The 72,089-nt window shown below is 42.0% G+C and overlaps 2 protein-coding genes across 3 annotated transcripts; both read right to left on the bottom strand.

Moving 5' to 3' along the window:
- Window positions 1-17,856: 17,856 nt before the first annotated feature.
- MRPS6 (mitochondrial ribosomal protein S6) lies at window positions 17,857-63,119 on the bottom strand. Of its 2 annotated transcripts, XM_032448817.1 has the most exons (5): window positions 62,976-63,070; window positions 51,023-51,063; window positions 46,960-46,963; window positions 29,966-30,105; window positions 17,857-19,358 (listed from the first exon to the last, which is right to left on the bottom strand). In XM_032448817.1, exons 1-5 carry the CDS (start codon window positions 63,018-63,020, stop codon window positions 19,178-19,180), a joined length of 411 nt encoding a protein of 136 aa, XP_032304708.1. In that variant the 5' UTR covers window positions 63,021-63,070; the 3' UTR covers window positions 17,857-19,177. The 2 variants fall into 2 exon arrangements, with proteins under 2 accessions (XP_032304708.1, XP_015737470.1); XM_015881984.2 differs by lacking the exons at window positions 46,960-46,963; window positions 51,023-51,063 and having other exon boundaries at window positions 62,976-63,119.
- Window positions 47,147-63,088, bottom strand: SLC5A3 (solute carrier family 5 member 3). The gene is made up of 2 exons (XM_015881971.2): window positions 62,976-63,088; window positions 47,147-50,195 (listed from the first exon to the last, which is right to left on the bottom strand). The coding sequence occupies exon 2, from the start codon at window positions 49,891-49,893 to the stop codon at window positions 47,752-47,754; it is 2,142 nt and encodes a 713-aa protein (XP_015737457.1). The 5' UTR covers window positions 49,894-50,195; window positions 62,976-63,088; the 3' UTR covers window positions 47,147-47,751.
- Window positions 63,120-72,089: the final 8,970 nt, after the last annotated feature.

Here is a 72,089-nt window from a genome sequence, read left to right as displayed (position 1 = left end):
CATAGATTTGGAACTAGCAAAAGGAAGTGATTCTCAAAGAGCTCCAGAGCCAGACTGGGGAATTTTCTGCAACAGAAAGCCATTGTAAAAGAAAGCACAAGCATCCTTTTGAAAAGAACGAGATCATTCTCTGGACATCAGGCAGCTATGCTAGTGAAGATAAGGACAAATAAATAGAAACACACATCCTTTCCAAGGACAGCCTTATTTTTTCAGTCTTGTTTGCAGCCTTCAATGAAAAGAGGCAGATCCAGGAATAAAGTGCTGGTCTGCTGCTACGGTGAATCCATATCCATGTCTCCAAGTAACCTAAAGTTTCCATTGCTTGAGTTTGGCAGAGAGCTCGCCTAGGGGAGGATTCGGGCCTCTAGATAAGGTTTAGGTCAAAAGTGAATCAGAATGAAGTATTTATGGAGTTCAGGGATTGCAAATCCCATTAGCAGTCAGATGAGAGTTCAAGTCAATGTTAAATCTTATGGAATCATCCGTCTTACAAGCTTGTTGCTTTCTTGGGCTGTAATGGCATGAAAACAGCTTTAAAAGAAAACCTCTGAACACAGTGTAACCCCAAATCCAATGAGTCAAGTCTGGACTAGGAAGTGTCAGCCAGTTCAACATTGCTGTTCATAACTGATGTTGCACTGACTAGAGGGGCAGGGTGGAACCCAGCTCATCCAGGAGAGAAGGCCAGCTCACTGCTTTGGCCAGGCAAAAGGAGGAGCAAGAGAAGGTTAAAAAGTGTTGTATTTGCACACCTTCACTTCAGCACTTGCAAGATGATTACCACAACACAATCTGTATAGACCATCAGAGATGTGCCAACCCCAAACTAAGCACTGCATCCAGGCAGAATATCAACGCCTCACTCCCCAAACAGATCCCTAAACACAGATGCCCAAACTCTCCTCTCTCAGCTGCCCCATCATGTGGAGTCAAAGCAAACAAACAGCTCAGCGGGGAGCTGTACCCCCAGAAAGGCAGCTGCATCCCCTCAGAACCAAACAGCACTTCCACTCCACGTATGCTTTTCACAACCTGGTCCAATCACTGCGATGTAAGCACAAGCAGAGGCCAAAGAGGGAAAGCCCTAATGTATTTCTATCCCAGAGAGGATTCTTGTCATGTCACAGAGATTTACAATTTTCTTTTAGTTGGAAAACACATCTATTTCTCAGCAGCACGAGGCTAACTCCCTGCCTTGCTGCCTGCAGCTAGACTTTACCACGTTTTACTACACTGGGCTACTCGTTTTGAAGCACTGACAGTTTCACTTTCTCTGCGCAGTGTGTGCTTTTGAACTTGCTCTGCTGCATGCTGCGAGGCAGACGAGGGAGGAGGGAGCAAAGAGGGAAGGAGGGAGTGAGGGAAGGTGGCTCAGCCTTGTGGAAATGTGCTTCCCTGGAGATTAAGCTTCTGTTTTCTCAACAGTCCCAATAAGGGAATCTAAATGTTTAGCAGAGTAAAACTTAAAATAAGATTACACATGCCACGTCGTCCCAGCCAAAAACATCACCCCTGCTTCACAGTGGCCCAGATACACTGGCATCAGTTCATACCAACTTGTGGTGGGTGCAGAGAGAAGAATAATTGTGTTGTCCGCCTGCAGCTCTTCCATTAGTCACAAGTCCCATGAAAACACCTCAAGGGGCTGTTCTACATTATTTGCCTGACACCATAAATGTGGATGATACTTTGTGAAGTGAGGGAAGGTCTGCTTCTCTGTTGGAGGAAGTACCCATCACAAGGCAGCAGAACAGTGTTTCAACCACAGAACTACTGGTTTTCAGTAGATGCAGTTTCAGCCCACAGCCCTGCCCACACACCTCACAGTTTACAGCCTTAAGGTTGCCCTAGGCCATGCAAACAAACCAGAGAGCTAAAACCCTCATAGCTCTTTCTATTAGCCCACACCTGACAAGTAAGTCACCTGGTTGGAGGGATGTCCAGAGCATATGATTCAATTAGTTCAGGGAAGCATTACAAATAAATAATTCAAATTAAAAATAATAGTCATAATAATAGTAAAACAGCACGTTTGTAGTCCACCTCCATTCATTTCTACTCACTGTGTGCACTGATTGACTCAGATGCGGGCAGTTCCCAGCTAATTTCCTAGGTTCAGATAGTTGAAAGCCATCCAAACTCAACTTACCCACTGTACCCTCACAGTTCCCACATGCAGCCTATTACATCAAGGAAACATCCTATGGTTTCGTGCCAGGGAGTACAGTTTCTGGGAAAGATGCCACCACTTCTTCTAATCAATTGTTTTAAGATGACACTACTTCACCAATGGCTGAAAGTGCCACTCTTGGGGACATATGAAAATAATTCCTTCATTTTTAGGTCAAACATTGCCCTACAGCACTGTACAGCCCACATTACAAGAAAAAATTGAAGTGAGAAGAGGCCCATTCTGGTATTGAAACGCCCAAAACAGAGTACAGAGCTCCTAGTGTGGTCCCATCTGGAATGTCCTTTAATATCCAAGTCAATGAGGTTTCAAGTCAAGAGGATTAGCTTAATCCAGCTAGTCCCCCCTCCTTGGGGGTAAGGGAGGGGAGAAGTAGTTTAGGTTTCACCCTCGAGTGATACCTCATTCATTTAGGAAACCCTCCAGCTAACAGAGGGGATATAAGGCCTGAAATTTCACACAATAAAAAAAGGAATAAAAAGAAGAAAAGAAATAATCCAACATTAGCAAGCCATAATCCATTTGCCACAAGAGCTATTTATCAGGCTATAAAGAAGCAATGAACAGACGTTCAGTTTTGCCTTAGTAATGGCTCAGTTGTAAAGGAAATCTAAGGCCATCATAGGTTTCCTATTGAAGCCCTTGTAATGTTCAGCCAAGATGGATGACCCTGTGAAGCTCACGATCTGAGGAGCAGCTTGCAGAACCTGAAGCGGCATCACTTCCTTTTGGTACAGCCATTTGGTTAAGGAGTAAACAAGGCAAGCCTTATCTGCTCTACATCTCCCTGCCTGCTGAGCCACAAGTAGCAGATGAGCATGTTCAACAAAGCTGGGATGAGTTATCTCAGACAGCACTACCAGGAATTAGATCAAAAGATGCACTGGTACATACAGAGGGCAAAGAAAGAACAGAGAGCGCCCAAATTACTCACTTCACCTTGCAGCCCCCTGTGCTTGATACACAAACAGCCCTACAGTAGCAAAGCTGCAGAAAGCATTTCACCCTGGCATCATGACAGCACGCAGAGTGGGGAAAAGATCTGAGGAAGGGACTCTTTCTGAGTGGTGCACAGCATCCATAAGAAGCAAGTCACACATGCTCACAAGTGTTCTCATGTGCATCAGAAGGACTTCAGCTATGTTACTCTATAGGGCAGGTTAATCTGACATAATAATTCAACAGTTTTATCTGATATTAAGCATGACTGAACATGGGAATAAAAATTTAGGCTTCTTTTAGACAGCAGATGTGCTTCTTGATTTCACAGACTACAAAAGATGACAGGACTAAAATTATTTTTCAGTAAAGAATCCAGTTCTTTTAATACTACTTGTCTGCAGTTTTCTATTTTCTGAGCACAGATGAGACAGTAACTCAGTGAATTGTTCATATATAATCAGCCATCTAATTGTGTGTGCAACTGCCAGGCCAGAATACACAAACATACCCACAGAATGAATAGGTGCAATCTCTAAAGTGAACTTTAAAAGCACTGTGGTGACAGAGAGCCAGTAAAGTCTAGTTCCAAATCTCTTCTATGACCTTATTATTAGAATAAATGGCACTCAGTTAAAAAGTTCTCGATCCACTTCTGGCTATTTGACTCTGAGGTGACTTTTTCTTGCTACTAAACTGCCTTCCCTATATGCATCTTTCACAGTGCTGTGATACCACATATAAAATGCAAACCTTCAGTATGGTTCTTCATCAAGGTGAGTATGCCAGCTCTGCTCCATCTCCTGGAATAGTTCAGAAAGCCAGTCACCTCATTTCAGTTGTAAAGCAGCTGACATTAATTGCTTGTTCTGTCTTGCTTCCAAACAAATGAGAACAAGACCTAAGGAACAATACAGTTGAAATGACACTTGTGAAACAAGCATGTTGTAAGTCCTAGATAACCAACTATGACAAACGCATTCATAAATGTATAATTGCTACATGAAGTATGAGGGGGTGGGGGTGGAACTGGAGAGGTACTGTGTTCAAACTCACAAATCATTGGAATTAGAAAGGGAAAAGTAACGAGCCACCTGGAGACAACACAGAGTCACTGCCAATAGTAGTTCATTAATAAAAGGTTCTGAGAAAACAATACATGGCTAAATGGGAAGATTTGAGAAGCTTTTCGGGCCTGACCAACATGCAGTTTCTGATTTGGAAACACTCATAATGATAAATGACTATGAGCAAAAAAAATGAGGGAAATCAGGACAGCCAAAACTGAATTTGAAAAACAGATAGCCTGAGGTATTAAAACAAATCAGCTAGAGGTCCTTCCAGGCTTTGCCTACATTAGTGCTTCAGTTCAGATCAGGAGCATGCTTTTTAAGCAAATCTTATTGTCTTTGCTCAATATGTTTTATTCATACCTCAGAGCAGACAAACAAGATTCTTCTTGAATGAAACTAAACCAGAAAACATAGGCCAGCAGTGCCCTTAATGTGCTCCAGTCACTGGGTGGTGGTCACTTAATGGGACCAGGCCACATCAAATCTAAAATAAAATCCTCCTGAATGCTGTGGATTCTGCTTTTTCAGCAGCATCGCCTGTTCTGTTTTGCAGGCTCGCTCCCTCTGGGACATCACTTTGTGTTAACATATATATATACTACCTTAGTGTCTCTGAAACGTGAAATGAGATTGTGGAATGAAATCTGAATCAAGAAATGTGTGAAGTAACCTTGGCACTAGCTATATTGGTGAGCCTTTAGGGAAACAATCCAGATAGATGCTATGTTTTTGAAAAGCTAAGAGATTCCTTTGCAGAAATCTTTAGCACTAGAGATGCTGAGGAGATAAATAGACACCTATGCAAAATCTGCATTTTCCAACTCCAGTTCTAGGTGATAAGGCAATGAATGTGTCAACAACAGTGACTTGTGCTAGGGCATGAGAATGGGTTTAAAAAGGATGCACTTTTTATGTTTACCTTCTGGGGGAAGTCTGGAGGAAACTTAGTAAGCTTATTGAAAATACTCCTTCAACAGCTGCAAAGACAGCACAGGACTGTACCTTTTAAGCTGTGGTCTTTAACTCAAAGTCTTACAGCTTAAAGTAATGTAAAAAGAGAACGAGATGTCTGCATGAAGCTCTCTCAGACATCATCATTTCTAACAAATTTTATTTCTGTCCCACAAAAATCATTTGTTGTCTCTTTCCAGGCAAAGACACTGCAGAACTGCATGACAAACTTTCCTGATATTCGAAAGATTGACCAACAGAGGTCCTGCTGAACTCACCACCAGTGTGGGGCTGATGTGGCTGAGTCACTGCAGCTCTATGAGGTAGGACTTTAGCAGACCTGCCAAGAGTCCTTGCTGCATTGTGAAACAATGATTTTCACTCAGGTGTCTATGGTCTGCAGTCAGAAAATGATCCTAGGCTGTAAGACCAGGTACTCCCATGCAGCAAAAAATATCTAAAAGTCAGGAAATGATAACATGAAAGTCAATAGTCAATTTTCCTCAGTGTCAAAGTTGGCAATGAGGCTCCTCCAGTGCCACAGTAAGTGTGCTGTCTTTAAATATAAGCATTGGTGACCTGGAAAGAGAATTATGTAAGGAGGCAGAAACATCTCCAAACAATGTACAGTCATCTAGATTAGTCAGGCATTTTCCAAAAGGATGGACAATAACTATATGATGCCAAGAAAAGTTAATGCTCATAAATAATGCACAATGCAGGGATAACTGTCTTTTTTCATCGCAGAACACTGCCAGAGCTGCATCAGCTCAGAAAAAGGTTATGCATACCACATCCACACTACCCTGACTCATGGCTTGAGCGCAGTCAAAACACTAAGATGCTCTGACTGCAGAAGAAATGCCCTGCAAAACAATATAGACAGATTACAACTCCAGCTTCCTACTTAAGCAGAGGTACGAGCACAGCTGGGAAAAAGCTCTGATCACCTCATTTCAAAGTCAGCATCATAGAAGCCACTGTGGTCACTGCTCTCCTGTTGTCCTCTTCCATCTGCCAAACTCAATCAAAACAAACTGAGTTAATTTAAACAGTTTATACAGTCGAGTTTTGCTGCCACAGCAAACTCATTTTGATTGGAACAGGTTAAGGAATATTCACACAGGCAATTATGGCATCAAACCAGAGACAAAATAACTTCTTAGGAAACTGTGAGAAATAACTGGGGAAAAGGTTGGAGGAATGGGGAGGGGTGAAGTACCAGAAACAGGATGGATTGACTGTACCCAAAACTGCAATCCATTTCCAGTGTGGCTACTCAGTTATCTAACACCAATAACTCTAAGTGTCTTTAATGCATTCCAGTGTGATGGCGGACAAAACATTTTGAGTTCTGGTCTTATGAAACAATATTTCCAGGCCTACTGTGGTAAATGCTAAGCCAAGAGGATCCGGAAGAGTAAACTGAGAGCGTGTTCACATTGAAATCTCTTCTTGGACATTCTGCAAGACATGTGTGACTTGTCCCAGCTGTAAAGAACCTGAGGGTAAAATGCTGGCAGTCACTAGAAACTCCAAAACGCAGCCAAAGTTAACATCTATTAAGATGACACTCATTTTCTCTTCCCCTCACCAATTTGCAGTTGACAGGTAATGGTGCCAGCACTCAGAGGTGAAACTAAGCAGTTTTTCTGGTTACTTCAGCAGCTGTAAGGTGTTACCTGCTCAGATCAACAGCTCATTTCCCATGTATACAGAGCACCTGGGTATGTCAGCGTTTTCCATTCATTTATGCTGCATGAGGCACTATCTATTATACAGGCAGGGGGCAGTTTTAATTCACCAGGCAGTGCCATGGAAGAAAGATGGAGAAAGAGTTAAAGGTAGATAGACACTGGCTGTCCTATCACATGACACCCCAAATCTTCCATTCTCAGTGCTCTCAGTTTTTGGCCACAAAAGGATACGTACATTGGAATTGTTTGTTTGGGAGCGGAGGAAATGGGTGTTATGTTTATATGTTTATCTGTAACCATCGCTCTCACACAGCGTTGTATGTATTTGTACTTTTAGCCAGGAACCAGTATGCCCAAACAGTCTTATGCAGACAAGTAAACAAAGCTTGAAGGCTTAGGCTGTGCTTACATGGTTACTCTAATCTAATACAAGTCCATTCTGCCACTGACTGGGGCTTGGCTCTTGCCTTTACCTACAGCACATCAGCACACTCCATCTCTCTCTACACGGTGCCTTCATGCACCAAGAATGAAAGCAGCCAAACAGCGACCTGGATCAGGGAACTGACTTATGTCTAAACAGATCTTCCTTCTTGTCAGGTTGTTTTTCAGACTGATCAGCTTAGCACAGTGCACAACTACGCTGGCAATAACACCATGAGTATCTCAACAAAAAGGAAAGGGCAGAGGGTTGTGGTTGTCCTTTCAGCATTTTCAGCCTCTCAGTATGTAGGCTCATGTTTGAGCTCTCTCCCTTTCTGAAGGAACCAGACGTGCTTAAAAGTGACTTGGTACCTCAGATGCTGAATAGAACTTTGTAGTGGTTTATAAATTCTACCGTAAATGAAACTGTACTCATAAAATCTCTCCAAGTAAGTCTCCAACAAGTCAAATTCTCCGTGTATTAATATTATGCAATACCTGTGTAGAGTACAGAGCAATAAAAGGTAAACAAGAAAACGGAATTCACTCGAGATTGTATTATGACTGTAGTTCCAGCAACACATTCATTTCAGAGCTGATCAAAACTCGCAACTCCCTTTCACACTGAAGAGAGACATTTTGAAATTTGGTTTTAATCCAAGTATGAAACCAAATATTTCAACAATTTTTCAATAAATGGACAATCTAGAGGAGAAAGAAAGAGTGAGATGTTGTTTCCAGTTTTACAACTTGGAATTTTCATTTTAAAGCACATTCTATGTAATGGAAGTTTTCTCACTTCTTGTTTTCCTGATACTCTATGACTAATCAATAGAATTATGCACTGACTAATACTGGCATGTCACAATATGACATATCACAACTTCAGTATCCTTCTATTCTACCAAAAAGGGTTATTTTTAAAACCACTAAGTTGCTGCCTTGTACTGATCAAAACAGCTTTTTTTTTTCTCTCTCTCACAGGATAGCTTAATGCTTTGACACAGAAAGGAAAGAAAATATTTCAGTCAGCACCGAGGAGAAGCTACACTAAATTGCATTTAAAATAAAATCAAAAAGTAAAATTTAAGTGATAGAATGTCTGAGCTGCATGTCATGGAGTATGTGAGACATCAAATGCTAACAGCACATACCATATCTAGAAGTAGTTTAAGACAATGACAAATAGAAAATGAAACAGAATGAAAACACTTCAAAATTAAATATATATGTGTGTGTATAGCATTAAAATAACACAGAGCTATGTGATTTTACAAAACAAAATGTGGAATGGAAGGAAGAAAGTAGCAATCCATTTCATTATGCTGTAGTTTGTGAACCGAGATCTGGCTCCATCTTACCGATAAAAGCATTTTTCTCTGAAATTGGGTAGGATCATTTCTATGAGAGTAGCAAAACATACTGGCTCAAAAAATGCCTTTCTCTAAGAGAAGGAAGAAATTTAAAAAGCTGTTTTAAATCAATTTTCTCTTAAAAAACATACAAAAAAAACCCACCACTTTTGTGCTGCTGCTAACAGTCACACCTTATCTCTACACTTCCACTAATAATTTTCAAGTGACCTGGAATATACTGGGATAATGCCTGAGTAATTTGCACCTGCACATTAAAATGCACAAAATGATAGGACAAGGGGGAATGGCTTTGTGTTGAAAGAAGGGGATATTTAGGTTAGATGTCAGGGGGAATATTTCCACTCAAAGGGTGGTGAGGCGCTGGCACAGCTGCCCATAGAAGCTGTGGTGCCCCATCCCTGCAGGCGCTCAAGGCCAGGTTGGATGGGGCCCAGGGCAGCCTGAGCTGGTGGGGGGCAGCCCTACACAGCAGGGTTTGGAGCTGGGTGGGCTTTGAGCTCCCTTCCAACCCAAACTGTTCTGTGATTCTGTGATGAGTTAATTGGGTTTCAAATAAGCCCAGGTTTCTGTGCAATATCTCAGCACTCACCATTTGCAGCACGGGCAGTTGCACACAGCAGTCATTCTATCCCCAGGGACCACCAAGCCCCACCTGTCCCTCAGGCCCTGCCACAGCCAGGCCTCGCTCACATCATGGCCCCCTTCCACTGCCTCTCTGTGCACCCTGAAATAACCACATGCCCACGGCCCCATCTTGCCCAGCCCTGCTGTAGAGAGAACATGAAGTTTTTAGATGTGGTTATTGCCACCCTTTACTCTTACACAAATGGCAGAGGGTGCTGCCACTAAGCAAGTCAGAGTTGGTTGGGTGCTCATTTTCTTTCCTGCTCCTTTTTTTCAGAGAGCCTGAGTTGGTAGGGAGCCCATTTGCATAAACAAAATAAATTCTCCTAATGAAGTGCAGAGGAGAGAAAATAGCTTCATCACAAGCAGCAGTTCCCTGCTGTGCTGGAGATTGGATGTAGAGAGCCTGTTCCAGATAAACTCTGCAGCGGGCTGAGGTCAGAGCCTACGTCTGGCAGTAAAAACAAAACCCCATGTTAGGTGGTTCTTACCTTCTGTAGTGCAACCTGCAACATCTCCATCTGCAGAGGATGGGGTTTTCTTGGCCACACCAACCCAAACACAACCCTCAGCCCTTGAGAATGGCAAAGCTCTCTGTCAGTGAACTGAAAGTTGTGGATCACACAGGGATACCCTTATTCAGGCGCACCTCTCAGATGTGTTAGTAACTGGATGCTACACATGTTTATACTTTCGATCCCAAATGATGTACGGTCACCTTAGGAAATCAAATTGAAGAGTGATGAAGGCCAGAATTTGGATGATTGTTTTCTATAATTTCTTTCTTTCCTCAGACTCTCTTGAATCTTCTTTTCCCTGTTTAAACCACTTTGTAGTTCTAGTTAAGTGTTTGGTCAAAATATTTCATTATTTTCTTCATCTTTTTTGTTTGTTTGTTTGTTTTTAATTGAAAAATGTCAAGATTCCCTTAGTCCACGTTTTGTATCTTTTCTTTTACTTCCAAATATTATCTTCTTAAATGAGATATTTTGCCTCCTTCTGAAACTCCAGGGAAAGACTCTTGGAACGTATGGACTTAGGCATTCCACTTCATGGAATTCACTTCTACTCTCTTACCAGAGGATGATGTGAAGCTTGTCTACAAAAAACAACAGCAGAGATGGTAGGGAAGGTATTAGAGAACAGTGGGCAGACCTGGAAAGCCCTGCACCTAAAAGTGAGAATCTGCCTCTTTCAAACAGATGGCAAGTTGTAGAAAGCTAAGCAAGAACAACTCTCCTATTTCACAGTGAGAGTGATTAACCAATGGAAGAGGCTCACCAGGGGAGGGAAGAGATTAGATTTAGCTTGAAATCTTCATTTCAAATCTGGCTGCCCTTCAGAGAGAAAATCTATGCCAAGCTGAACTTGGTAGGCCAACTCAAAATTGTTCAGGGTATGGCAATAACTAGATCCTGTGATAACCAGTAAATTAAACTAAATGATCTCAGGTATTTTCTGGCCCTTGAGCTGTGTATGATGCTGTAAGGCCAGTAGAGAACAGTTCTAAAGAAATGCTTCAAGACTTAATGTGCCCCTCACCTGATCCTCCATTATTTCTACAGGGCGCATTTTAGCAATCTAAAGAAAGAAAGTTCCTCAAACAGTTTGCTGCCCATGAATGATAATAGAAGAGCTCAATTAGAAGTCAGAGGAGAATAAATCGATTTAGTAATGCACTGAAGAAGAGATGAGGGAAGTGTAGAAGAATATGTGTAAATTAATCTAATTATAGAAAGACACCTGGAACAGCTTGAAAATCAAGTAAATGTAAGTACTTTAAATTGCTACACAAGTTTCCTACAACTGTAAAAGGATTGATATATCCTGTTTGAAACAATTTTGCTTCTTGACAATGAAGCACAAATTAAATGAACATATTTATGGTAAAAAATAATGTAGAAAACCTACAAAGAACCTATAAAGAATTCATTCTGACCCCCAAAGTAATGGGCAGAACTTTGAAAGATGTCAGAAACAAACGGTATCAGTTTATTAGATGTCAGAAATAGTCTCCATCTTTTCCCTAAGTGTGTCTACAAAAATGCAAGCCCAGAGAAGCCAGCAGGCTTTCAAAAGCTGCCAGAAGGCTCTCAAATGAACCCTACAAGGTATTTTCATATCATGGACATACATAGCAAAGAAGAGAAAACTCATTAAACTTAATTGGCCCACCCTGAGAGTCTTCTCCATGCCAAGTTTCTTTATTTTTTGAGAGAACTCCGCAGAAAGCACTGATAGATGTCAAAACAGACGAACTCGCAGTGAGATCTTCGAAGATTTTTTACTTTGATCTCGGTCTGAGGAAAAACTGACATCTGAATGAGGATTTAACTGGTCTGCAGTGAACTATTAGACTTCATCTCCAGGACTGAAAATAAGAAATAATAATCTGTAAAAATATATCTTTTCCAACAAATGCTTGTTAGAAATCTTTTAGGATCAACTCCGCAGAAAGCTCTGATTTTCAGACCTGCATACCATGAAGTGAGGTGCTGATCTTACATTCATGCACATGCTTAGCTTTGTGCAAGGAAGCAGACAGACTGAAATCAATGGGGGAAGCCAAAGTAAATAGATGTTCTCCCCCAGATCCAAGAAAAAAAATAATCAATGACATAGGAATAAAGTAAAACACGTGAATGTGTTTCCAGGAACGAGATACCTTGCCGACCATCTGGATTTCTTAACTTTTATTCTCACAAAAATACCTTAGCAAATACTTTTGGTAGAGCCATATACCATGGACTCCAACTGGCTTCAGCGGGTTGCCCACATTTACCATTAAAAGAACCCATAACATTTCTGTGGATTCTCACATGAGGAAGACCACTATTGTACTTTTTCAAATGCCAGCATTTAAGGACCATGTAATTCAAATCATAATGACACTCAAAGGGGGATCTTGCTCTTACCAGGTCATTTTCACAGTGCAATTTACTGGGGGTTTTAGACCACAGCTGTTTTTAGAGTTCCCAGAGGTCGAGAGGAATGTCACGTGCAGGAGCGATCACAGTGCTGTGATTTACAGTCATCTTCACAGTCATCAGCCCCACTCGTCTCAGCGATTACTCAGTGCTGGCGCAGCCAGCAGTACAGACCTACACAAGGACTGCTGCACTCTTCAGTAGTGATTCAGCCCCCTTGCACATAAAGCCTTCACAGAAACACTCCTCAGCCTTCCTCAGCTGGAAGGATGTGCTGCATTTATACCTCCTTATCAGCATCCCTTTCCTTAGCCTCCAGACCTGAAAGACGTAGCCTCAGCTGTCTCTCTAAGCACTCCATAAATTTCCTTCTGGCAAATTTAAGGGCCATCAAATGGGCATGACCATTGACTCTATCAAGCACAGGCCACTCCTGTGGTCTGCAGCCTAAAGCACAGCCTGAGACAACGTAAGAACTCAGGACAACCCAGTGCTTCTAAGTGTACTTTGCTCACATATGCATGCATCTTTTAAAGCTAAATCTTGGGCTTAATGACCAGCAATTGACAGTCCCTTTGCAGTTTTCTAACCCAAGAACAGTTTCCTTCAGCCACATCACATATCTCCCAGCAGCTCTGACAGTACAGTACAGCCCAGGGAGAGAAACCCTATGCAGCTCTGCCTCCTGAGCCACCAAGTCACCCTTTAGCAAAGCTTAACAAGGGTGCCAGTGCAAGCCTGCAGTGACTTTTCCATGTGCTATCCACCTCCATTCAGATGGAAGAGCATCACAGCTTGTGCAGCCACTGCTGACTTGGAGGCCAGAGTGGGAACTGTTAGGGGGAAAGTCCCTATGAATGAGCAGTTTGACTGTGATCCAGCATACTAATCCCCCACCTTCCATCTCAGCCTGCATCCTTAATCCCCAACAAAGATTCAGGGTCTGGAGTTTCTTGAAAACTACTTTTTGAGCCTAAGATTACACAGATATTCCTTCCGGATGGCAGTCCTCCTTTCTCTGGCTGCAGTACTAAGCCCGGTTAATGCGGCTCAGATGAATCTGACCAGCATCATGAGAGTATTGGATGATTTTTTGTTTTGTTTATTTTTTCCCTTTGGCTGGGTGTAGCTGTTATGTAATTTTTTTCATCAATATAGGGGAGGGCATTATTTATATGAGATTACAGGGATTACTAAAGCAAACCATTTGCACTTTCCAGTGGCTGGTACAACTTGCAATATCCTACCCTGCCTCATAGTTAGCAAGTTGGAGGATCAAACAATTTTGGTTTGATTCTCCTCCAGTGTGCTGATGCAGCACAAATCTTGTGTCTACACTTTGAGCTAGCTGGACACAAGCCCATACCCACCAGCTGCTTCCAGCACTCCTCTGTGCAAACACAGATTACTTCAGGGCAGGAGGGAGGGATGCGCTTGTGTTTTTTCCCCCAGCATTCCTGCATTCCTTCGTGGCCTGTACTTAGTGAGAGACCCACTAAAGGGGTCATCAAGGCCAAGTGCAAGGTGCTGCCCTTTGGTTGGGGCAATCCCAGATACATATACAGACTGGCAGAACTCACTGAGAGCAGCCCCGCAGAAGAGGATTTGGGAATGGTTTTAAATTAAAAGAGGGGAGATTTAGTTTAGATGTCAGAGAGAAATGTTTCACAGAGGGGTTGGTGAGGTGCTGGCATGGCTGCCCAGAGAAGCTGTGGTGCCCCATTCCTGGAGGCGCTTAAGGCCAGGTTGGATAGAATCACAGAACCATCAAGACTGGAAAATATATCTATCACCTAGTCTGACCATCCACCTACCACCCATATTGTGCACTAAACCATGTTCCTAAGAACTACACCTACCCTTTTCTTGAACACCTCTTCTCCATGCAGATCCTTTGCTCCACTGCCACCTTCCTCCAGCACACTTTTCACCAGGTGTGTCACCTATTTTTGAGTGAGATACTCAACCTCATTCACCCCTCCATTCCAGTAGTGCGGATCACAGCTTTTCCAAGTTACTTGACATTTGAGGAGTGATTATTTCTTTCACAACATTCCCACTCACTGAGTAAGAGAATGGGAACGATGCTCATGCATTAATAAGATAGCAAACATTCTGCTCTTTATATTTTCATCAGTCATCTCTCTCAGGTACAAACACATACATATGATACAGATTATATATGACATTTTCTTTCTTCCTGTCACACACAGAAAACGATGCAGTAGACAGCCTGAGAGATCAGAACACGCCTCAGAAGCTTTCTCCACTCTGCCTCACCAGCTGCTATGTTCAAGGTGAATCGTGAAGGGAAATTCAAAACTAAAGGCTTCTGTGTGTAACATTCAAGTCAACCCACTGTAGAAAATTGGGCAGAACTTACTTCATTAACACAGCCAGCAGCTCTGTGAGAGCCCAGCAAGTGTTAGTCATTCTCCAAGGTGTAGCCACCAGCCCTTGCACAGAAGTTTCTCATGAATCCTGGGAATCAGTAATCAAGTCCCAGATTCTCCCAGCCCCGCCAAGTTGGTTTGCCCTTCAGAGAAGTAAATCTTAATGTCGGGATGCAACTGTTCCTGTAGAACTCAGAGAGAAGCTCCATACTGATTCAGTGGAACTGTGCTATTCCCCCAAAAGTATCCCCAACATCAACACAATGAAGACTGTAGTAAGCCAGATTTTGTGTGCAAAGTTAGCACTCTTCAAACGAGATTGACTGGCAGCCCAAGCACAATGCAGAAATAACAGGGATGAAAATCCTCCCAGGTTTACAGTGAACATTACCTTTACTTAAAAATGCTTTTAGAAGGCAACCTTGAATACTCCAGCAATGGAACCTGTCAATACATCACTCCCCCTCTTAACCAGCATTCAATAAGCGGTGACTCTCCCACTTCTCTGCAGCACTGCACAAATAGCAGTGCAAAGAGGAGCACTATTAACCTAAGGTAGTCCACCAGCTGCAGACAGTGTGTTTCTAAAGGTCTGCCAAAGCAGCACTAAGAAAGCAACGCATCACACAGGTCACAGAAAATAACACATTTTTAATCTTCCCTTCGTGCAGCACTTGGGAAAATGCATGTTTTGGCTCCGCATCAATTCTCACTTCTGTGGGATCTGAAGCTCAGAGTTCTAGGAAGGCCAAAATAACAATTCCATTTTAATTTCCCTTGTTCTGTCTCAGTGGGCGTAGGGACACAGCACCAGTCCCAATGAGTTTATCAAGAATCCCATTTGCTATGGCTGTTTTTCTGAAAGCTCTTCAGGCAGACGTTACATGAAAACCATGCTAGCCAACTAGGCTTGAAAAAAGTGAATCATAAAAGCTCAAAAATCTGAAAGGTCAATAAAAAGGACCCTGCATTTTAAACAATATTCATTATTTTAAAGACATGATTACATGCCACGAGTTCAGATTATCTTGAGGAGCTTCTCGTGATTCTTGAACATTTGCTGGAGACACTGGCAGTGCTGTTCAGATCCCAGAAGCCATTCTTGAGAAGGAATAATATGTGGCAGACTGGTTAAGCACAAGAAAAAAACACTGTGACTCCAACTGCTTTAAACAAGTCAGCACCTTATTAAACAGAAACTGATGTCATTAAGAGACAAGTGATGGGTTTCTGCGGTCAGAGCCCGTGAGTTATTGGAGAGTTGCCCTTGTAATTATTGATGCCTCTCCACGAGTTTGTTGTACCTGGCTCAGCCCGCTGCTCCAGCAACCTACTCCTAAAAAATCCAGCTGAAAGGTGAATTTTGGAGAGACCCATTAAAACATTTACATATTCTACTTACACTGAGGATCCTGAACTCCTTTAAGCTCACACAATCAACAGACTATTGAGATGTACAGAAGGTGTACAGCCACTGGATCAGTAGGAGCACATCACCATGTACACAGACTTCCTGGGACAGGCCACACCAAGTGCTTTGCAAGCACAGTGCTATGTGCTCAGAGGGTGCATTGCCCTCAGCCTGCTGAGAAACCACAGCGCAGTCAGTATTCAGCAGTATTCTCTGAGTGAGAGAGATCAAGTTGGGAAAAATGTGTGATTGAAAACATACCTTAGATCTTCACCACAAAATGTCTTATGTTTATTTGCTTGCCAGAAGTAGGATAGCAAAGAGAAAGTATTGCTGAGCCAGGAGAATTGCCAGTTGGTGTTAATCTTATCTAACTCTGTAGATCTCCACAATCTATTGGGTATACTGGAATGTAAAATTACTTATTTCATATACTAGTGAACATAGGATCACAGAACAGTTTGCGTTGGATAGGACCTCAAGGTCCACCCAGCCTCAACCCTCAAACATGAGCAGGGCTGCTCCCCACCAGCTCAGGCTGCCCAGGGCCCCATCCAACTTGTCCTTGAGCGCCTCCAGGGATGGGGCACTACAACATCTAACATAATCTAAGGAAGAGTCAAAGAGCTTCACTGTCAGACTACTTGGCAAATGACATTTAAAGTACTGGTACACATAGTGTTTAGGCCTTTGGGAATGCCTGTGGAGTCTGATGTTTGATTATTTGGCCACACTTCCACTGCACAGACTCTTTCAGCTCTGCGCTGACACCATACAGCATCCTGAAGTTTTATTCTTGGAGAGAAAGACTCCAGTGGGACAAATCAGCTCTTAACTAACAAAAACCCTCAGCACACAGCAAAGACATGCCGAGATTTTCCTTCTCTCTGCTGGGAGAATCTGTAACCACCCAAGGTATAGCTCCTAGCTTTCTTCCATAGCACAACTCAGGCTGCCCAAAACCAGAACCACTCAAATCATCAGATATAATCCAATGCCCATTCCAGCGTTTATAGCTGCTGAGAGAATGTGAGCACTGTTCTGCATTACTTTCCTGAAATAGCTAACTACCAGTCTGAGCAGCTGACTGGGCTAAACAAATTGCAACCCAGGGCTCCTTCCTCATCCTCCCCCACCCAACCCCTATTAAAAAATAAAAATAAAAAATAAAAAATGTCCATATTAGAAACTATCAATTATGAAGAAAATAGTACATCCAGTTAAGAGACAGCTATTCAGCAGACCTTTTATAAATAAATCCTGCTGCTGAGGAACCACGAGTGCTTGTGTAACCACGTAGCAGGCCTGCAAGTGCTGCTGTGCCTATAGCCACTGGCTTCAGTGGGCACTATGTCTATCCCAAAGACAGCGATTTTCAGTCCTTCCCTGTGCACATCCAGTGCTTCAGAGCGTGAGAAAATTGGATCGGTAGCATCTCTCTATACTTTGTTTTCTGGCATTCTGGAGACCACCATCTCTCAGAGTTGATACTGCTGCTGCTTTTCTTTGGGATCAGCTGAGGCTATGAGAGATTCACTATTGCTGATCCATTCTTGGGATAAGCTAGACTTAGGAGCTTAAGTTCTCTACCCCTGGCATCCACCATGCTCTGCTCAGACCAAAAACAGGGCCCACAGAACACAGGGACACGACAGTCCATCTCACCTCAGGTCCTGATTCATAACAAATACCATCACGTGTTTCACAGATAATAAGCTGACAGCTCATCCTCAATGAACATGTACAATTTTCCTTCTGAACACAGGCATCAACATCAAAACTGAAACAAATTAAATACCAGATTTAATATGATGCTAAAGAGAACTGAATAAAGACTATCAAACAGTATTTGTGTTACATACAGTCTGTTTTCAATCTTTATTTAGCGAAGCTGAAAGCTTATATATTCTCCTTTCTATTGAAATTGAAACCCAGGGCCCAAACTCCTATCCAGAAGATAACTGTTTTAAGCTAGATTTGAAAGCATTTTTTCTTAAAGATAAAACTCAAGTAATAAATACCCTTTTTGTGCACATAGGCAAAAAAACAACAACAACAAAAAAATGGTGTAGGTGAATAGCTTGCATGGGTAGTAACACAAGGGACAACTTTGCCTTGTTTTACACACTGACCATCAATTTGTTCTGTGAATAGGTAGGTGACCAAATACAGACAAACACTCATTTCTCAGAAGGCTGAAACCACGAAAGACAATGGGAATCTTGGTTTCTTTAGGCTACAGGTTTCTGCTCATGCTCCATTAAGAAAAACTTCTGAGAAAACTGAGTAAACCACATTTTTATGTATTTTCCTATTGGTATTTTGAGCTGCATGTGCCATTAACCTCAATTCTCAGTAGGTCAGCAAAAAGGGCAGCACATGGATCTGACCCCATAGCACAGACTTACAACTCCACAGCTCCTCCTGGCTAAGCTCACACCTGTGTGGAAGGAAGGTCCATCCTACAAGTATTTTCCTCCATTCCAACATCCAGGCTGGGTCTAGCTGATGGTAAAATAAAACATCTTTTATTCTTCTTTCACTCAACATCATGGTCATTCTCTCAAACGCCACTTGGCGTTCGTATGCAGAGTAACTCTTTACCTGTACTTTGAACACAGCTCTCATATGACCACAAAGAAAAGTTCAGCACGTCTTTTGTCAGTGTGAGTCGTTTCTTCTTATACCTTTTCCGGTCTTAAAAAATGAGCCAAGTTTTATTTTTAATCATACTTTTATTACCTTTTTTACCAAAAACAAGCAAAAAAAAAAAAAAATCCTCAAACAGATCCCATACTGTTGTGCTATATTTACACTATAGACTTCTTAACCTATAAAGTAAATACGCATATTATGAAGTAATCTGTCTTTGGAAAAGAATGCTATTTTGAGTGTTGTGATGATGGATAAATCTTATCAATGTAGTATTCTAAGAGAAAAGAAAATCCATTTTCAGAGCTGTCAAACATCAAGATAAGCATACAGATTAATTCTCCTCAAGTTATTTTAAACAATTTCAAAAGAAACCTCAAACATGACAATAACTTCAGTGTATTATGCCATAACATTGCGAAAACTGATTATTTTTGATGGACATTACTTATCAAAATTGTATTCAAAAGCAGGACTAAAAAAATCTGTTAAAAGTTTCAAACATGATTTAGAGCATTCATTTCTTCTTGGGCATAAGTTTTTCTTCATAGTTGACAGGGACTATGCCACTGCATTCTTCCGTCTTTGGCACAGGATACTTTGTAAAAGCACGTCTAATTATGTCAATATCCCGTCCTAAATGATCCATCATGGTCGATACAATTGAAGGTGGGCCCTCTAAGTCTACCAAAAAATACCTGCAATGAGAAACACACATACAATAAAACAGAATACCTGTACTACAACTTCAGTTCAAATAACAGTGAGATATCTCAGATGAAACTTCCTCTTTTTTTTTTTTTAACTAAAGTTTTGCTGACAGAATTCTTTTAAATAAAAGCTCAGTATTTTGATTTTAAATATGAAAAGTTCAGCTCAAGCAGGCTCAGCCTAAACTCTTCTTGGTTACACAGCACATTAAAGAGATTTTAATCTTATACCTGCTCCGTTAGTCTCCATACCTTGATGTGAATAGTATGTTGGGGTTTTTTTCTTGAAAAGAAAAGGCATGGTTGCATATTAACTTTGCTTACAACATGCATACTCCTTTGAATTCACAGCATTGTTTCATTGGGAAACAGATGTCAGTGTAAAACATCTCAAGCTTACGTACACATAGGCGTATTTCTTCAAAGTTCTGTGCTGGAGCTGAACGTAAATTAAAAAAACAAAACTAAAGCAAACAAAAAAGAAACAAACACAAACAATAAAATAAACCCAAATAGAAGGACTTATCCTAAATTAGGCACCTCTCCAACGTGAACAGAGCTTAAATCATCGATGTGGGGGCAGGAGCTGAAGCTGCATTTGGGAAATGCCAACTTGCATAGTCGGCACTTGAGAAGCGTGCTGACTTGCTGACCTTGGCAACAGTGAAAAGGCCATCCTTCCACACATGCACATAAAGTATAAATTACACTGCTCCAGGTAAGCACTTTGTCTCCACCACACAACTACCTTTGACATCTGCAAAACAAGCCCACCTGCCTACCTACGGAAAGGAGAACATTGCTCCTCCAGTTAGTATCCTGAAATAGTATAACATACAGCATTCATACTAGCACAGTAAATACCTTGACTGAACCTCCCCATGAAGCATCAGCATACCTTGAAAGTAGTATCCCTTAAATGAAGTCATACTATGCATTTGTCAAGAACCACACTTACACCAAAGCAGGATCAAGCATCCCAGTTGGATTTAAAAACTACCTAGCAAAATTGCATTCTGTAGGAGACGTGGGCTCTTATCAAGGTGAACAACTCTTCCATAGACGCAATGTTGGAGGATAAGTCCCCAAAACAAGCAGCTGGAATTGGAGGCTGAACGGGAAATACAGGAGTGTGGTCTCCAAAAACAGACAGATGCACATCCACGTTGCTGTCCTGCAGTAGAGCTCTTTTTACCTAATTAAATGCCTCACACAATTAACATCAAGAAATAGTACACACACAGGAGACCTGTTAGGCCAGAAATGAAATTCAGAAATGTGCTGGACTGCTGCAAAGAGGTGGAATTCGTACATAGAAAACAGTGCAAAGAAAATTCTTCTCTGCCAGACATCCTCATCCTGAACCTCTTACACTGGCATCTGTATTAACAGTCACAACTTAGGACTGAAGACTTTTTCAGTAAAAGCAGATGGAAGCACCAAGTTCCCCCCAGGTGAGGTGAGGAGCCTGATGGCAAGAAATCTCCTTGTAGCCTGCACCGAAGAAGCCCCTCCTGCAGAACAGGTGCCCATCTGGTGCAGGCCTTGGCTCTGCATCACAGGAGTGGGGACCAGCGCCAGCTCATGTCAGCTATGGTGACTGCAGCAGGGACAGCTCGCCTTAAGGGGGGCTTGGAGGATTACAGGTGGCTCAATCTTCCTTGCACACCTCCACGGAGGGAATGGGGTTCAGCTTAATTTGTTTGGAAAAATGACCTGCCTCCTATTTTCTGAAGATCAGAGAATGGGAGATGCCACCTGGTTAAAAGCTTAGGAAGGAGAATGAGATTGAAGCTTGGACAAGTCATTAGAATTGTGGCATAACAATCCTGAAGGATGCACAATCCCTTGAAAAGGGAAAGTCTTTTTTTTTTTCTGTTAAAGCCATAAAAAGCCACTGGTAAATTTAACAAATGCCACTTAGATCTTCTCCATTGGAGGAACCTTTCCCAGTCCACTCACACCTGACTAACATAAGGGAGGATGGGCTGAGAAATCCCAGCTGACGCCATGCCATCGCTTCCATGCCCAATTCCCCAGCTTTAGGTTTGCAGGAGCATTCATTCATTTTGCAAACCGTGCCCTTTGACACACCGTGTTAATCCCACTTCTCCCGAGTCTGATTTCATTTCTGCTTGCAAGTGGTATGCTGCTTTTCATTGTGCTTCTAAAACAGCAGTAGATTTGTTGTTGTTGTTGGTTTTGCAGCGTTGGGTGGTTGTGTTGTTTTTTTTTCCCTTCAAAAGGCTGCTTTGCAACTTTGTGCTTTCTCTTACATTAGCAAACGGTGGAAATTTCCACTGACGCACTGTTGATAACTGAAGGAGAAGTGGGGGATGGGAGGATGAGCTGTTGCAGCATATCTTTATGGCTCCTCGCAGAACAGGTATTTTATCTGAGGACACAAAACTGCAGTAATTGGGGACAAAGCCATATTTTTTTTTTTTTTTAAAGAACAGCAACCAGTCTTCAAGGTAACAAGCAGCAAACTGAATCCTTGTGTAAAATAGAGCAAAGGAGGGGCCAGCGTAAGAAATGTTATTCTTTCATTAAAGGAAGAGAAGAAAATAACAGCTGCAAAAAGAATAAGCAAACACAATTGACAATGCAATTCCTGCGGAGATCTGGAACACCTTCCCTCCAAATGCAAGCATTTAAATCAGCTGTCACGAGGTTATGGGCTTTTTTCATCCACTCTAATAAGGCATGCCTCAATTTCAGCCAGCGATCTATGACCCGATCCACCACACTGTCTGCTGTTTGTGTAGTAAGCAAGAGCAAATCCCAGTGAGACTTAAAGATGGGGAAAAATACAGGAGAGGAACTACCTCATTCGTGCAAGCAAAAATGCAAAAGCATTTAGGCTGTCTAGGAGTCAGCCAAGTCACCAGGGGAGAAATGCAGGAAAATTCCATTGATTCAATACGAGACTGCAGTTATTTTTGTCATCTTGCTCGACTGTAAACAGAAAGATGATGTAAATACAGGAGAGCAGAGTACCCAGTGAAACAAAACTGAACAATGCTTACATTTAAAAAAAAGAAGAAGAAAAAAGAAAAAAGAAAGAGACCCACCAGGTTTCATTTATCCTTTTTAATACATCCAAGCCATTAAGGTTTGAACACTGAGTCCTAAAGATGCACAAATATTTGGCTTTCAAATGGACACTATATGGCTTCAAAGAATCCTGAATGACACCTGGATCAAAACTCACTTGTAAATCCTCCTGTAACATGACTGTAGGGCTAAGTGCAATATGCCGAGGGAGCAGAGGAAAAAGCACACACAGTAGACTTGGAAAAGGCTGCGTGGTCCACAGTTGTGACCAAAAAATGTTTGTATGCCTAAATCTCAAGCTCAATTAGCTATCTTGCCTTTAAAATTTTCCTTTACACAGCAACAGTGAGTCTAAGTAAGCTTCCATAATGGGAAAGTGGAAGATAAGGCAAGAAAATGTACAACTGAAGCACCCAAGAAAGGAACAAGAAACTGTTACGAGGAAAGCAAGCTGTGGTACTCTCATGAGAATAGCTGGACATTCATTTTTACTATGGTAATCCCCTGCTAGCAAAATTGCTTTGCTACATGAATGCCCACTTCATCTCCGGAACCACTGCATTGTTCTTGAAGAGCCAGTTTGCTTTTTTCCTCGATTCTTGCAGCTACTTGTCCTCAGTGCCATGATAATCCATGATAAACCAGTACGCTGAGGAAAACTAATTAATTAATTGTTAATTGTCCACAGTCTTCAGAAATTTCATTTGCCAAAGCAATACGTAGGTGCCTGTTATTAAGCTAATGCAATAATGGAAAGATATTTGCAGTGTTGAAGAAAAATAGAATAATACTGTTTCTCTGCAAAACAGAAACAAGCTTGACCTATCAGGAGTATTTTAGAAGCCATGCTCACTGGGCAGCGTTTGAAAAGTAAGCAAATTTGTCACAAAGACAGCTGAAAGGATTACTGTTTGGGAGTGGCCGTTACATTGTAATCAACATGCTTGCAAAGAGATGATACAGAATTCAGCGCACCAAAAAATGACGCCTAGCGACATCTCAAATGATTGCACTGTGAAGACCGCAAACTGCAGTCTCAAAGATAAGGTGAGAAAAAAAACAGTATTTCAGGGCTTTGGTACCCGAGGTACGTGCACACTTACACATACACGTGGACAAAAGCATTTGAAGGGAAAGTAATGGTTCAATTCATCAATGGAGAAAGCCCCATCTAGTGGAAGAAGACAATCAGTTTTGTAGAAAATACTACATACATGCCTAATACTCAAGTATTCAAACTGGTTTTGTTCTCACCCCGGTACAATGCAGATTCAGAACCCTTTTTGCTGAAACAGACCGAGATGTAAGATGTTCCCAGATCTGAATAAACCAAACAGCCCGGGTTGTACATTAACTATAAATTCGATCTGGTGGTACTAAGAAAGTTTGCAAGGTCTTTCATCTGTTCTTCTTTTCTCCAATTTGGCCCTCAGGAGCCATAAAAAAATCAAGGGAGTCTACCTGAGGGAATTACCTGCAAGATGAAGTCCTTCAATCATATATAGCTTATATTTTATGAGGAGGGGCTGGGAGAACCCAAAAACAATCCTGAAAATACCTCTGATGGAAAACTATGATTTCACCCTTAAAAATAAGTAGAATTATATCCAGGTAGCATGGGTTACTGGATGGCAATTTAGCATCTCTTGTCCTCAGGGAATAATATTCCACACAAGCTTAAAAATAAGTTGTGTAAGTACAGTTCCTATATTATAGGAAAGGAGAAGTTTGAACATGTAACTTAATTCACATAGCTAAGCTTACAAAATACTCAGTCTCTTAAAGAACATCATACCCAATTACTGAAATACTCCTCTTGATAATTATCTATTCCTTGTATATTAGCTACCATGGCACTAAGAAATGAGGCAGACTCACATGCCTCTTCTGCCATAAGCCCACATTTTGGCAATGAATTGTGAAGTCATGAGCCAAATAAAAGCAAAACACAAGGTGCTTCCACAAAAAGGAGAAACTTCTTCAGACCCTAAACCACCAAGGGCAGCTGGGAGAAATTCGTGACAAAGCCAGGACAGCCTCCAAGTAAGGTACCTGTGCTACTCAACACACTGCAGCACCAATAGGGTCTTCCCTGTGCAACTCCAAAAGAAAATTCCCCAAGCACATGTTAAGACAGCCTTGCAAAGCCCAATTCACCATGAACTAATGAGCACTGCCACCTATTCAAAATCAGATTTTAAAAGGGGAAAAGAAACAACAAACCAAAGCAATGAAAAGGTTGGCAAACAGAACATGCAAGTTGTTATGAATAACCAGAATCGTGCACAGTTTAGCTAGACAGCTCACAAATAAAGAGAATGAAAACATAAAAGATGTAAGAAAGGTCTAAAAACATTACTATGTTAGAGGTAGATTAAGTAAGGGAAAGCACACTGACACAGAGCAAAGCGGAAGGGAAAGACCACAGTGCTGTACTGATTTACAAATGGTACCAAATCTGAGCACTGACTAGGCTGATGAACAGCATCTTTTCTACAACAGAAATAACAATAAATATAAATAGAAGTAACATTTTAAAAAAAAAAAAAATCTCTAACAACAAATCTCTAGGGCATATCAAGATAGCCAGAAGGCGGCAACACGCAGACTCCAATTACGCCTGGCCACTTTCCTTTCCCTAAAGCCCCTGCCATAGCTCCTTCCAGTGAAACAGAACCCTAGTTTGCAAAACGTCTGAGCCACTACCTTCCCAAAGGAGTGCCTCAAACCTATTTTTTAGAGATCTGTTTTGCAGCCTCCCTTGTACCAGCTTCCCTGAAGTAAAAATATCCTGCATACCAACCACCTCCCCCAAACCAGCTCCTTAATCTGATGCCTTGAAGCATGAAGTGTCACAAGCATATGATTAAGGCATAGTCTGGCAAGGCCAAAGAAAACAGGTATGCCACAAAGTGCAAACCCACAGACTGTACTACTGAGATCTATCATTTTACAAGCAGTTGCAATATTCCTCAGTTCAGCACTGACCACATAGGCAGCAATGGCTCTATAGCGTCATCAGCAAGCCATAGTCTAGACCCTTCATTTGAAAGCAGCTTTGAGAGATTCATTGTTCCTGTATCATTTTAAACAGCAAACACACATTTAGACTTTAACATTCCACGACTTCATATATATATCAGTTTGCTTCTGTTTGTTCCAGAAATAAATACATCCCAATATATATGATATAGTATTAAATATATATATATTATAAATATATATATATTAAAAACACTCTACTAAAAGCAATTCAAGTACAATGTATCAAAAGCGGTTAAGTCATAGCTAGCAGAACAAATACTTGGCACAAACCTATAATCCATTAGGAAATACAGTCAAGAAACCTTATTTACACTCTCCCATTGTTGGTTTCTTTCGGAGACATGATGGCCATGAGCAAGTCATTCAGGCTCAGTGCCCAGTACCCTTATACACCTAACCCACGCTGGAACCAAAGCATGCCTGCGTCACGCTTCATTCATCTGTAAGGCGAACAGTATTTGCTAACAATTTTTGTGTTACCCTACAGAACATACTTGAATCATACTCTTAAATAGTTTAAAAACAAAATTAACACCATTAATGAGTAGTCACTTTAACTTCCATTTAAAATACCCGTACACTAACAATCTACAAGCTTTATTCTCTTGATGTACCCATACAGTTCCTGAAGGATATTCTTTTTGTAATTCCTTAAATTCAAGGCCTGTTGGTATTAGGTCTCTGAAAAACAGAAGGTGTTTTCTGTCAGAAGAGATGCACTTAACAGAAAGACCTGAATTTCTTTTAATATACACTCAGTGCACAGGGACCACCTGCTCAGTGAATATTGTTTCCAGAGAAAAAAAACAAGCCAGTTATACATGTGATCTGAGGTCTTCAAAGCTGCCAGTGGAGTAAAACCTTTCATTCCAGTGACAGCTGTGGGCCACTGTCCCCTATAGCAACCTTTGAAAAATTGCAGCTTTATAGATCAATTGGCAGCAAAATTCTCGTTCTCCACAAAGTCTCCTGGATATTCTTAAATTCGTAATGCACCTGTAATGCTGTATAGCTGAGATAGATGATGCTGAAGCACTGCAGAACTGAGAGGGAAAAAAGCTGTACTGAGAATTCAGGATACCTGCCTCATAACCAATGACCATGCATTTTAGGTTTAATTCTTTGCCATTTACTAAAGACACTTCTGTCTGCCTCCATCAGTCATAATGTTTTATGCTATGCGCTGTATGTAAAGACTTGACTTACAGCTAAAAATGGACTAAATTAACTAAAATGAAATTAACTAAATGAAGAGAACACACAGCAAAAGGCTGCGAGAAGGATGGGCTCTCAACATGCTGCAGAGCACGTCTCAGCAGAGCTGTGAGCAGCTGGCAGTGCCATGCTGATGGTCCTTGAGTCAAGATAAGGGAACAGCTTGGGTAACAATGGCTGTTTATAAGGGAACCAGGATGCTGAGGAAAATCATTTTGTCTTCCCAGTAAATACTCCATGCAGCTGAGGGGACTCTGTGCCGCTCTGAGTGACAGGAAGATGGTTCGTGCAGAGGTCACTAGGGCTGTCTCTAAGATACGATCTCTACGAAGCTGTGACCAATGCTATGAATATTGTATCGCACTAATTTTCACAGAGTAAAACCAGGGAGGAGGTCAAAGGAAGTAATGGATTCAGTGCACATCCTGAGCCCGTGACATCTACATGCTCTCAGCAAACACGCTACCTGAAGAGCTCTGCTGAAATCCACAAAACTAAACAAACAATTTCACTCCTCAAAAATGAAAAGCTTTCAAAAGGTTCACCACTCTTCCTGCAGAAACACAGCATCACTTGCACTACCACGGAAGCCCTTTGAGTCACTTCAGAAAAAGCCCAGAATAACTACACTGATTAATATGCTGTTTAATCTAGCACTCAATACCAACTTGGTATGGAAGGGGATACAAGCAGAATTAGCTTGTTATTAAGGAACAAAGATCTTAGATTTCTTAGTGGGTATAGGTGTGTATATTTAGCTTGAGCTTGAAAAGTTTTCTTTCCCATTAGGAATAAAATAAAATAAAATGATGGGTGCTGTAAAGCAGAACAGACTGATTTTATGAGGTGAACAAAGAACTGACTTTTCACTTTCTGTTCCCATACTATGTTTAATATCCTGAGTAAGTTATCCTTCAGACCATATAAAATATCAGTGTATTAAGAATCCACCACTCCTGTACAGTGAACTACAACCTCCCTGACATCTACAACACAGATGCATTCTCTCACATTACTAGGTCCAGAAACTGCTGCTGCTTCCCATTATAATATCTTGTTTCTCCTGAATTTAAATTATCCAAATAACATTATTCTTTCCTGAAGTACACACTTTTAATCACCTCTCCCTTTCAAGAAGCCAGACAATTTAGAGCAGAGAACTGCCATATTCCAATACAGAGAGTCCAAATCCACGGCAAGCAGAATGAAGGCTAATTATTTAGACATACTTGAACTGGGAGGTGGAGGAAGAACAGCAACGGTCATATTAATCTGACAGCTTCATAGCCATGATTTAAAACATGGTAATTATTTGTTACTAAAACCCAACCTCAAACAGAAAATCTATCTGCTCTAAGGACTGCAAAGAAGAGAGTTACAGTATACTGATCTCTTCCTTCTCCCTATTAAACAGATAACATGTTGTAGTAAACAAGTTAAACTAGCTTACATAATCTGAAAGATCCTTTGGAGAAAGGATTAATGTTTATAAATATCTAACAGGAGGTGGGAGGCAAACAGATGAGGCCAGGCTCTTCTCAGTGGGTGCATAGCAATAGGGTGAGGAATAATAGCCTATAAACACGGTAAAATAAAGTAATAGCCTGAACACGGGAAGTTCAGGAAGATGAACATGTGAAAAATCTTTATGGTAAGGATGACATCACTGGAGCAGATCGCCCAGAGATATGGTGGAGTGTCCTTCTATGGATATATCAAAGACCCATCTGGATGCTTACCAATGCAACCTATCGTAGGGGACTGGCTTTAGCAGGGAGTTGGACTTGAAGATCTCTTGAGGTCCCTTCCAACCCCTGTGATTCTGTGATATGCCTTCTATTCAGTTCTGCTACATAATTCTGTCTGGCTACTGTGTTCTCCTCCTCCTTCTCTTTTGGTCTCCCTGACAAGAAACCAACACCTGACCTCCAAAGTGTCTCTTCTCAAGCCAAAGGGAAACTGTGATGCAAAGTGGTGAAGTGTTTCAAGGTGTTAAGTACCCTAAAAGAAAATCTGGAAGTCTCAGCTTCAGCCTTAGTTCCCATCTATAATGAAATATACCAGATCCTCATTTTGCTTAATCACTCTGAAAAGAATAAGGCAATTAATAATTCTGTCTTGAGACAAGGCTTTGATTAGCTCCTGTGTTGAGACAACAAGACTAAAATGCAAAACATACAGGATCGAGCCACATTTTGAATGCAGACCATCACAGCAACATGGAGCTAAAGTGCAAGAAATCCTTGGCCACATTGCCATTGCTTTTGGGTAAGGAACTGGCACACCATGGAGGTTTCCCTCCCTATCCTTTCTGTCAGCCTGCTGTGCTCCTTCACAGGAGAAGGGAGAGGTCTTCAGCAGAGGGAGCAGAGCTGTAAGCCAGCCCCAGGAAATGATCTAAGGAGGGCTTCATAAAAACCTCACCTCTGGAGTCACCTCATTTTCTCTGGTACCAAATGACTACCAAGGAAGGTGGCACACATGCTGGTCAGCCACCCGATGACAGCTGGCTGCACTGGAAGGATGGGGAAAGCGTGCAGCTAATTGTTATTTGAATTACTGCAGGCAGGCCTGGCGCCACACAGCACAGGTTGCCTAGCAACATTTCTCAACCTTAGTGGAGGAGCCAGCCTCCATTTCCATGTCGGAGGTAGTCCAAGGAGCAACAAACACCAACACGAGTGATCGGGGTGAAACCCACAGCACCCACCCAGCCAGCCCCAGAGAAGCCTGGCACCCGATGGGCCAGCTGAGAACCATTTCTGGGGACAATTGGAACCATTTATTCTCTAGGCAAGCTGTACTTACATGGTCATCTTTAACAACTGTACCGCAAACACAAGTCCTACGGGATACATATGGTGATTAACATTTAGTACAGATGCATTAGAGAAAAAGAATCAATCTTGCCAATTAGCAACCAGCAGATTAAGTAAGACTTTTATCAGTAAACAGCCTGACTGGCTTGGAAAACAGTTACGTAAAAGCGCCCTAACAAAATAACATTGTGTACACTAGGGAAAGCAGTTCTGAAGGCCTGAACTTGGGCCACACACAACATGACATCTGAAAACGAACAAGAAGCCAACGCCATGCAAAACAAAGAGGCACATAACAGGGCAACACATGCACGAAGAGGCCAAAGAAGCCTCGCTGAGGTGACAGACATCACATATCTACTCCCCAAAAGCACAAGGAAGACCAGACGATGACAGTTACATGTGTATATTTTATAGGATCTCTGAAAGGCTTTTAAGAAAAAAAATCATCATGCATACCCTCCTCTTCTGTGGCGATGGTTGTGCTTGGAGATTTTATATGGCAAAGCCCTTTCTCCCAGGTTTTCGAGGTTCCTCACAATGGCTCCTCTCTCCATGAGAGCCTCTACAGTGCGTTTCAGCACAGCTGCAGTCTCAGGCTTTTAAGAGAGAAAAAAAAGAGAGAGAGAGAGAGCAGGAAATGTACACAGATCTGGTTATTCTTATTATGTTATTACAATTAACACATGCATTTGTATGGCAAAGTACTGGAAGGGAATGTGTAGTAACCTGAGAACGTAACATGAAAGCACTTCCTTTAAGAAAGACAATTTTTCTTACACAACCAACAGCCAGTTCCTCTGTGAATTATGGCAGTGGTAAAGTTTCTGCAGATTTCAGAGGCAGGCAGCACCATCACTGACAAAAAGGCAATAGTCAATGGATTTAACTCACCTGGTATCACCTTGGCAGATCCTTGCAGAGGTCTAAGTAAATACGTATGGCAAAAAGCAACTACAACCTGACAACAGTTTGAAAGACTTCTGGCCCACTGATGCTAGTTAATGCTACTCATCAAAACATTTCAAGTGAACATCATGGGGAACACCAACCTGTGGCTTGTCAGATATAACAATTAGCACTACATTCACTTTGCCACATCACTTCAACAGCACATGCGTAATAGACAATTGGACCCTTGCCTAAAGTGCTGCGTGTCTCATTACATTTGTGTAGCTGACATCCAAGCCTTTTTAAGAATAAAAGAACCGGCATGCAGTAATTAGCCTAACATGCAGAGATTTCACTCCTCAGAAAAATAACTATGAGGAATGGGCAGCCAAAAAACAGTAGGTGAAACAGATGCAACACTTTCTTGCTTACTGCAGTGATTTCAGCAGCAACGCTTTGTAATATCTACGGAAATGTTAATTAAGTATAAATTACAAGGTTTTGAAAACAACTGCAAACTTGGTACACTCCCAGTGATAAGTATCTTAAGAAACCAATCTCCTGCAGGGAAAAGAAAATAAGTGGACATCAAACTGAACACAAAACAAACCACAAAGGGTTATTCCCAGCTCTCTGCAAAAGTTAACATCAATGTATGTTCCCCAGTCTATCTGTCTGTAGAAATGGCAACAGCTGCAAATGATGAAGTAATGAAAGAGCTGGTTTTCAAAGTACTGCTATTTCGCAGGCAGGAAAATAAAAAAAAAACAACCCAACAACTTATATAATACTTAATAATTTAATGAAGAAGATTACTCAGAGTAAATCTTGTGACTCTAAAAAGAAGAGCCGTTTAGCATCTGAATCTCTTAATGGAAATCAGTGAAGAAGGTAGCACCATAACGTTATAGTATGTATATGGTGTATATGTATATAGTCCACGCCCTGGCATATAGAACCTCTCTTTCATTCTGCAGAGGATGAAAGGTGATAAGAAGGAGCTTCCAAATGCAGAGTAAAGGTGTTCAACACAGAACATTTTGCAACACCAACTGCTCCTTGAAAGACCTGGAGCACAGATATTCTGAAACGATTTCTTGTTTCTTTGGGTTAACTGACCTGTGAAAGTCAAGAGTCTGCACCTACTGCTCCTAACCATTAATCAGAAATTTTATTTCCTTCTCACCCTCTACATGAACTGTTTGGGAAATTTATTTCCAACACATAGAGCCTAAGCAAAAATGCCTGGGATTTGTTTTCAATGTATGTTTAGGCTGTGTTGTAAAACCATCGAGGCAACCAGATGAGTAAGTCCAGACATGAAGAAATGTCACTGCCTTGCCAAAGTTCTTCCATGCATTAAAACTAACGTTTCTCACAACAGACAAGTACTAAAGGTATATCTTGTCATAGTACTAAAAATTAGGGCGAAGGCACTGTTAAAACAGCTTATGGATAGCATTATATTAATTTAAATCATATTTTAGCTCAAAAATAGGAAAATTATTTTTCTGTTGACTTAGGATGTCTTTTTGCCTTTTTGCCACAAATCAAGCTGTTCTCACAAACATTTTAGGTGTCTAAATTTGACTTCAGCCTTTTCCTTCAAGCTTACCTGCAACAAAACCAGTGTGTTCAAAACTTATGAATTAGAGCCTGACAGACAGGTAAACTATACAGCCCTCACATGAAGTCTACATATAAATCATGTCATCTGGAAAGCCAAGTAGACCAAGTGGCATTTTCACAATAACTCCAACACACCCATGTGTTCTTTTATCATAATGGAAAACATTTGTTCAAATTTCTGCTACTGGAGAAGTATAAGTAGCAGCCAGAGAAAGTTAACAGTTTGGCTTCACCTGATCCTATCCTCCATGTTCTAACACAATGGAGTGAGAGCAGAGCTGGGGCTCCTCTCAATACTTTTTCCATGAACAACTATTTTCTCAAACTCTGTATAGCTCTTTGACATGACTTAAAAGAAACAGAGATGTGAAAATCTGGCTCAAACTCTAGATACGTTTTTATGCTACTTCCATTAACACATGATCTCAGTACTCAAAACTCATCTAAATCAGGAGCTGCAGGTGAAACACCTTTCTAACAGTGGCTGCATCAGAGCGTTGCACAGGACAGTGCGAAAAGTAGGGTGACAAAACTGTTAATGACATCCATAGGTTCATGCTGCAAGAACCGTACCAGAAATCTGGCTTCAAGAAAGAAGAGAAAAATAACAACTACTGCTTTTGCAAAACAAAAGCAATGATATAAGTATCATTCTCTATGAGGTTCTGACTTCAAAATAAGAATCTGACAATGACCACTAGGATTTGACTTATTCATATTAATAATGAAAAGAAAAAAAAAGTTTTAGGAAAGAAAGGGCAGGTAATCTAATAGCTTTACTATTTTGTGCACTGCAGCACACCTGTACTGCTTCCAACACCAGGCTGGAAAACATACACTTAGAAAGAAATATGGTTTGCCAAACTAAAAAATCTGATCCATAAACAGAGCTCCGTTAAAAAGAGACCATAATTGACTGAGACCTTTAGACAATCAGCAGCATGTCCAGATGTGGACATGTATGATATACTCTTCTATAACAACTATGTGTACAATATACTCTTCTATAACAACTATGTGTACTTAATTTAAATGTATTGGATAAGCTTATTCTTCTGCATCCCTCCTGCCCTCAAGCAACACTTTGGCTTTCTGTATCTTTTATACTTGCCAACAAATCAGCATTTTCCTTGAGTGGCAGCATGTCCAACATGAAGTACAGTTTCCAAACACAATGAAATCTAAGACTACATCCTATGTATTTAAAAACAAAACAAAACAAAAAGAACAAGAAAAGAAAGCCACAGATTTCTACATTCAGAATTGTAAAATGTTACGCTTTTGTGCAACCTCTCCATTTGTGGAAGTACTTTGAAAACATAAACTAATTGTTGGTTTTGAAAGCTTGTCACTGCAATCCCTCTCATTCCTCCTCTCCAAAAAAGATCATGGTTCACCATAGCTTGCTAAAGCCATCAACCAAACTATATATAGGCTAGCTTGTGCTAACCATAATATCCACAGACACAGGTTCCTTGGCTTGCCTCAGAGCCAGACCAGTTGAGGACATAGGAAATGGTACTGCCTGGCTCCCAACCCAGAAGCCACAACATTTTTTCCTAAACAGCCAGCAGTTATTCTAGTACCACAACTGCGGGGAAGCAAGGAGGGAAAAAAAATAAAAATAAAAATAAAATAAAATAAACTGAAGAAAAAAAAAAAACAAAAACAGGAGCAAATGGCAACCAGTGCCAGAATACCCACGCTGGAGAGCAGGAAGCGTTAGAAAGAGCATGTAAGCCATGGTATGCAATTCTAGCCTTTGCTCATCCTCCTGGGTGCATAATTAAGCCAGAACCTTTTCAACTGGGTTCACCCTTAGTGAACTTGGTGAACTTCATCAGTGAACTCCATTCACCGTTTGGCTGAATAAGGTAATTACCTTATTCTCCAGGAGATGCAGATCTAGTGACCCCATTATAGATGTAGAAGGAAGAGGGGGAAGTCACTGCAGACTTTCCAAATGCTTTTGCTTGGAAAATGCGTACTTGGAAAACTGCCCCAGGAAAACCAATGGACTGTTATCTACAGATCAAGCTTCCTCAGTCCTCTACTCCATGCTTTTAAAACTTACAGCTGCCCAAGTGAAAATGTGTTAATTAGCACGTTAACTGTGCAGCCAGTTGCCAAACACAAGAGAGGTACATTGCAAAAGACACTTTCTGTCTATGGTTGGCTTTCTCCATGGATGAGGAACGATGTGGTCACATTTCGCAGAGTACTTCATGCTGCTGCCACCAACACTGCAGTAGCTACATATGTCAAGATAACCAAGTGCCTTTCCACAAATACCCATTCCTATGGGCCTACCTCCACCATAGCCTGCAAATGCAGACAGCCTCCACTCAAACTTGAGCTTATCACTCAATCAGGCCTGTCTACGCTGCACCCCTTCTTTCACTCCAAAGCCTCCCTGAGTCAAAGATCAGTAGAAGTCCTAAAGTTACAGTGTGGTTATGTCCTTTTGTGGCTCATTTCAGTGTACCATAAATATCATATGAGTGAGCAGAAAGTTATTTAATGCAAAGACTTCTTCAGAATCTCAACTGATTGCAAAAATAAGAGCAGATGAGGTGCAACAGTCAATTGTTGCACAGGATCAAAACCACAAATGCACAGTAATAGCCAGTAAGAACTGCAACACAGCTCCAACAACCTCTTTGTGAGGGGAATCTATGATACACCACCAGCATGAGTAAAAACTCTACTATAGTTTCTATCAGTTGTAAAGAATTCAGATGGCACCAAGCAAGTGCATTAAAAAAATTAGCAACATGCAGAAGGCAAAGTATCTTTTGTCCTATTGGAGGCTAAATGGATGTGAACTCATGAGCTGAAGCTACAATATGCATTCCTCATTCTTGGCAGGAGCTTGAAAGAGAGCTTGGGCAAAGCAGACATCTCTGAAAAACTATGGAGACATGCACCCAGTCTTAAAGGAAAGGGCAATTCTGTGGTTGAAATAAGAGCCATCTAAAAAGACTGCACCACTATCCAATGTTCCATCTATTTAGCTGGCCAGAAGGAGCTCATGAGATGACAAAGTCAAAAGAACAGAAATAAAAAGAACTGGCTGAAAAAGAAGCCCTCTCAAGCCACCAAAGCTCTTGTCCAAGAAGAGACTGAAGACAAAAAGGGAAATGGACACCAAGTGCTCAGTTTTAAGGGTTAGTTAGGACTACATTCAAGTTCTTCTAACTACTCACTCAGTTAATAGAAAGTATTTACAAACAGTGGATATCCCCCCTAAACAAAAAGACAATTTCATCATAATTAGCATGACTGCCCTCAAATTCCCTTCAATGTAATAACAGAAGCATAAAGTTATGTCTTTTTTTGGCTGATAAGCAATTACAAAAGATTCTCCTGGGATTCCCTACTGAGGTGGAAATCAAAAAAATGTAAAGATATGATTAGAAGAAAGCTGCAATTCAAAAGCAGTAAAACTAGGAAAAACCCTCCTTAATGTTACCGAATATGTAATGAAACACTAAAAACTTATTACTGAAAATGATAAAAACACATATTTGTAAACTTGTCAAGATCAATACCGGCTTAAGAAAGAAAATGAGTTTTACAATGAGAAATGACAGGAAACTGGAGAGAATCATTTAACTATAACACCCTGCTTTAGTATACAAGATGAAAAAGCAAACAGCAGATTAAGAATGGGGAACAAAGAAAAAAAAATATTGCTAATATCAGTAGAAACTGTAGCCAGGCATGCAGAGCAATCCCCAGCTGTCCTGTATCTGTCTAAGGAACAAGCTTGAAGACCTGGTGCAAAACATGAAGCTGCAATCACCATAAAAGCATAAACAACATGGAACAGTAGCTGTTGAGTACAACCAGTGATAGACATGCACTACTCAGAAAAGATCAAAATAAAGCTAAAAGTGGTAGATCAAGTGAAAAGTAAACGTGCTAGCCATGCTGCACTCATGACAAAAAATCAATTGCATGTGACTTCTGAATGTAAAAAGGCTTTCAGGAAAGTAGGCAACAAAAATTTGAGGAGTCAGGACAACTGGTTGGATGTTCAAAGCCAGGCAGGGGATGGGAGATAACCATCTAGGGCAAGATGGACATACAGAACCAGATAGGAACAGTTCTCTGTAACTATGACAGTATAATTTACTAGGTATGGAGTAAGGAACAAATGGCAGAATCCGAGTTCGTATTTCCATCAAGCATTTACTGGCCAAGTCGGAAAGACACTTATTCTAGAAACGTGTTTGGAAAATAGTTATGAAGTTTTAGATGGAAAGTCACTATAAATAAAGTATGGGGGAGTGATCAAAATTGACTCAGTCTGAATTTAACATAACACCACATCCTCAGATCAGCTCTTTAATTAGCATTTTAATGGAAGCTAAGCCAAGGAATTAGCAACTTCACCCCATGAGAATGTGAAGCAGGAGGCCCGTATGAAAACGAAGCAACTTTTCAAATCAAAGTACTGCTAATCTCTCTTCTGTCCCCAAATTCACCTTTCTTCTTTAAAGGATCTAAATTCCACAAGATTTTTTTTACCTCAGTGTTTAAGATCAAGGGAAATAACTGAATCTACAAAACCAAATTTAAAACCAAGCAATACCAATACGAGATAAACATCAAATTTCAGATAATTTAAAACATTGATCTCAAGAATGAACCTACTTAAATTTATTTCGTTTTTAAAAGTATTATCTCTGATAATACCTAAGAACTGTGGAAATTGTCTTCTACTTCTCAGCTTAATAACACCACCAACTGTAACCAAATCCTCTGTGATTCAAGGCCATCTCAGTGGTTTATTATTAGAAATAATTGATTTAATAGGTAGATACTACCTGAGAGACAATTCAACATCTTCCTTAAAATGTCATTTCGAATATTACCATCTTCTTTTCAACCACAATGAACTACGTGGACTCAAATCTAACACCCATAGTAAGATAAAGTCTACTTACCAGAAACACGCTCAGACCAGAAACCACAAGTACAAAAGTAGGTAGTAGATTTTATCAAACTTACTTTATAAATTCATTAAACTCAAACAGACTCAAATAGAAAAGGAGAAAAAAAAGAAGGAAAAAAAGTAACTAACAGTGGGAGTTATTTCCAAACATCTTTTCTGCCCCATGCTTCCATTGCATGCACACTTACAACTCCCTACTCTTGCCTAACTCTCATTCTTTCCATGTATGTCAGGTTTAAGATTAAAAAGTAAGTGCATTCCAATGAATAGAACAAAAAGATAACAGGAAGAACAGAAAATCGGGAAGTCAAAGAAAACGTCATACAGAAGCCTGGAACCACATTTAAGAGGCTTCTTCTATAATCTCAGCATTTCTCATTGCTGAACTTCTACCTGTGTATACAAAGAGTGCATACGTTACATGTAGAGTTTGCCAAATTATGTCAGTAACTGCCCCCAAAGCAGTTAGCTGGCAATATTAAAAAGCCCTGAAACTTCTTTGGACTTCAAGAACTTTCCCTCTCCTTCAAGCATTTGATCTGGACTCAAGATCCATCCTTAAAAAGAGCCTAAGATGAACAAAATGTAAAACCACACTACACCATGCAGTCTAGTCTACTCAAGATTTTAATGAAGTCATCCCTACACGCGTATGTAACAGAAATCCCACGTATGATGCATTTAGATATAATCGCGATCTTAAACACCATAGAGAGCAAAAGTTTGCTCTGTGCTCTTCCCCATCTTCACACATTGCAGCTACAGTTTACTGCTTTCTTGAGAAAGTGGTTTATAGCTTCTCTCTATTAAGAGGAACACTGGTGCACTTTTACCTATTAAGATGTTTAGTGTGATGCAACCCCTATGAAAACAGGCTGCTGCTGCTGAAACAGCTGGCAATTCATATGACTGAACCATTCAACTATAGACTTAAGTTGAATCCTAAATACCTCTTAAGAACATCACCTGTATTATCCAATGTCCAAAGACTAGCCCAATTTTAATTCACCTTCTATATTCACCCACAAATTTAACATCAGTATGGAAGACTTATGGACAGAAGGGCTCCAAAAGTAATGGCTGCTGCTCCATGTGAAGCCAAAGCCAATCATATCCCTTGCTGTCAGCATTCTAAAGGAATAAAATGCCCAAAGGCACAGCTTGCTCCTTCAGGCGCCTATCACCTCAATTCACTAGCTTCTGTACAAGTTGGGGAAGGGACACAAATCAAAACACTGTTAAGCTGTTACTGACACTGTTTGCCTTCCTACATGCTTCAGGGACAAAGCTATCAGTACTAAGACAAAGAAGAGCCTTGCTGTTTTGCAAAGAGCACACAGCATCACAAGGATTTAAAATGCAAGCTGCCTCCCTGTCCAACCCTGAATAGGTGATAGCAAGTCTGGTACTTCTCCCTGCAGGGAACAGATCGCTGTCTGACCTGGCACACACACTGGCAGCTCAAAACCCGCAGAGATTCTTTCACTGTAATTACTCTGGACACATTCTGCATGCTAGGTATTTTTCAAGTCAGCTTTCACACTTCTGTGATTGGGGAAAAGCTGTGAGGTGTGGAAGGAAGCTGGCACTGCATGCCTTCCACAAGACAAACACTACTTTGGTTGAGAGCCACAAGCTGCAAAGTGCATAGACGGTTAATTTCAACATTCCCCAGGCCTTAAGAGTTCCAGTCTTTGGACAATGCTCCTCCCCCCCCCCCGAAAACATTCACAGCAGTCACTGAGTCTTGTAATATATTCTAGCAAAGACCCGTACACTCCAGACATCAAGTGTACAAGTGTACAACTAGCACTAGACTAGTCTAAGACACTGAATGAGAGAAATATTTAAAGTACTAGAACCGGAGATCTAATTCCTAATATTAGCTGTTATACTCATCACAGTTACCATTAGTGTTGTATAATGAGAGTCAGGACTACAAAAAATGAACATAGTAAGTAACAAACCACAAAGATTTTGTGTGAGGACTGTGGTCATAATTTTAAAATCCTCCTGCTTTTGCAAAAGATTAACTGACCTCAACTCTGAACTAAAAGAGCACGTAGGATGGAAATCACACTGTTTTCATTACATTGGTGTACAGAAGTGAACCTGAACCTTGACAACTTCTTGGTCAAATTTTCCTATACATAGGTTACCTTGAAAGTAATGCCTCCTATTGATTTCCATGGAAACTACAAGAAAGAACACAATTACACTATTTGGTAGAGCAAAGTCCAAGCTGCAAAATGCTATCTTTCAGCATAGTCACCACCATCAGCTATGCATTTTTGCCAGCAATGAAGAGCCTGCATGCCATGCTCATAATAATTTGCCCCAGTGGAGGTGACCAACTGTTTCGCAGCTCCTTTGACAGCTTCATTGCTAGGAAAATGCTGCCCACACAGTTCATCTTTCACTGGCCAAACAGATGAAGGTCAGAAGGTGCCAAATCTGGATGATATGGTGAGTGTGGTAGGACAGTCCACCCAAGACTGGCAACATGCCCCATGGTATTCAAACTGGTATGAGGCCTGGCACTATCATGTTGCATGAGAAAGGCTGGCTTCTTCTTTGCCTGACTCCGGTAGTTTCTACCTCCAGCTCAGTCAGTACTGCAAAGTAGTGGTCAGAGTTGATGGTTTGTCCAAGAAATACAGAATGATCACCCCTTTCCTATCTCAGAACACAATGCACATCACTTTAGCTTCTGCGTCTCAAACATTTTTCTTTCACAGTGAATTCACATCATCACTCCATGGACTACTGTTTTGATTCTGGCTCATAGGGGTGACATCACATCTCATCTCTGGTAACGAGGCTGAAGTTGACAGTTTCCTGGATCACATGGCATTGGTTCAATAGGTCCTGACAAACTTGCATATGGTATTCCCTCCGTTCCTGTGTGAATATGTGTGGGACCCCCGTCTCAATATTCAGCTCTATGAACAGCTCCCTAGTAGTATCCACTGATTTGCATGAATGTGCTGATCAAGATGCTCTTCATTTTGTGGTGACAGCTGTGTACGGCTACCCAGAACACGGCTTTTCTTTCCTATCACTGTTGCCATTGTTGAAACAAACTACTCACAGCCTCACTGTGCCCACATGCACTGTTTGGTCTCCAGAAATGTTCAGCAAGAGTCAGCTGTCAATGGATGCCTTTTTTTCCAGCATGGATGAATTCAATTCCACACCTTTGCTTTATACAAGCTTCCATATCAGATGCCACTGTCTCAGACTGCCCCTCTGCTGCCATCTGTCACACTACAACAAAATGTAATGGGATATTGGTGGGAAGGTTCAATCTCTGCTGCTATACCAGCAACATCCGCCTCTGATGTCATGAGCCAATAGAATAAAATAGGCGGCATTACTTTTGTAGCAGACCTTATACACATATATTTATACATGTATATTTTTATACACACATAGATACACATGGATATTCAAAACTAATTTCATGGTCAAGTGGTCAAGTTAAGTATTAAGACTAGTTAGCTAGTTCAAATGTTATAAGCATCACAGTCATGAAGTCAAATCACCACCTTATTCCTATCCATCTACGTACTCCTCAAAAAGCATGAAGTAAATCACAAAGCTCAAACTGATTAAATAAGCCCAGAATTCAAACTTTCTGGCTTGCTCACTCTCCTGGCACAATGTAGGCATAGCACAAACTAGGGAGACCACATCCAAGGAAGGAGAATTCACTTTAGCGCCAGTAGGCAGAAGTACTTATTACCACCCTCTCCTTGAGTTTTTCCAGCGAACCCTCAAAATAAATGCTGCTGCAGCATTCACAGAGCCTGCCCACAACTTGCCTGGGCCAGGAATCCACACCCAGGGAAACATGAAGGTCTCAGAAAATCGGGTATTGGGAATCTTTGCTAATTAGCACAAACAGAACCGGTAGGTGACAAAAATACTTCTTGATCTTCTTTTAGAAATCAATGAAATGGAAAGCTGCTCACTAGGTGATCACCCTATAGACCAATTAGATAGCTAATTAATTAATAGCTAATAAAAGCATGAGTTCCCCTCTATCCCATAAGTCACAAATCCATGCTAAGTCAGCAGGCAAGAAACCCTGCTAAGCCCAAGCCTCCTTCTCCAAAGATGTTTTGGACCCATTTCTTTAAACATCAGCTAATCTTCTACTCTGCTTGAGAAACACAGCAACAAGAGTATATATATCAAGAAAATATTTAATGAATACAACATTTTCCTACAGCTGAAAATCTGTTTCATGTCCTTCCCATAATTTGCTCATACTCTACCATCACAGTTCGTAGGTGTCTAATCCACAGACCTGCCCCCCACCTTGCTCAACTTTCTCCACTGGCCAACAAAGAAACCATGACTAACACCACACTTTCTACAGCTATTAGCTCCAATAGATCCTTACAGGAGACAAGGATAGAAAAAAGGTGAAGACTCACATTTGACCACTTCTTCTAGAACTGTTGATATTTTAATCATTTTCAAGTAAACATCCTAACTAAGTTTCCTTCCCACTCTACAGCCAAGGATCTTAGCAATGACTATTCCAAGCCATAACTGCTTCCTACGAGGCAGAAGACAGCATCATGCTCATCATTCCCACATGACTACAAACACGGGCCCCATGTGGGACTTGGGCAATAGGACCGATTTCCAGACTGCAGCTAGAAATAAACAGCAGACACTGCAAGACCTACAGGCTACGATGGTCCCAGAAGGATACCAAAGCACAACTGTAGGTATTTGGGGACACTCCAGGATTAGGAAAGAAGAAGCCCATCTCATTCACAAACTGGTTAATGAAGCAGCAGTTGACATATAAAAGAAAACAAAAATGCAATTTTACACTGTGTTCAGATGGTGCATGCATTGCTAACTAAGGGCTTCGGTTTTATGCAAGCAACTGTTCTGCAGGGCACATCTGGTAGCTAAGCCTTCCCCTAATGGCATCCTGACCTTCAGGTTGTAGAAGAAACAGCCCACACCACCCATAGGCCCATGAATGGCTGTGGAACTGAGGGCCAAAACTCTGCAACTACAGTTTGGATCCTTAAGTTCTTCTTGCAGTTTCAAACTCATGCTTTGTTCTTTTGTTTGTTGGTGATAGTGGGGTTTTTTTCAAACTCCGCTAAGAAAATGCCCATGCCCTACTTCAAGAGGTGCCTTTATTAACAAGTGCAAAATAGGAGGTATTCTTTATATACGGGGACATAAGGCTCATTACAAGCAAGAGTACAGAGACAGTTAGGTAGAGATTCTCCAAAATAGCTTCACAAATATCTATTCTTGTTTTTCCTCTATTTTTATTGAAACTTTGTACAGAAGTTTTAAACATTTCCATACAATACTTTTAGACAGGACAAAATGCCATGGTAAAGGAATGTAAACTGCAAGAAACACAGTCTGAAGTATCCAAATACTCTCTAATAAGAGTTTTAGTTTGAAGACTAATGCAGTAGGCAAAATAATATGCATACAGTATACAAAGAACAGTATACACAGGGCCAGCAATGCTAACTATGAAAATTTTGCATCAGATTTACTTCAAAGATTTATAGCAATATGATAATTCTATACACTAGACCAAAATTAATTTATCATACATCGTTTCTATGACAAAAAGCTTGTCATTATGGACAGTAGCAACTTACAAGTATAATTAAGCTGTATTAATCTCATTAACACTTCTAAAACTATATTCCTACTACAATAATTTTTATCAGTATATTGTCTTATAAGATCTTAACAGACCTTTAAATAACACTTTACCAAAAGAGACCTGGATCCATTATAGCGATCTTATCTACATGCCCATTTGGCTTATTTCAAAACAAACAAATGAAAAAATAAAGAAAAAAAAAAAAAAAACAAAAAAAACCAAGGGACAAGGAAAAAGGCAGATTTCAAATGCTATAGATCATATCATTTGGTTTTGGTCTGAAATGTATTTTAGTTGAATAGTTAAAAAAAAAAAAAAGGCAGTTCATTAAACTGGTATTTTATATAAAATCTGCAGAAAAATACAATAGCAACAAAAGAACAAAAATACCTCACAGATATCTAAAAAAAAAATAAACCAACACATGATATCAGAAATACAAGGTAAAGCAGCATCACTTTGACACTGTGCTTCAAAAATAAGAAGATGAATGAAGAGACTGCTCTAGTGATATTAGAAAATTTGCTTTCTTCTTGAAGAAGACTACTAACATTTTGCACAGCAACTAGTTTTATAACCACCTCATTTAAAAACGTGTATTCATAGACACAGAGAATTGTCATATCATTACCATTTTTGCTCAAAGTGTCTGACTTTACACAGTGAAACTGATAATGCTAAGTGTCACCAGATGTCACTATACCATGAATTCAATATTAGAACAGAAGTGAAGCAAATGCCTTTGAACCAACACCATAAAAGAAAGAATTGAAAGTGTTTTGTAAACAAAACAAACCACTTCGCAAAACAAGAGAGTTCAGAGATCTCACAGTGAAATCAGAAATTCTAATTATATATGTTTACATTCTAGGACTACTCTTTACCTTAGGCCAATTAAAGCACATTAAACCATTTAATTATATACAAACATTTTCTTTAAAAAAAAAAAAATTAAAACATTGCACACAAGTTTGCTTTTTAACATCACATAACAAGGTTAGTTTTATTTTCAAAACAATTACATTTAAGGGCACAGAACATACAGAATACCAAATTAACAGGTGAGCTTGGTTTTTTTGCTTTGCTATACATGCTAAATCCAAAGATTTCCTCAAAAGTCTTAGAGCGCATCAGCTCCAGCCTCTCCCGTGCATCCTGTTCTCTAAAAGGGAGCGTCTCCCATCACCTCCTTTATCTCAGGATTTAAAAAAATATATATCTAAAAAAAATAAAGCTGTACGTTTTAAAGTTGTAAGCAGCTTCTGCTTTAAGTGTTCCTGCAGAGATCCACTGATGGCTCTGCCTGTTCACCGTAACCTTGTGGGAAATCCTTTTCACTACTAAGTTACAGTACTCTCATGATTCGCATCAGAAGTCTCATGCTGGCCCTTCTGGGATAAGGGTGAAGCACAGATTTGGAGAAGTGAAACAAAAACTAATACACAAGTGGCATACTGAAAGCCACTTTTAATTTCTTACAAACTCTCGCCATTTCCTTTCAGGTTTTAGAAAAAGCTAACCAAAAAAAAAAGAAAAAAAAAAAAAGAAAAAAAGAACAATGGTAACAGTAATAATTAAAAAAAATAATAATTAAAAAAATAACTTTGGCAGAGAACAGCATCAAATCATCCACTAAAAAAAAATTAAATAAGAATAGTCTCCCAAAACGTACTATTAAGCTCTCAGGAAGCCTCCTCCTTCTTAGCTAGTCTTTTTTTTTTTTCTTCTTTTATTTAAATAAAAGGCTTCTAACAGATTTCTGGGAGAAGATTCAGATATCTTCACAGAAAAAATAAGTTAAGGGTAATAACAACAACAACAAAAAAAAAGGTGTAGTTCCAAAACAACTTCTTCAAGACTGTCATTCTAAGTTCAAGGCAATAAATAAACCCCTTGCTGCAAAGAGGGAAGCCAAGTGTCCCCTTGGCTCTGCCCCTGTGCAGTTAGCCAGTCCCACCTCAGAGGAGGCCAGTCATTAAAGTGTATGGAACCAATTGTCCATTATGTAACGAACTGCAGTTCTACCAGACCAAAAAACTGGTGTTCGGACCTAAATGTATTAACCAGGATTGTAGGTAGATCATGACCAAAAGATTAGCAAAGGCATGTTTACGCTATAAAAAACAAAACATAACAAAAAAACCAAACCTCAAGCAACTTCTAACACTATAGTCTCTAACACTGGGTGAGGCATTTGCTCACCAACAGAGTGCTTGAAGCCTTAAATTTGGGATGGGAGGGGGGAAAGAGATAAAGGGATTTTATTAAGTGGTTACATGTAGCTAAGAGTATCAGTCAAGTTCTATGACCTCTAAGACATGGAAACAGAACATGACTGAAGAGGCTGACATTAGGCAGAGTACCATAGAAATGTTTGTAAATTACTTAAGAGGAAAAAAAAACCACCAGATAAACGATTTGCTTAAAAGCTTCTTCACAATGACAGCTTAATTGGGGAGAGTGTTACTTCATGAAGATTCTAACTGCCTGCCAATTATCAATTATATTGATTTGGCAACTTGTTAGTTGAACAAAGTAAGAATGTATTAACTGGAATATTGAGTATCTCAGATTCAACAGTCAAAGGCTGCACTGTACATTTGGGAAAGGTTCTGACTCCATATGATGATCAAAGGATCAATTTCACTATGGATCTGACTGCAGTTATATCGACCAGGATACATGCATCCCATGTATTGACTATTTAAACAGAACGCCATTCTGTTTAAACAGCAAATGACTTGGGGAAAGAGGAGGGAAAAACAACCTGGGAAAACACATTATAAGCAAATTGCTATTTAGGTGGCACTAAAAGCCATGCCTTCAGCTTCATAACTACATAAGGCACCCTGGAAAAAAAGTAAGCAAGGACAAAGCAAGGGCAGCCAAGCAGAAGGGTCCCTGAGCTAACCTAACTGCACAGGTTAGGTGGTAATGCATCTGTTAGTATCAGAGCCAAAAAGACTGCTCTGGAAAACCCAAGTACCAGCTGCTGATAGAAAGACAAGCCAAGTTAGTAAGGGACAGTGCCTGGCACGTGAATCTCTCTTTCCCTGTGCCAAATCTGGCACACTAGAACCTGGGCTTTTCAAGAAAATATTGATAGTCTGAGGCTTATTCTCATCCTACAAGATATTTTTCACTCCACTAACATCAGGCAAGTCCTAGATTATTTTATCCTGCATAGAAACAATTAATGATGTTTTATGTCTTTTACATACAGTACCATTATTCCCAGCTCACCCCCCTGATGAACTAACTTGAGATTCCTTTAACATGCTTCATCTACTAGAATTTTGCCATTAAGAAAGATTTAAAATACTTTTTTTTCTGAATGAAGTAAGCCACAAACTACAAGAAAGTGTGTATTTACACCAAGACTCAGGTATGGTAACTTTCCTCTCTTAGATATACTCCACCAGGGTTCCGACTCCACCATATTGCCAATAAGAGTATCCTACTTCACAGTGGCAACAACTAAATGAAGCGGAGAAAGGTGAGACATCTCACCAACTGACTGAAGTCTCAGAGCTAATGAGAATCAACTGATTTCAAAACAAACAAAAAAATCCTCCACAAAACTCAATGTTAATTGGTTTACCTGAAAATACACACCACATATCATATTGCTAACAACTATTTAGCCAGCCTGCAGCTCACAGGACCCACTGTACTGGAAAACAAACTGTCTCCAACAGTCAATGGCAAGATTAACCCAAATTTAATCTCTACAGAACTATTCTCAAGTTTATTTAGCTGTGCAGAGGAAACACTTCTGGACCCTTAAAGCACACTGCGTATTGTCAGCATGGCCCCGCACTGTCTCAGCCTGGCCAGTTAGGCTCTCCCAAACAATCCCCCAGACAAGCTCAGGAGCAAAGACTGCTGTAGGAGTTAGGTCCAAAGGCAGCCTGGATGTGTCTCTGGAAAACAGGGACCTTCCACCTCTTTCCCTCCTCTCCTCCCCACCTTCCTATTTGTTTTCTCCCATTTCAGACTCAGCGTACAGCAGCGGTAAGGCTGTGGAGCGTTCCCTTTAGACACATATCATGGAGGGGAACAGGGGGGGGGGGGGGGAAGAGTTATATTTTAGTGCATTTACTTAACTTAAGACACGAGAAGTCTCACATTTCTCTTTCTCCCATCTGGTAGAGCCTATGTATAGGTTTTTCTCTAAAAAGAGGTAAACCCTAATTACGTCAGTGACAATATAAGGCTAAAGTTTTGTGGACTGTCAACACTGAATGCATGTTCTTCCACTTCAATAACATCATATACTGTAAAATCACAATGAAGAGAACCCTTTTTCACCCTTCTTTTCCCCTCCTTCCCCCCCCTTTCTTCTCTCTTCGACTGCCAGTTTGTCATCTCCAGAGTTTCTTTGCTTAAATATAACAGCTTTTCAGTACTGCAATTTACAAAGGATAAAGATCAAAAGATAAACATTTCCTTACAGGGAAGAATGACAGAAAGCTACTAACAGATATCACATTATAAATTACTACAAGAAAAATATCATTCTGTTGTTGCCATAAGAGAACCGAGAAGCTGAAAACACTGGAAGTAATGAGCAAAATTCATAAGTATTATGTTGGCCAAGAAAACACAGCTATGTTACAGAGAACAATGATACAACGATGTGCATCACAACTTTGCATTTAAAAATCTTTTGACATAGCTTTAATCATTTTAGATTTTACACAAAGGTAAATGATTACTTGTTATCTTCATCTTGACGCTGACTGAACTCTAGAACTGCCTGACTTCAAACACAGCCACCCGCCTGCCTTTGGTATATTTACACATATGAACGTGGGGAAAAAAAGAAAAGATTAGTACTGCAAACGAGGGGAGAGGGGGGAAGAAAAAGGGAGAGAGACACCACACAACACATCCTGCATTCAGCAGATAGGACAACATGTCTCAAATGGTCTCTAAATAGGCTAAAGTTGAGTTGATTTTACAATTATAGCGTAAACAATGCCTGGGTTGCAGTTATGCTATTTGGAAAAAATAAAAATAATTAAGAGGGGAAAAAAAATCTCCAGAGACCTGTATCAACTTCTGTATGTATAGCCATACCCTTAAAAGTTCACTATTCACTCACAAAGAGAAATAGACAAACATGAATATTCCGAGCGAACAGACACAGACCAGTCCAGTATTTAGTAATAGTTTAACTTTTGGAGTCTCTTCCAGCATTTGTAAACAAACAGTCTCTTCCTCCATCTCCCGAACAGCTCTCTTGTTCATGTTTTTACTTTTAAAGCCACAGAACCAATCTATGAATTTCAAATGTCTCTCTCTATCATCAGTTTCTTCCTCGTGCTTTTTCTCACCCATCAAAGCCGCTTGTCCATTCGAATAGCAATCAACCGGTGTCTCGACCTCAGAGTGACTTACAGAAATCACCGGGTTGCTGTCATCTCTGCAAGTAACCAGAAGATTGATATCCTCAGGCTTAATATTTTTAATGTTTTCTTCAGATTTGCCATTTGGAATGATATGATTAGCATTTTCATTGCACCTCAAGATGTTCTTTTCTTGTATTTTGTACCGCTCCCCCTTTGCGGTATTCTCTTTTACATTCCTGTTTCTCACAGCCCAGAAAGTGGTCGTTCGAACCTGTTCCTTTGTAGGCGGAGGTGTAAGAAGGCTCACTATAAAAGTCACAATTCCAGTGATCCAGAACAGGGCTGTAGCAACATACATGTAATGGATGTTTTTGATAAAGCTTGGCCTAGTATCTGGCTGGTTACACTCAGGAGCGCGATAGATAAACGCCAGTATCAACCGTATCGCTCCAAGGATAAACCCAGCCATTCCACCATAGAACGCTCCCTGTTCATTGCAACGCTTCCAAAATATACCCATAAGAAACAGAGCAGCCACCGGTGGGGTCAGATAGTCTGCTACCTCTTGAATATAAAGGTACATCTGACCACCTTGCATTTCAACAATTATGGGGACCCAGGCAATGCTTATAACTACCATGAATGCCACAAAGACTCTTCCTACAATCATCAGTTCTCTAGACGTTGCACTCTTCCGAATGAGTTTGTAGACATCAAGCGTGAATATGGTGCTGGCACTGTTGAATATAGAGTCCAGGTCACTCATCAGTGCAGCAATCATCACAGCCATCATCAGTCCCCGAAGACCAACCGGCACAAGTTTCATCACCAAACGTGGGTAGGCAATGTTAGAGCATCCGGCTCTGCTCCCGCAGACTTGAAAACAGTGTTCTGGATTAATGCAGGCAATATCATCTGCAAACAGTATTCGTGAAATCATCCCCGGGACAACTATAATAAACATTGGCAGTAACTTTAAGAAGCCTGCCATCAGAGTGGATCCTTTGGCATGAGCAATGTTTTTTGCAGCTAAAACTCTCTGCACTATGACTTGATCAGCACACCAGTACCAGACAGATGCTGGAGTCTGTCCCAACAGAAATCCAGGCCAAGGAATATCTTCATCTGTTGGCTCACGCAACATTTTAAGAGCGTCGGGCTTTGGGTCCACATTGCAGGAATTGGTATTGGAAATGTTGTAGGTTAACAAGATAGACGTTATATTAGGTGATGCTAACATGTACCTTCTTTTAACTTCTTCAAACCCACCAACCTCCATAATACTTATGATCATAAGTGTGAGGGCACCAATAATCATAAGCAGAGCTTGAAGGGTGTCTGTGTAGATGACAGCCACAAGACCTCCGGTCACAGTCAACAGTGCAGTCATTCCAATAAGGAGGATTACTGACAAATAGAGATTCCAACCTAGAGATTCTTGAATAAAAAGTGCCCCTGAATACAAGTCAACTGAAAGTTTGGTGAAGATATAAAGAATTAGAGACAATGCTGCAAAATAGATTTGGATTCTATGCCCTCCAAAACGCTTGGACAAGTATTCCGGCATGGTGTACACTCCTGACCGGATGTAGACGGGGACAAAGACCCATCCTAAAAGCTGCAAAAGCATTAAGGCGTTGAATTCCCATGCACCTACTGCAAATCCACTTGCCGCTCCAGATCCTGCGAGCCCAATGAAATGTTCACTTCCAATATTGCTCACAAATAAAGATGCACCAATCGCTACCCAGGTCATAGAACGCCCTGCCAAGAAGTAGCCACTTACGGTGCTTCGATTGTATTTCCACATGGCAAAAAAACCTATGCACATTACAAGCACGAAGTACAGCGCCACAATGGCAATGTCTGCTGTTTCCAAAGAAGCCCTCATTTTTGTAAACAAAATGACTTCGCACAGCTGACGTCCACTTCTCGCCCCCCAGCAAACGTCTCTTAAGCAACACGTGAACCAGTTAACATGTATCAACACTGCGGATCAAATTCTTTGTCCCTTGGTTTGCTGTCCTGATGCTGGTGGTAGTGGTACATTTAGTTTCTCCGCTTCTCAAATGGAAATTTGGAACTTAGCACGCACTTTTAATCCACATTCCACAAGAGCATCAGCCTTAACTCAGTTGATGTAGGAGAAATTCTTAGTTGCAGCTAAGTTTAGTGAGGCCTACTGTACCAACCCTGCAAGGCAGCAAAGACAAAAGACAAAGATTGAATTAGAGGAGAATTTCATGAAGTAATGAGAAAAAATTTGAAGTCTAGTAAAACAATGACTGAACACCACAGATTTTTTCCCCCTTACATTTCCTGCAATCCATATTGTATTTAAGCAATCCATAATACACACAAATTCTGTACTTGTAAAACTAAGAAATTATGCCTTTTATAAGTCAACTTTAACAAGCACCTTAAGATACACAACAATTCCAGGCTATTAAGTCACCCAGGTTTCCCCAGACAAGGCAAGAAACAGAAATACATTTTCATTCATCTTTACTTTATAGTCTCTCAATTCTATTTCTCAAACCACTAAAAAGGCCTTCCTCTTACAGACAATCTTAGGAAAAAAGAAAATACACAAAGGAACTTTAACCTGGCTAGTCCTCTCCCATATCGCTCTAGCACTGCGCCCTACAGATCTTCACTGATGTCGTATGCATGCACTCAAGACGCAAGCTGGATACTAGAACTACAAAGACATAATGCTGTCAAGAAACAATATAAATTTATCATCACCTGGAGAATCAAGTTTATTCCACAGGTTTTAAGCAAGCTTACACCTGCCTAAGGTACAGATTACAAGAGGGTTACATTTCACTCTGAAACCTCTTCATATGTATCACACATCCTCTGAGTGCAGAAAAAGTTCCGTTCATCCAGATGGCAAAAGCAAAACTATGCTTCACATCCAGCTTTAGGGTATCTCTATCTTCCATGTGCTTTTTGATGTCTGCACCCATGTGACTCCAACATCCTCTGGAAGCATTCCACGTACCGCGATGAAAAACTGGATGGCTTTTGGTAGCTTCCAGTTCCCAGTACCACCCATCTGTACTCAAGCATGAAAAGGATCACATTAAAACCAGAGACAGGTTTGAAGGCAAAGTATATCCTGCTGTTCTATTCCTGAACCCCCAGATCATACCCTGTTCTACTAAAGCACACCAGTGAACATGAGAATTCATTTAAACACCCAGGATTGAAGTGCTCAAAGTGGAAGCAAGGGGATAATAAAAAGATTTGCTGTCCAGACAACTGAAAAGATGGGAAAGAAAGGGGGCATTAAAGAGCTGCACAATGATTCCTATCTCCGTTATGGAGACAGGATGCTCCTTTCTCCTGATTCTGCCATAGAAAGAGTCATTTACCTACCCACCAAAAATCATCTAATGGCTTGTGGAAGGACTGGACACAAAGCTTATCTGCTCCCTGTAGTAAACAAGCACAGCCTTGGAATTCAAGATTACAGAGAAGTAAAGAACAGCGAATGCCACCATTCCCCTTTCCCATCTACAAATAAAGGCAAGCACACAAATCACTGATTGCTGTTCTGAACGTAAGGTCTATCAGCCTTAGAAGGCCTACAAACATCAGTTCTAAACACTCCTCCTTCTACTTCCTTTGCAAAAAATGCTTGGGTACCATGCTGAAAACACACATTTTCCTGTTAATTCAGCTTTAATTAACACAAACTCATAGATAACACACCAATATTTGGGTGGTTTCCCCTTTAGCACCTTCACAGCATACTCACTTTACTCCATAAAAAAAAAAAAAATTAAAACATTAAAAGTTCTCAAATAGACCACAATAAGCTGTAGTTAAGGTTATAAACGTACACATACCCTGCCCGCCTTACTGAAGGCAGCAAAGGTGCTGATGTAAGAATGCGTGCTTCTCTCTCATTAAGGCAGATGTATCCTAAAAAAGGCCTGCAAGAAGCCACTAACTTCAGCCTTAAGGAGAAAATCGCAATTGTGTTATTTGTACAAGCTGGCTGTTTTTCAAGAGTAGTTCAGGATCGGAACAAGATAATAAGGGTTCCCCACCACCACCACAAACCCACATGAGAATACACGTATTCATTCTGCAGGAGCTATAGTCAATAATGAGAGACTAAAGAGACGTGGCACAAAATGGACTGATTACAGTACTGTGCTAAATTTATCATGCTCATAAGCCTCAAGCCACAGATGTATTTGAAATTCTTTCACAGAAGAATTCATGTTTACCCCCACTCACAAATGCAGCACAAGTTAAATGAGATGGGCCTTTAAAGGTTTCATCCAACACAAAATTCTCAACACTTCAGATCACAGGATGCCATCACATGCCAGTGTCACAACACAGTATTCTTAGCTTTAAGCATTTATGAGCAACACTTTGATACTGTTGTTTCTTTTACTATATTCCCTTAAGTTTTCAAGGGCTACGACATTATATTGTTACACCAAAAGTATAAATATTTTAAGGGAAGTGGAAGAACAAACACTCTGGGGAACAAGAAAAACTATACAGAGTCGGAATAACGGGCAAGCGAAAGAAATGGCAAGAATCTATATTATGCCTCTTCTACTGTCCCATTCTCTTAATGAAAAATGTTGGACTTAAACTTCAGTTCACTTCTCAGTATTTTCCCCGTAGGTTAATCAGCAAAGTTATGCTATGTAACACGTACGAATCATGACAATATACAATGAAACTACATCTACATGATAGAAGAGGTACCCAGCTCACAAGAAGACCATTACACAAGCATATTCAATCCCCTTAGAAAGAGCATAAGTAGAAGATGCAGCTGCCCTTGAATAAATAGTGATATTTCTCAGTTGGGATACATGCCAAACTACTACAGGCTCACTCTAACTAAAATAAACAATACGTGAAGTTTATTGAGTGTTTTCCACTGGAAGGTACAGCCAAATTAGCCATTTTAAACAAGCAGTCTACAGAGGCTTGAACTATCACCTTCGTTATCAGCATCTGAAATTTACAGGCTTTAGCTTACTTGAAGAGGAAGGTGTGAAGTTTTCAGTAGCTGCCACAAATTTGCTGCACTGTCACTAAATTACTGCACTAAAGTAGTCTCTTGTACCAGTTTCATTCTAGACCTAATTCCAAAATAACCCTGGAATATTTTTTTTTTCATTATGAAAATGAGACACGTCCCTCTGAACTTTCAGCAAGTTATGACCTCAAGTCTTAAGAAGGACTTTTGAGACATTCTATGTGAGTTTAATCTCAAGTTATTAGAGCAGCACACATTGTGGCACTGACAGAAAAAAAGAGAAAGACAGCCCTGCTGCCAAGGACCATGATTTTTTTTCCCCTAGAGCTGTTTTCTGGCTGGATCATATCAGAGACACAAAACAAAGTTTTTCCCTCTTGTGTGAAGATAGAAGGTTACAACTCTGGTGAAACAATGCTCATGTCTCCAACAGGCAGCCTGTGTTGTAAGGAAAAAAAAAAAAAGTCTCAAATCCCTGAAGAGATGCTAGATAATGTGAAGCAGATTTAGGGTGGGATTTGTAGGAGAAATTTGTACGATTGTTTTAAAGGAACACTTTCTCCACAGTGCTTTTCTAATAAGATGGGCCTTTAAAAGTGCCAGAATCAAACTGTTTTAGCCCTGAAGCAACTATCTGGTTTGCGCTTAGTCTATTTCTCTTAATTGCAGATGGGAGGCTTCCCATTTCATTTCCTCTCTCCCCTGCACTTAAAGAGCTAATCCCAGTGACCGATGCTTCAAGGGTTAATTTGAGGATACACAGAGCCACATAAGACACACAGTAGTCTATGCTCTCACTTGTTAGCAAATTAAGTACAGAGCTTTGTTCACAAGTTAGTTTTGAAGGTCTTTCCTGGAAGTAAGATTTCTTCACTCCCATCTTCTTCAAACAGGGACAAGCTAATACAATCTCGTAGCACCTTACCTACTGAACAACTCACCTGTGTAAGGGGAACGTACCCAGACTTCCAGACTCAATACCTGCACAAAAAAATATTAACACTTTCTCTCCAGGGTGGGGGAGGGCAGGATGGGGGAAGGAAAAAAAGAGAATGAAGATTTTATGTTTTGAGCAGGCCTGCACAGCCTCCTGAGCATGCTGTCTACCTATTCACACTGTGGGCTGCCTGCTACAGACATGCAAGTGAGTTCCTACTTGCACACTGTTCCACAGTAAACATATGCTACCTCAAGCATACTTATTATCTCTAAGGGATGAGCAAAAAGTGGAAAAGCCTCTGTTCCATTTATTGCAGAATGCCAGATTTTTATTTTTTTTTTTTTAAAAAGGGGTGGGGGGGGAAGGCACAAAATTGTTCTTCATAGATCAACTGAATCAACTGATACATTTCAACTTCTCCTTCTTTATATGTGCCCTAGAGAAGGCAAGGGCTACCCAGCACTACCCCAAATATCCTCAAATTGACTTTCAGGACTTGCCCTCATAAATGATGAGCTAGGTGAGAGGGGCTGAGCTGGTACAGCACCCAAAACCAACACAGTACAGCAAAGGAAGCAGGCAAATTCAGAGGCAGAAGCGGACCTGTAACAATTAATAAATAAGTCTGAAATGTCAGTTCCAGCAGCTCAACATGCTGGAATTAACTGAATGGACAGCTACCTTGCTCAGCCTGTTTGCCACACAGACTCCACCGCTCCAAAGTGATACCACATTAACAATACTCCAGCCTTGGAGAACACAGTTGCCACAGATGTATGTGTAAACCATCACCACCACAGAAGTCGGATTCAGGGTGCAGAGTTCAAGTCAGTCACTCAAAGGAGTTATTACAAGCATTTAATGTACTTCTTTGTCTGGGATCTCAGGAATGACTCCAATTCTGCTCCTCATCATTTTATAGTAGCATCAGAAAAAGAAGGCTGCTCTGTAGCATGTTCTTCTTGATTCTAAAGGATTGATGAAGGAGACAGAAGAGAAATAAGTACCCTCACAGCATGCAGTTCAGTAGAAAGAGAACTACATCTCTCCACACACAATTGAACTGCATATGCCTATTAGAAATGTTATGCTATTACAGACTCTTACAGAAGCAGTAACTGGAATAATGTGAGGCCATATGAAGCTGAAGGCCAGCATAACTGATAGCACCAGCATCACAGATCAAACTATTCGTGTTTGTTTTTAAAAAAATAAAAATTAAAAAAAAAAAAAAGAAAACAAAAAAAAAAAAAACAGTTCCCCCTGCCCCAAAGCACATACACATTTCCAGGACCTTCACTAAATCACAAGGGGGGAAAAAAGCAAGCAAAGGAAAGAAGAGGCAGTTGCCCCTCTCCACTCCACCCTCATGAGGCCCCGTGTGGAGCACTGCATCCAGGCCTGGGGCCCCCAGTACGGGAACAACACAGAGCTGTTGAAGCAGGTCCAGAAGAAGCCATGAAGATGATCAGAAGGCTGAAATAGCTCTACTGTGATGAAAGGCTAAAGGAGCTGGGCTTGTTCAGTCTGGCAGAGAGAAGGCTCCAGGGAGATCGCACTGAGGCCTCCTGCAGTACTCCAACCATACTTAAACGCTTCAGGAAAACCAAATTCTTACACAGGCAGATAATATGTCAGGGGGGTAAATGGAGGAATATTGAGATCAGGAGGCAATTATTTCATCAGAACATGGTGAGGCACAAGTACAGGCTGCCCAGAGAAGCTGTGCTGCCCCATCCCTGTAGGCACTCAAGGCCAGGTTGGATGCGACCCCGGGCAGCCCTGACCACAGCAGGTGAGAGGGAGCAGAACTAGATTATCCAAACAAAACCATTCTATTATTTTGTGATTTGTGTCTTCACCAAATCTCCAGCAGATGACTACCAGAAGCTCAGCTGCCCACAGACAGGTTACTATAAGCAGCTTCTTCTTCCCCCAGGAAGAAAATCATGCTTTTCCTTGCAAATGCAGATAGACAGATGACCTTCCTCATACACGGGAACTAGAAGCAGAAGAGGAAGAAGAGTACAGAGAAAGCGTGTGGCCAACAATAACAAAATTAAGAGCACGACAGGACAAACAGGTAAAGAAAGTAATTTTAAAGGGAAGTGAGAAGGGATATCTCCCCCAGGCAATGTGGAAAGGGAGAAGGTTCTGGAATCTCTACTACTGAAGATGATTTTTCTTTATCTGCAAGGCACAAAGACACAATCTAGTTGGTGGTTACCATCATCCAGCAGTTTATTAAAACAACTTGCACAGCTCTTCACTCAGGAAAATGTGCTGGTTCACCTCAGTTGAAGACAATTTTGACTAAGAGAGCAGGACCTTCATAAGCTACTCAGAGAAAGAAATGATCAATAAATGTGAGTCACCACGCAACTGGGCAGAGAAGGAAGTCATCCTTCCCAGAATTTCAAGGATAAAGAAGCGGGGGCTGGCCAGAAAAAAATAAACACATAAAACATACTCGAAGTTTATCCAGGACTTCGCAGGTTCCTGTCTCATTTATGGCTGTCTACAGTCTTTCCAACAATGTAAAAGTATCACAAGTTTTATTGTTAGTTGAGACTGAAGTTTCTCAGGCAATTTTAACACTAGAATCCAATGCTGAGGCCCCTAAAACTTCTCAGCCTGATGATGCTCTTGCAAGATTTCTGAAGGCATTTCAAGGCACCAAAATGAATATTAAGTTACCTGATAAAAGAACTAGTGCAATTTTAAATTGAGCTTTCTAATTACCTGTAGTGAACACTACCCAACTTGTAGCCTCAACAAACTCCACTGAACATATTTCCCTCCTTCATCCATGCTGTGCATGTACCTTAATTTATACTTATCATTCCTTAAATGCTTTCATGACTGAAACACAAAGACTAGATTGCAAGTGCATAAGCCAAGATTAAAAGAAAATAAAAAATAAAAAAAGAAAGAAAATGTGAGAAATAGCAAAACAGCAGTTCCTGTGTCAACATGAAGAACTACATTTTTAGCATTCATGACAGTTTGCCACCCTCGTGCTTGTTTCTGTTCCCCCTCCTCAGCCAGGCCAATACATTTCTGTAGTATCTCAGCTCCAGAATTTGAACTGATGCTCCTACAACAGACACCCTTAACTTGCACAGACCTTGCCTCGCTTTCTGTATTTTTAGCGCTCATCTTTCTGTCCAACTTCTACATACCTAGTTATATTTTACCCATCTGCCATCCTTTTCACTGTCTGCCCCTTCCACCACATTATTGGCTTTTCTACAGGAGGCACACCAGAGATACATCCCACAAGGCAGGAAGCTTTCAAGTGAATAACCCAGAGGCTCCTGCTGCTCTCAACTGAGCGGCACAGGGGTCAGTATAAGCAATGCTAACTGCTGTTTCCACTTTGGCAATGCTTTCTCTGTCAGAGATTTGTAGTAAAGCAGGCGTGAGCAGCTGTGGGTCACCAAATGAACAATCTGCTCAGTCTGCAATCTGACAAAAAACAAGACAAGTGATTTGATCAATAATCAACAAACCCCAAAGCACCAGCGTTACGGCGCTGGAACAAGATAATGTGAGGAAATCATCTCCTGGAAGAATATGTAAGACAGCAAGAACTTACATTATTACAAAATACATATTACGTGCTAGAAGAAAGCAAGTGTATACACAGAATCATACTTGAGTTAACTTAACAGACAAGTCTAGCTGATACAAAAAAACATCTTAAAAAGCCAGTCACTCTTAAGGGTTTTTATAATGGAAAGCAATGGTGTGATTCTATCAATACAACAGGTTCTCATTTGTGAAAGATAGAGCACAAACTACTCCCACGCTGAAGTTTGCAAGTCTCTCCCTGATCATATATACCCAGTGTGTACAGATAAATGCACACACAATGAACAACTGAGAGGAGATACACAGCCAAGACAGAACAGCACATGCTGAACAGGTAACAAGAGCAAAATAGGGAATCCTTATCTTAACATTTTAAGCTGCCATGTCTACCCACTAAAGAGCAGCTTATCAAATCCCACTGAAGCCTGTTGACTCCAACAGCCTGCCCACAGCCCTGCCTCTACACTCAAACAGCTCAAAAACTCAGGGAACGAGAGCTGCAGAATAACCAGCACATCCTGTTACACATATTCAATCACTGAATAAGCCTGTATAAACCAAGAGACTTTTGACTATCTTAGTTCCTGCCATCATTTCAGTACTCACTTCAGACAATTTTGCCAAACGCATCTTGCTAAAAACTAGCTGCTATAAAAAGGTTTAAACAGCTTCACAGAAAATAATAATCCTTCACCTCCCCCATATCCAATCCAGGCAAATATCACACACTTGGCAGAAACTTGCTACTCTCAGATCCTAGGAAAGAAAAATGGCAAGTGTCAGCCAGGAGGGTATCGTTCTCAAATACTGTCTGCATCACACAGTTCAAATCCAGCAGTTCTGACAGTAGTGCTAAAGGCAGAAAACAAAAAGCTGACTTTTATAGGAGAGTCAACTGCAGACCCTGTAGCTTTTTAGTCTTCTCTTTTGGTCCCAGAAACTTGGTCTTCATTCCAGCACTTCCCCCACAAGTCCTTTCCCTGCTACACATAATATTGTGAAGAAGAACCTACTCCAGCCTACTACAAAAGTCAAAGGAAATAGAAGAAAACTCGTAATTTCAACCAACCGAACGGGGGTGGCAGTGCAAGAGTGTACAGGAAAGGTGTAATTCAGTGGTAAGAATAGGAGGGTTCATCAAAAAAAGAAAGAAAATAAAAACAATATCTGCCTGCTTACTGCCCCCCCTCACTCCCCTCTCCTCTCCCTAGCAACTAAAACATCAAAAGAAGCCGAATTGCTGCAGCTGCCTACATAGCAATTAAGCATAATAGCCAAGATGTCAAGCAACATTACTGCCCGTTACTTCAGCTTTCTTAAAAAAGAAGAATGATGTCCACAGCAGGTAGGCAGCTTCTGAAAAGCAGCAAGCTGCTCAGAAGACATCAAACAGGTGCTGAACACCAGTTACACTGTGTAGTTACAATGTGCGAGTATGCTGGTTAAACTGTGAGTCCAGGTGTGCTGCAGGGCTACTGAGGTGGGTGGACAGGTTCCCTATCTCAGGGAATGGCTGTCATAGGTAACCAAGTGTCAAATCATGATGACTTCATTACAAAGTAGGGGAGAGCAAAGGAGCAGGTTGCTCAGAGTGGTGGTGGATGTCCCATACCTAAAGACATTCAAAGTCAGGTTGGACAGAGCTCTGAGCACCCGATCTAGCTGTAAGTGTCCCTGTCCACTGCAGGAGAGTCAGACCAGATGATCTAAAGATCTTCAAAAAGGTCTCTTCCAACTCAATTCTATGATGCTAACAGAAATACTGATACACTTTCTCGTTTTCAGCAAGATCCTCTACTAGAAGTTTTTTTCAAGTGCCCATTCTCTGCAGCTGCAGTCACAACGCTGTCCTGTCGCAGAGGGTTGTCCCAACTTGCCAGTCGGGCAGCAGCAAGCACAGCACGGGGATTCCGCCTGCTCTGTCTGTCCTACGCTCCCCAGGCTGCCGGCTCCCACGTGGGGTGTCTCGTATTGCCGCCCTGCGGTCAGTCTGCAAAACAGCAGTAGAGCAAGAGGAAGCCATTTCCAGCTCTTCCTTCCCTTTCCCCTTCCCATGCCCCACTTCCTTCCTTCCCCAGGCTCCCAAGGAAGCTGCAGCAGGAGCAGGAGGGAAGCCAAAGGGAGGCTCCCTGCGGAACAGCTCATTCTCCAGAGGCCAGAGCTCCAGCACATCCACAATGGGTCGCTGTCCCTTCCTGATGCCAGAACCCCCCCTGCTGAATGCTCTCCTGGGAGAAAGGCAGAAATAATTAGAAAATCATGCTCTAAACCTCACTATTTGTAGCAAAATATGAAGAGCTAAGCCTTTATTCTGCATCCTTACCTTCCACACAACTGCAGCCTTTGACTCAGGCTCCAGAGTGTAAGCAGAGTACCTTCACACACACACCTCTATGCTGCTAAGAACTGGCAACAAGTCCGCTATCATCCTATTTTTCACTAGCACTTTGAGTGCAGAAAGTGAAAGAAACATGCAACGTTAACTACTTCCACCGTAAGTTACTGTTACCTCACTTCCACAGTCTCACACTCTGCCTTAGCAAGAACATCTCCTCCTCCTCACACTACCCAAATGCTCCCACTGCAGCTACTTCTCAAATACAGCGACATCACAAATAACTGGGTTTATTTGTTTGGTTTTTTTCCCTAAATTAATATACCCGGGAGGCCCTTTGGGGAATTGTTATTAATTAGGCTTTCTAGAGAGTCTGAGTGGGGTCTTTGCTGATTAAGGACACTGCCCATGGGGGAATTCGATTTTTGTCCCAAGTCTGATACAGGACCGTACACCACCTACAGGACAGGAAAGGAAATGGCTTCTCAGCTCTAACTTCAGAATAAAGCCACAATCCCTCAGCTAAGTACAGTGCATCAGCTGGTGACAAAGAGTTGTTCAAGTTTTTCCTCCTTCCCCTACGCTTTCAGGTACTGTGTTTTTACAGCAACAGCAGGAATGCTGAAGAGAATGAGGACATCTGCCAAGCACAAAAGCGACAGAGAAGAATAGAGTGGGACCACAGGGCCACGCTGAACAAGCAGAGCGTTGCAGCCACACAGAGATCAACTGGATATGAAGATGCCTTGCTGCACCACGCACTCTATCACTTGGAACAGAAGCCACATGCAAGAGAAGAATGAAGGACCACCAACTTGAAGTACTAGCAAGCAAAGGAACCTAAAGCAACAGGATTGATTTAAGGGGAGTTTGTTCTACCTAGGTCCGTGCAAAAGCCAAGGCAACTATGAAAAACAACTGTGGATAGGAGGAACCCCGCAGAACCACAGCACCTGCCTCCAAAGAGAGCTGTGAAAATCCACCAGACTGCAGCTCTGAGGTTTGCACTCAAGCTGCTAGAGGAGGCCACAGGAGTTAAACAGCAAAGCATAGGAGAGCTGCTGGATGAGAAGGGCTATCAGGGACAGCAGGAGACAAGCCAGCACTCAAGCCTCAGCCAGAAACAGGCACAGAGCTCACAGCCACAGCACAGAGGGACTGACAATATTGCACAGGGAGCATCTGCCTGGGGAGTCTTCATCAGAGAGCTCTGGATAAGGGGAAGTGAAATTTACTCAGCACTACATGCAACTGCTTCAACTTCTGCAGGGCTGTGTAATTTCAGACCCAAATCAGGTGCCCACACTTTGATCAATTTAAGTTAGCATTGTGCTTAATGATTACACATCATTAAGGAGTTATTAGAGCAACCTGTAAGGATCCAGCAGTACTGTGCAGCATATAACCGGTACGTACTGAGATTTGTTTCAAACGTACACTGCACATGAAAGGCAACAGTAATAAGATACTTATTAAAAACCAATCAAGAAAACAGCACCTAGAGATTAACTACCTAGATCTTAGAATTACGACATGGGCAGGTTAGAAACAGTAACATTCCTGAACTAAAACTAGGTGTACAGACACAGCTTACAGGAGGAAAAAAGAATTAAGATGCATCTACTGGGAAAGAATATACAAGGGTCAGAGAAAGAAAGGTTACAGATGTTAGATCTTCAGTGCGTTAATGGACACTGGGAGCATCCTACAACTAAGAGCCTATCTCTGGGTTTCAGTGCCAAACACTAGGCACTAAAGACACTGCTCCCCAACACAGCATCCTTTCAAAGCAGCACTTCCCCATGCCTTGCTATACCACATTTAATATGCTGCCTGCCCCATCCTGCCTTTACAGTGCCTGCACAATACGAGGCATCTGCCACATTAAAGAGCACAGTCAAAAAGCATCCCATCCCCATACCCTGGGCTCACACGGGTACCAGGCTGAGCACTGCTCCGCGAGGGGGTGCAGCATATCCCCAGCCTTGTTCCACTTGCCGCACTTCTCCACTAGGGGACTCACCTGAGAAGTCTACTACAGCTCCTGCAGTTAAGCCAAGTTAAAAAAAAAAAAAGAAAAAGCCAACCCTGACATGTGTATGCTACATGTAAAATGAATGGAAATATACCAGTAGATATAGCAGATGCAATGCATGAAGACGTGCACCCGCAACTACGGGAAGCACAGAGTAATGCCACTTTGTTCCTCAACGTCCTACTGCAGATGTATATGGTCATAGAAACAAAGGTGAAATGCGACAGCAAGGGGTAGAACCGGGAGGGTACAGGCTATGGGTGCTGCTCCGTGCCAACCCCAGCCCTGCGTGTTGCACTGAAGGTAGAGATAAAGGCTAAAGGAGGCACTGGGGATGGGCTGCTGTGAGCTATTGTTTCCCAAATAGAGGGTCCCAGGTACTGCGGGATGCTGTTATTTAATCGCTATTTCCACACGCAGGTATCACGCAGCCCCGATGGGGCTCACTGAGCACCGCATCATCCCGCTCGCTCACACCACCGCTTATCACCGAGCCACCGAAAAGAAGCAGCGGTTGGCAGCCCTTCCAAGGGGCGATATCGCTGCGGCTCAACTGGTGGCAGCAACGGCAGGGAGGGGGTGGGAACGGAAAAGGGAATCAATTGAAGAATTATCACTGAGACCTCCCCCCATCCCCCTCGCAGAGGGCCGCAACGGGGATGCCCGTGTCCGGGCGCTGCGGGGCGAGGCCCGGGGGCACAGCGGGCGGGGGGAGTTTGGGGCAGGTGCGGGGAGAGCCCCGGGAGGCAGCGGGGGAGAGAAGCCGAGTCTGCGCTCAGCCGGCAGCTGCTTACCTGCGGGGAGAGCCGCGCTGCGACAGCTCCCGGCGGGGGAGGGTTCAAAAAGGGGAAAGGGATATAGGGCCGAGAGCCGCGCACACGGCAGCACCGAGCACGCTGCGCAACTCCGCCTCGAGAAGCGAGGGAGGGCCGGGCGGGCAACGCTCGCCCCGGAGAAGGGGCTGGATAGGTCGAGCGGGGGAAAGAGCCCCCCGACTGCCGGTCCCACCTGGCCGGTCCCCTCCCGCCCTCCGCCCCTCCCTCACTCACCCTTTGCATGGCTTTCAGGATCAAAGCCAGTTCATAGCGGGGCATCGCAGAGCTCGGCTGTGGCGGGAGGAGCGAGGATCGGCGGGGCACGGGGGAAGAAGAAGGGGGCGGCGGTGCCGGACAAGGGGGAGGGCAACGGAGAAGGAAAGGAGGAAAGCGGGTCCCCGGCTGTGCTGGCGGCGGCTCCCGCCCGCGCGACTCCCGGGCTGCACACACACCGAGCGGGCGGGCGGGCGGCGCGGCTTAAAGGGCGCCGGCAGCTGCGCACGCTCCGCCGCGCCGCCCCCTGCCCGCCGCAGGCACCGCCTCCGCCGCCGCGGCCTCGCGAGCAGCCGCCCGCCCGGGGGCTGCCCCGCCGCCCCTGCCCCCGGGGGGCCGAGTGGGGGACGCCCGGCACCGGGGAGGGGGCTCTGAGCCGGGAAGGCCGAGCGGAGAGCGGGGAACCGCCTCTCCCCTGCGGCGGCTCCGAGCCTGCGCCCGCCTTCCTCCTTTCCACCGCCGCGGTGGTGGTGGCTGCTGTGGCTTCTGCTGCAGGGAGTGGAAATTTCCACTGTGTCCGCCCCTTACTCCCCCCGCCGAGCACACGCGCGCGGCCGAGACCGCACGCGGCGGGGGAGAGGACGGTGCCGGGAAGCCCCCGCGCCTGCCCGGGGCCGCCGGTCCCACTGAGCCGGGTGAGGTGCCCGCAGGTGGTACCCGCAGTTGCCCTTCCAGAAGTTTCCGCGGCCCCACCGGGGTGATTGTGTGTCCGGAGCGCATCTCACCCCGAGCAGCCTCACTGACGTGGCTTGCTCGTGTCGTTGGGGTCGTGTTTCTCCACAGCACGGCCACATCCCTGTGGGGCACACCCTTCACTCAGGTGTGCGTACCTAAGAACATCCCAGAAATACAGTGCTGGAGCTGGATTTATAGGCTGATCTTGTCCTGAGTTTCTGCCCTGGGTTTTGAAGACCTCCTGGGCTTTTTGTGGTACTGAGGTGCTCGCTGGGCACTGAGGCAGCAGCTCAAGAGTGTGAGCCTTGCCAGCCGTCATGGCTACAGCCCACTGCTGTGGTGCCATGAGGGTCCTCCGCTGCCTGGGAAAGGCTGTTGCTATGCGGTTGCTGCTGTGGACGAGCTATGCTGATTTGCTTGGGCCTAAAGGCAGCTGTGGGGATGAAAGGCAGGGCCACCTTGCTGTGGCTCAGGGTGAAGAGGAAGCAGGAAAAAAGGAGGCTTCAAAATTAAAGAACTTAAATGAGATATCTAGGATCCCAGCACCCCAATTTATTGCTGCATACCCTCACTCCATCCCACAACAGGCTCTTACGCTGAAAGTCCTACAGTCCTCTAGTCTCCTCATCAACGCTGCCTCCAGGAAAGAAAACCTCCTCCTTCATCTCTTTTACATACAATCTTAATCTCCCCTTAAAACAGAACCTGAATTCATACCTCACTCTCCATCAACATGAGCTCATCTCAAACCACAAGCTGCCGGCCTACAGCCCCGCTCCATCCAGAGGGTCCTCAGTGCTCATCCAGGAGCCACAACCATACCCTAAAAACACCCCAAAACCCACAAAAAAGCTGCCGTCAGCTCAGCATCACTTGCTTTCTCTGTTTGCATAGTGTTGATATAGTGGCTGCTAAAATGAATCCAAGATGCAAGTACTGCTAATTAAAAACTTTCCCCAGCGCTTCCCGCAGTAAACTTGTGGCACAGCCAGCAGTAGTGATGTTGTAGGCCTTTGCCAAAGTGGAGCTGTAGGTCATTCCCTACAGGTGGTATGAGGCAGCAACCACTCAGGCTTTGTTTCTGCAGCCGTTTTTTGTGCCCCACTGTTAGCTGTCAGCTGTTCAGGACTAATTGCCCATGTACAAGTATACTCCCGGTCTACACCCCCCAGCTCAGGTGTGCTTTGGCTGTAATTGCCCGTCTGCCAGCTGGCAGGTGTAACTGCCTGTTCTTGCAGACCTTCCCTGGTCGTTTTGCTTTGGTTTTGTTTTGGTTTTGGTACAGTGTTGTGCAGAATGAGCTGCTTTCTTGTTCTGAACATCTGCCTGGGTCCTTCCAGAGGAAAACAAGGTAGTTTGCAAACAGCAGCCCCTATGGAGGGTAGAAGCCAGGTAACCCCGCCATATAGACAGGAATGGACGGCACTTCCCACCCTGCTGCTGATGGTGTAAGCATATATGAACCACACTGTTTTCATCCCACAGAATGAAACCCCTGCACTCTGCTGCTGTGCCAGCTTCGAACATTCATCTTCCCCCCTCAGAAGCAGCACATTCAGTTCCAGTTCCTGAAGTCTTTCTCAGAACTTCCTGCAAATCCCCAAGACTAGATACTGAAATTTCTAGAACTAGTCACGTGCTGATATTTGATCTCAGCTATGTGTGCATTTATATTCACCCTTCATAAGCACTTTCAACTACAGGGCACACTCAGCTGCCACAGATACATACCTGCATGGGTCCAACAGGCCCTCCCACTCCTTTATTTGTGAACCACACCATCTCCATCCTCCAATACTTCATCTCAAGATCCCACCAACAAGACTGAACATGAGTCCAGTTATATCTGTGCTGGAGATTTGTGCATGAGATCAAACAACTGTGCTCCTGGGTGTATTCTCTGAGTGAGATCTTTGAAATTAGGGATCTCTTGATACGCACATCAGCAATACAGATACAGTGACTCTGACTGTACCTGAATGCTGCACGTACATGGGCTTCTGGTTTGGTGTGCGATGCCCACCTATAGCTGTACACACTCCCTCATGAGCCGGCTGCTGTACACATCTGTGACACCCCATATCTTTGTGGGAGTTCCTGATGCTTTCTGATTTTCTCATTGCTGATGTAGTCAGTGTATTCACTTCCACTTTGCGTCTTAAAGTTTGTTCCTCAAAGCACTACCCAGATGTATCCAAAGACTGTAGGAAAGTCTAACATTTAAAAGCACAGAGATTGTAGAGGAAGGTCTGAGAAGCAGTATTGAGCATGCCCCAAAAGCTTGTTTTCACAAATATAAGCCATTCTAATATGGTAGAAGGGTGGTGGAGTCTCTTTCTCTGGAGATACTGAAGACCCATCTGCATGCTTTCCTATGTAACCTGCTGTAGAGAGCCTGCTTTAGCATGGGGTTGGACTTCGTGGTATATCAGAGGTCTCTTCCAACCCTGTGATTCTGTGTTTCTGGTAGGGCACAGGATAAAAATATGCCCTCCTGCATCCTGTGTGCGTATGTAAATGAGAAAGTAATTTGAGAAAAAGCTTTTGGACGTGTTTTGGAGAATGAAAAAATGCTGTGCAAGATCCTATAGACTTCTGATGAAGATAGGACTGAGGGGGAAAAAGGAAGAAAAAAATTTTCTCCTTTTGAAAGCTCAAGATGATTTTTAACAGCCTCTCTAAGCACAACTATACCACGTTTCTATGGTCTTTCTTATGACAGAATATACTTCATTTTCTAATAAGTGCTCTGTGCTCTGCAAAAAAGCTAATACTCTCCTCTTAGTAAAAGCTTTAATTTCTAGCTGTGATACATCATACAATGGCAAACCAAAATCAGAATTTGCCACAGGTTTAGTTCTAGGGTGTAGTTCATCTTTATTTTCAAATCTGGACAGATTTTAAGTGTTAGAAGAAAACAGAAACCGGCTGTGGAAAGAGTGATGCCATACACTCATATACTAACAAGTGTCTTATTTTTATTTGTTTGTACTGGTGTTTGTCTGTAGACATAGACAGGGACACAGATACACGCCTGTGCTCCTTAATCTCTGCTCACCTTCTTGGTAGTGTTTGCAGCTGAGCACTGTACACGTGAGGCAGCAAGAGATGAAGTTATTGTGAGAATATCTTCATGGCCCTGCAGCTGTGGCAGTGGTTGTGTTCCAGACAGATCCAAAGCTGGTGGTGGGTGGAGCTGGACCAGAGATTGTTTGATCCCAAGGGAGCAGGTGAGCGAGCAAGGCTGAAGGCAAGGAGATTGTAGTAGCAGATGTGGCTGTGACAATATGGCTCTTGGACACATGGGCAATGTCGTCCTTGCAAGGAAGACTGAAAGGAGACAGCTGAGAAAGGAAAGAAGGAAAAATGAAGTATAAAAAAGGACAAAGTTCCTGGTAAAGATCCCCAGAGCTCATATGACTGAAACATGTAGGAAGGAATGCAGATGAAGTTGGGATGGGATGCTCCCAGACTGGGAGTGGGATCAAATGAAGTGATACAGAAGGGAGAGTGGAGGGAGAAGAAAATATAAGACTGGAAAAGACTAGGATGAAGAAAGCAGTCTTGAAGAAGAATAGGGTAGGGATAGATGGGATATTAGGAAGCTGAATGAACTGTGCTAGAAGAAAGCAGGGAGAATCAAGGATTTCACAGCTTATAATGGAACCACAGATCTCTGGATACTCCCATCCAGCCACCAGTCCTCTCCTGTCAGCAAATACCTGTGAGTCTTTTATAAAGTAACTTGTCTAATGTTGCCCCTGTCCAGCCATGGATGAAAAGACACTACTCTCATCAGTTTCCCTGTTAGTTCCGAGTGGCAGGGCTCTCTGCTAAAGATCTAAAGGCTCCAGCCCCTATGACATGTACAACAGTATGATGCTACACAATGGAAAGGTTTCTCTTTTACTGTTTGCTTTTTCTAAAAGCTAGCTAATTGCACATATGAAATCTGCTTGAAATGAGGATTAGATTACAAAATCAACCCTACATAATGAGTGTTATTTTATCCTTCCTCTCACTTGCATGTGCATTTTCATATAATTGCAAATAATACAATTGCATGCTATTCTTTCCATGAGATCTATGGTACATTTACTTCTCAGAGTGGAGCTGGTCTGGAGCTGTGTCAGGAGCTACATGGTGGAAAGGACCACTGTCCATAAGTGTTTTTCCCTGTTTGCTTCTGAACAAACATGCATTAATAGACACCATGGGTTCAAGAAGAAGGATGAGCTCTTGGATTAGCTGAGCTCTGCCTTAAGGATGGATTCAATCCCTCCTTTGCTGCATAGTTCTTGTACAGTGCTGAATAAGGTCAGTTAAACCACACTTCTCACAGGTGGCCACAGATTTCATGCTCCTACTTTCTTGGTCTCTGAATTGAGATTTTTGTGGTCTAATTTGCAGAAGTCCCGAATGATCCCAGCTGAAAATGAATTCAATTGGTGTTAGGCGTGTAAAGTGGTCTGAATGCAGAACATATCCTTGAAATAATCAGTTGATTACCTGTCTCAGACTGAGTTGTCAGAATCTTCAAGACATTAAACTCCAGATAATTCTAACCCATGTCAAAACCATCATACCCACGAGGTAACAATTTGTAGTGGTGATTATTTTCTATAGAAAGGGGAGGAAGAAGCATCCTTCTGCTCTCCTGCCTGATGCCCCAGGAAGTGTCCTGCCCACCAAAAGCCCAAGTCCAATAAGGTGCAGAAAGGATGCCGGGACTCATCCAGTCCTCACACAGAGACCCTTTACCACTCCTCTGAAAGTGTGTTCATGGCTCTGCCAGGCTGGACCACGAGCAGGTCAAACACGATTACGTGGAGATGGGAGTTTTGGTGGAGGGGTCAGGAGCTCTGGCAGGGACCACTTCTTCCAGACAGGAGCTCTGGCTCTGGCACTCTGGAAATCAATGTGTGGGTGGGGAGGAAGGCTCGTGAGGAAGGCTCGGGTGAATTTTCAAGAACTGCTGAATGACGGGAAAAACAAATATGGGTTTGGGAAGCTTAACTGTGCAAAGAAGGCTTTGAATTAAAAGCTAGGCAGATCAGTGATATGGGTTCAAAGTTAATGGCAGCAAATGGTAGTTAATGGGGAAGACAAGATGACAAGGAATACTTATAAATGCATGAGCTGGTAGGGAAAGACCCTGGGAAGAAAGCTTCAGAGCCACAGCAGACATACTATCCATTGCAGTGCCCCAGTATATGAGCAGCTTCTTTAAATCTCAGTGAGTGGCTCATTAGCCCTCTGATGTGGTCATACACTGCAGCACACTAAGGACAAGAATAAAAGAATAACAGGAGCCTGTAAGAATAATATCAGAAAGGCCAAGGTAAAAAAATATGCAATGTAATTAACATAGAAAAGCGAGGTTAACAGGAAAACACTCCTATATGTTAGAAGTTAGACAATGGCAGAAATATGATCTACCCTTCAGCCAGGACTGAAAGCTAGTAAGAGGCGACACAGAAAAATCCTAAGTGTTTAATGTCTTTTTCCCTGACTTTTCAGTTAAAAGCATTAACTATGACCAGTCAGGTAACTATTAATAATGTCTAAAGCTAAGTAGAAGAAAGAATAGAACAGACTAGAGTTGGTCATTTTCCAGCTGGACAGACTTCATCTGAGGGAACGTGAAAAAACAGCTGAAGCAAAACAAGAGTCATTAGGGATCATTTCCCACATTACCCAGAGATCAGAAGACTGGGGATGGGCAGTTGCAGTACACAGTAAGAAAAAAACAGAAGGAGTTTGAGGAGTACGGGCAGAGAAAACAGCCTAGTTTGAATTCCTGGAAATAAACTGAAACAAGAAATACAACAAACTTCTTTTGTGCATGGGAGGTAATGAAAGGATAAGTAGAGGCCAACAAATGTTTGCCAGGAACAAATCATGCTGAACGAAGCTAATTTTCTTCTTTGACAAGTAGCAAGTCTTATGGACAACAGATATTACATATCTTGTCTTGAACAAGCTTTTCACCACCAGTCTCTTGTGATTTCTTGTAAGGGAGCTAAAATGAAATTATTGTAGGGTGGACTCACAGCTACTTATAAGAAAAAGAATTGTCATCTGTACATTGCTGATGTGGAATGATAATGGAAAGTAGTTTTGCAGATGCCCTGCTAGGGATTTGTACCACTCACTACTTTTGTTGTGTTTTGGAAGTTGATGAAGAGAGTACAGTTATCAAATCTGTTGAGAAAGTTCTGTGAGCAGGATTAGCGTCTTAACTGATTGCAGGAATGGTCTGAAAACAGAAGGGCTCAGTAAGTTTGGATGTAACATGATTACATTTAGACAGGAATGAACCCCTGAATGGAGAACAGCCAGAAAGGCAAAGGATTTGCACAAAAATAAGTTGGGGGTTTTGGTAGATCTTGAGCTGACTGAGAGCAGTGCTATGCTTGTGTGGAGAAGCAAGAGTCATGCTGAAATGTATAAACAGTTTAGGTGAGATGTGAAAAATTTCTCCATTCCTGCTCAGCAGTGGCAAGGTCTCAGTGCAGAAAATGGACTTGCTTTTGGCACTGAACTCAATAGAAGCATAGGCAATTAGGGAAAGTCCTAGGAGCAACAAGAAGTATCAAAAGTCGTAAGGGACTGACCTTGAAGGCCAGTGTCTAAGAACTGGATTTGTTTAGTCTGGAGAAAAGAGGACTGAGAAGAAACACGATAACAGTCTTCAAACATGTAAAAGGCAGATGCTCGCTGGAAGGCACCAACTCTCGACTCTTAGAAGAAAGCAGTGAGCCTATGTAGTATCTATAGTTACAGTTTTGTAAGGAAAATCTTCTTAGCTAGGAGGCTTCAAAAGCCTTGGTGCCAGTGGAGGTCACTGAGTCTTTAGTACTGGTGATTTGAAATGTCTTCAACAAAAGTATCATTGTGTGTGGATGGGAAGGGAGATGCTAGAATGAAGGGCAAGAGCTTGTCAGCGTAATAACTTGCAGACACATATTTGAAAGGCATATGTTGCATCTGGAGCTGGGGTTGTGGCATCATGAGAGTATCATCGCTGGGAAAAGGATCTCCCAGCTATAACTAAGTTTTGTCCAGTATATGGAACCTCAAAGCAAGGAAAAAGGAACTGGATCTTAAATGCAAACTTGGAAAGGTTGCTGACCCCTAGAGCATTTCTTGAGGCTTCTTACTACCTTCTACAGTTGTAAATAAACACAGCATGTGCCAAATGGCTAAATTACTGCTACAGGGGCTTCCTATTACACGTGAAAAGCAGATAATAAGCCTTATTTGAATAATTATCTCACTTATCTGAAAATTTTTTCTAGTTACATCGTGTGCGTTTCTGGCCAAAGGAGCTTGAAATCCCATCGCCTGGGAGATAAACAAGCACTAGCATTTCTCTTTTATGAGGAGAACGAAAGGTTTTGTCATGAACCTGAAAGACTGTTTTGTTGCATTGCTTTGCAAATATTTGGGAGGCAGCTGTCCTTGTCCTTGTCCTGGGGGCCTGCTATTCTGAAATCAAAGCCAAGAAAATTGAGGAGCTGCAGAGGTGCAAGAGTTGCACAAAACTTTTATGACATGAGTGGGAGTAAAACCCAGGTCTTTGTGGTGTTCACACCAGCACCATCCATCCTCTAGCGCTGCTGTCATACTGTAACAGTATTTGTTTTAACAGTTAAGTTTCCTTCACAGAGAACCCATCTGAAGGTTGTGTTGTGTGTTGGCAATGGCTGCAGACTATGTATATTGCTAACGCATCTTTCTAGTGCTGTGAAAGCGATAATGTAATTCTGTGCAATTAAAATGCCACTTCCTACATGTACAGTGCCTCTCCCTAGTTTTACAGCTGTTTACCATGTTCTGAGTGAGGGTATTTGCTGATAATAAATTGCGTTGGGGAAATATAACAACCTGAACAAGGAAATCTAGCATGATCCAATTATTTAATCTAGTTCAAACCTACATTTTTTTCTCAGAGGAACCCCTAACCCAGATTAATTTAGATATGTGATGAGGTTTGATTCCGTCGCTCTTATAAATCCCACAAGCAGAACATGTGCGATTGTTTTGCTGCTAACGGTGCTGACATGCTACATATTCTCATAATCCTGCAAACATATAAGAAAAGCAAAATTAAAATCAATAATAAAAAAAAAAAGAAGAAATTCTAATTCTCGTTTGGTTCAGTGGAGCCCACCTGTCTCCTGTTTCCCAGGGGGGAAGCCCTGCATCCTTGTTTCTGGTTATTCTGTTCCCAAACTGTAGTTTATTGAAGCAAAGGATATTGGTGGCCCTGCCTGCAGCAGGAGCTTGATGATCCTTGACATCCCTTCAAACCCAAGCCATTCTATGATTCTGTGATTCTATGATTCAGTCTGTATTCATATCTCTGCCGCTCTTCTGGAGACAGTAAGTTGTGCT

Source organism: Coturnix japonica, chromosome 1, assembly GCF_001577835.2.
Source record: "Coturnix japonica isolate 7356 chromosome 1, Coturnix japonica 2.1, whole genome shotgun sequence".
Taxonomy (NCBI): domain Eukaryota; kingdom Metazoa; phylum Chordata; class Aves; order Galliformes; family Phasianidae; genus Coturnix; species Coturnix japonica.
Note: the sequence above shows the minus strand (reverse complement) of the source record. Positions and strands in the feature narration are given on the sequence as shown.

What these genes read in the sequence shown, in the direction of transcription:
- MRPS6 (XM_032448817.1), bottom strand. Translation starts at nt 63,020, where the DNA reads ATGCCCCGCTATGAACTGGCTTTGATCCTGAAAGCCATGCAAAGG. An exon ending in TCCTGAAAGCCATGCAAAGG is followed by an intron (nt 51,064 to 62,975) that starts GTGAGTGAGGGA and finishes GCTTGAGTACAG; the next exon opens with ATGGGTGGTACTGGGAACTG. An exon ending in CATCGCCACAGAAGAGGAGG is followed by an intron (nt 19,359 to 29,965) that starts GTATGCATGATG and finishes TTCTCATTGCAG; the next exon opens with GTATTTTTTGGTAGACTTAG.
- SLC5A3 (XM_015881971.2), bottom strand. Translation starts at nt 49,893, where the DNA reads ATGAGGGCTTCTTTGGAAACAGCAGACATTGCCATTGTGGCGCTGTAC.